The sequence below is a fragment of the Salmo salar genome, chromosome 02 (genome assembly GCF_965601325.2).
Source record: "Salmo salar chromosome 02, fSalSal1, whole genome shotgun sequence".
NCBI lineage: Eukaryota > Metazoa > Chordata > Actinopteri > Salmoniformes > Salmonidae > Salmo > Salmo salar.
In genome coordinates, this window is record NC_138292.1 from 92,513,431 (window position 1) to 92,585,519 (window position 72,089).

The 72,089-nt window shown below is 40.7% G+C and overlaps 2 protein-coding genes and 1 long non-coding RNA gene across 3 annotated transcripts in view; 2 read left to right on the forward strand and 1 right to left on the reverse strand.

The window, feature by feature from the left end:
* The first annotated feature begins 3,731 nt into the window (after positions 1-3,731).
* LOC123732809 (uncharacterized) lies at positions 3,732-4,716 on the forward strand. Its single transcript, XR_006763421.2, has 2 exons — positions 3,732-4,057; positions 4,192-4,716. It is a non-coding gene; the product is annotated as an uncharacterized LOC123732809 (long non-coding RNA).
* Positions 4,717-7,285: 2,569 nt separating this feature from the next.
* LOC145863049 (uncharacterized) lies at positions 7,286-23,887 on the reverse strand. Its single transcript, XM_082968243.1, has 2 exons — positions 23,248-23,887; positions 7,286-8,956 (listed from the first exon to the last, which is right to left on the reverse strand). Exons 1-2 carry the CDS (start codon positions 23,663-23,665, stop codon positions 7,899-7,901), a joined length of 1,476 nt encoding a protein of 491 aa, XP_082824369.1. The 5' UTR covers positions 23,666-23,887; the 3' UTR covers positions 7,286-7,898.
* A 38,575-nt stretch (positions 23,888-62,462) lies between these two features.
* LOC106567938 (uncharacterized) overlaps positions 62,463-72,089 on the forward strand; it is a 14,674-nt gene continuing 5,047 nt past the window's right edge. The window contains exons 1-2 of the mRNA XM_045711998.2: positions 62,463-63,029; positions 63,801-71,564. Of these exons, the coding sequence (XP_045567954.2) occupies positions 64,856-68,818 (3,963 nt within the window). The 5' untranslated portion in view covers positions 62,463-63,029; positions 63,801-64,855 and the 3' untranslated portion in view covers positions 68,819-71,564. The remainder of the gene's footprint in view (positions 63,030-63,800; positions 71,565-72,089) is intronic.

Below are 72,089 nucleotides of genomic sequence, written 5' to 3' on the forward strand. Positions count from 1 at the left end.
TAGCGGGTGAACAGGCAGTGGCTCGGGTAATAACAAAGAACATGTATGTATGCCTGGGGGGAAATTCACTTTCATACAGCCAAAAGTGGTGAGAAATTACAGCAATACCAGTGGACAATTTGCACTAATGTAGATAAACATAGATGGAACATATTCCCTTTTGCTGACGTGATGAACCGCTAAGGGCCCATAAATATTTACCATCTAAACCATGTGTGACCTCTCACCTCTCTGGCTGTAGAAGTGTTCTTCCTAACCAGTCCCTCAACAGCTCTCTGACTGAGCTCCACCCTCACTGGGTCTTCAGAGGAGAGGAAGGCTGAGGAGGGATGGAAGGATGAATGGATCAGTCAATAAATTGTAGAGCTGCTGTCTGACAAAATCACTATTTTAGTAGTTCATTAAAGTAAATAAGGCTTTATAACTGCTGAATACCAACTATCAATCACTTAGATCATGTATTTTCAGGTAGAGATACATCCTTGGGACGTCCCTAGCCCGTTGAAGTTGACTTTTAAAATGGTTAAGGTAGGGGTTAAGGTTAGGGTTTAGGGTAGGGATGTCCCAAGAATCCCAGATAGCATTGACCATTGTGCATTCTTCTGTCTCTTTTACATAACAGGTGATGGGTTCTGACTTCTGAACTTGAAAATATGAAATATCCTTATTAGGTGAAATTGAATGAAACAATAATGTATGTTGATGCTAATATGATGTACAATATTCCATTATGTTTCTATATGATAACAATACAGTAATATATTTAATATGATGTACAATATTCCATGATGTTTCTATCTGATAACAATAGAGTAATATATTTAATATGATGTAGAATATTCCATGATGTTTCTATCTGATAACAATAGAGTAATATATTTAATATGATGTACAATATTCCATGATGTTTCTATATGATAACAATAGAGTAATATATTTAATATGATGTACAATATTCCATGATGTTTCTATATGATAACAATAGAGTAATATATTTAATATGATGTACAATATTCCATGATGTTTCTATATGATAACAATACAGTAATATATTTAATATGCCATATACTATTTTTTAACAGTTTCACTAATTAATTTTAATTAACTTCATTATTATGATTGAACATCAGTTCACCGTCTCACCTCATACTGTATTGGAGCAGCAGCAGCTGACTGCCCAGTTCAACATCAGTTCACCGTCTCACCTCATACTGTATTGGAGCAGCAGCAGCTGCCTGCCCGGTTCAACATCAGTTCACCGTCTCACCTCATACTGTATTGGAGCAGCAGCAGCTGACTGCCCAGTTCAACATCAGTTCACCGTCTCACCTCATACTGTATTGGAGCAGCAGCAGCTGACTGCCCAGTTCAACATCAGTTCACCGTCTCACCTCATACTGTATTGGAGCAGCAGCAGCTGACTTGATCGTTGATGCTAATCATCATGTTTGAATCTGAGAGTAAATAGAGCCGACTACAACTCTAAAAATGAAGGGTTCAACTGGAGTTGTTGTCAGATCCCCTAAGAACCGTAGGGTTCTTGGTCAATGAAAAACAGCCCCAAAAGGTTCTTCAAAGAACTTGTTAGAAGGTGGGTTCATCGAGGAACCTCCGTTGTTGCTGGACTTCTTCCGGGAACTTCGCAATTACAACTGAAAACGATGGTGACAAGTTTGGATGCGACAACAGTTAAAAAGGTTAAGTTGGGTTGATGTTTGGCTCTGAATATGTCTCGAAATAATTTATTATAATAATATAACATACTAATAATGAATAACGAAGACAATGATGGTTTTCTGTGAATATCTTCCATAACGTTACTATAGTTAATGAACGTAAATATTAGAAAGCCGGGTTTGACCGTCGGCGTTGTATGAGCTACAGTACAGTACCGTTAGGTAGCTAGCTAACGTTATGTCCTAACTAGGCACAACTAGGTTTGGATTATTTCCTCAACTATATTCTTTCCCATATATTGTATATAGTTTCCGTAAAGCCAACATGGCTTTACACTCTCATTAATGTAAGTTTCCAATCTAGAGCAGTTCTCGCTTTTGTGATAGTTAACGAAGCCAACGTTAGCTAGTTCATTAAATAACTAACTAACTAACTAACTAACTAACTAACTAACTAACTAACTAACTAACTAACTAAGGACGATGACGTGTCCAGACGAGATGTTACAACGAACTGAATCGTCAATGGAGGTTTTCCTCTTTATATAGCCTGCTACAGCATGCAATACTATTAACTCACAAGGGGGCATAACGTTACATGTACAATACTATCCCATTTTGGAAACGTTACATGTACAATACTATCCCATTTTGGAAACGTTACATGTACAATACTATCCCATTTTGGAAACGTTACATGGACAATACTATCCCATTTTGGAAACGTTACATGTACAATACTATCCCATTTTGGAAATGTTACATGTACAATACTATCCCATTTTGGAGACGTTACATGTACAATACTATCCCATTTTGGAAACGTTACATGTACAATACTATCCCATTTTGGAAACGTTACATGTACAATACTATCCCATTTTGGAAACGTTACATGTACAATACTATCCCATTTTGGAAACATTACATGTACAATACTATCCCATTTTGGAAACGTTACATGTACAATACTATCCCATTTTGGAAATGTTACATGTACAATACTATCCCATTTTGGAAACATTACATGTACAATACTATCCCATTTTGGAGACGTTACATGTACAATACTATCCCATTTTGGAAACGTTACATGTACAATACTATCCCATTTTGGAAACATTACATGTACAATACTATCCCATTTTGGAAACGTTACATGTACAATACTATCCCATTTTGGAAATGTTACATGTACAATACTATCCCATTTTGGAAACATTACATGTACAATACTATCCCATTTTGGAGACGTTACATGTACAATACTATCCCATTTTGGAAACGTTACATGTACAATACTATCCCATTTTGGAAACATTACATGTACAATACTATCCCATTTTGGAAACGTTACATGTACAATACTATCCCATTTTGGAAATGTTACATGTACAATACTATCCCATTTTGGAAACATTACATGTACAATACTATCCCATTTTGGAGACGTTACATGTACAATACTATCCCATTTTGGAAACGTTACATGTACAATACTATCCCATTTTGGAAACATTACATGTCCGCACCCTTGTGGAGGGAATTTAATATCTTAGATGGTAGCTGTAGATGGGATTCAAATGCATAATGGTATTAATACAGTGACTAGACTACCTCTTTTGTATAAATGCCCTTCAGAATCCAAACACTGTATTGCCACGCAACAAAATGTTGCGTATAATCTTTCAAGTCAGCCTGATAAAATATTGAACAATAAGTGTACAAAGATATCTATAAATGTGATATTAGGCCTGTATGACAGTACTGTTACTGTATGGCAGTACTGTATTGGCTAGTGCTTTCTCCAATATGTTCTTCTATTTTACATTACATTGTATGTTGATGCCATTTATCTTTCAATATTTATTTAACATATATATTAATGATTGTAAGACTTTTCTTTGACACATTTTCTCTTTCTTTGAAATTCTTATAGGACAGAACATGGACACAATGCAATTGGGATCAAGAAGAAGGTACAGATATGTTGTAGGACAGCTGCATTTGAAGTGTACATTTAACCTACATAGCAGTCAATACAAACTGAAATCTATTTGCGTACAAATGTGTGCAAATTATCTTTTCAGATCTTCTCAGAAATGAATCAAGTCCATGGAATGGATATAGACAAAAAGAGAACTCAAGGACTATCAGAGGTAGAGAGGCGAGGCAGGGTTGAGGACATCATCCTGCTATTTTGACAGTCCCTGAAGGACAATACAGAAGAGGGATTTGCTCTTATTCCTTCCCTTTCTCTAATGTATTTTCTAGTAAAATTAGCAAGTGTAGTACGATGCTTTACTTTACTAGGACTGGAGACCACAGCAGCGATCCTGCTCTTGCCCTACCTCTTCCATGAGGACAAGGTCCGTGACAAGGTATGTCTATGCACCAATCATCTGTTTCTTCATAAACATAGGTGTGCATGCTTATATAAAACTACAGCTGAACATTTGTTATGTTCTTTGTTAATTGTGTGTGTATTAATCTTTTCTTACTTTTGTTGACACAGATTTCACCGCTCTTCACTCCTTTACTGCACATCGGTGGAAATCCATTTCACCATGAGAGTGAAATCCCGCTGGCCTTTGATGGGGAGAACATCCAGGCCCTTGAGGACGTCCCCATGGGACTTGGAGCTCTGCTACGGCTGGATTTTTTATTTTCCCTTAAATTTCCCAAAAATGTCAGAAAAACACTTATGTTGTTAAGTTACTGTGTTCTGGGGATCAGAGAAGTTGGGGTGAAGTTACCAGGGCCGGTCATAAAGATGGAAAACTTCCTAACATAACTAAGTGGATACGATATACACACTAAAGCTGAAAAATCTGTATCTTGCATCAAGTCTACAATATTGTTAGTTGACCTATGATTCATTTTTAATGTTGTTTTTATAGTACATCATTATACAAAGAAATGTATTATTAATTATGGTCTGACATGTCTGCAGAAATGTTGCAATATTGTAATATGTTTTGTTTGGTAAATATTAATTCATATTTGTGGTGGCACTAAAATAAACAATGCATTATTTAAATCCATATTGTCAATATTATTATTAAAATATGTTTTTTATAATAGAGGGAGGGTGGACAGGGAGTTTAAAAAAATGAACCCCAAAAGGTTCTTTGAGGAACCATGATAAGGGGTTCTTCAAATAACTTATAGGGGTTCCCCCACAGTTCCAATTTGAAGAACCCCTACAGGATACTCCAGGAACCTTTACTTTTTAGAGTGTATATTGATAAAAGTCACCTTGTCCGAGAGACATTTACATAGTTATACACAGACCAATTTGGGATGACAATTTTAGGGCGAAATAGCAGCCACAACAGACAGACCTGATATGGACCATAATTCGACGTCTTTGGACGTCATGTGCTGACTGGGTATGACCAAAGTTATAGGGATTCCTCGTGCACCATTTACCCAGGACGTCAGGAGCGGTCACCAAGTCAAGATTCATATCGCCAAATGTGGTGGTTAATTTCTTTAATATCAAATGAGAAGAGAAACTTATCACACAAGTCAGAGTTATACTTAAACTAAATCTTTATTCACTTATTAATAAGGGAGCAGGTCAATACAACACACATACAAAATTAATCGATTGGGTGCTCTGCGATAATGATGGCTGGTCGACGAATCACCCCCGGATGATTCATTGAGAGATGAATCACCCCCAGATGATTAATTGAGAGCCACAATACAAAAGTACAAAGGTCTTTTATAGCCAAGATGCACCCCTTTTAACCTACATGACCAACATGTATGAAAGATACTTATAATTCTCAGCAGACAGTATCTGCTGTAAAAACAGTACTCTTTGTGTAGAGACCAGGGTCTGGCCCTGGGCTCATCTCTCCCTGGTACCATATAGAACAGAAACATTAACTCATGCTCTGGAATGCGGTCTCTTTAGGTTTTATCACCCAAAAGTCATTGTAAATCTCCTGTCAGTGTTTTCTCCCAGAGGCCCATCCTCAGTAGAACACACAGACACTATAGTTCTAAGAACCCTCTATTCTGTTAATAAAACAACCATTTGATGCAATAAAAGTATTATAACATAATGTTGTATTTTTGCTCACAGTGTCCACTGAAAGTTGACTAGTAACAACAACTGGGACCTAAAAGACACCCACCATGAGACCCACTTAATCTGCCCAAGAAGAGACAAACAAAAGAAAAACCCACACCAAACTTAAAGACAGGAAGCAAACCAAAAAGGTGGAGCAACTAAAGGTGTTGACTCTCCACATGTATCAAGACAACTGGAGCACTGGGCCAGACACTCTTAAATAGAACCTGGACCAGCTCAGGTGAAACACCTTCCCACTAACGAGATGGACAAGCCAGCACAGGTGTAACACATACTGACTAACGAGGTGACACCAATCAGTGCGTCCTACGTGCTAACGAGCTAGACGTGCTAACGAGCTAGACGTGCTAAAGTCCAACCTCAAAACATAAATGGAAAAACCAAAGCCTGTAACACCTTCCCCCTTAAGAGAATGCTTACCACCAACAGAAAACAACTTCCATTTCACATTATAATCAACTACAATGCTTCACCTTCACCAATATAAATATGGTGTCTACTGGCTGTCAACAATTAAAAACACGAAAAAACACATTTCTTTTTAAATAATAATATACAATCGTATTATTTTTTTTCTCCTTTTTCTTACAATAGAATCCTAAAACTCACTAGCTTCTAGAACTCTCGTCCCCTTGGAAGGAACCCAAAAATAAACTCAAACCAAATTGTATTATATATGCGCAGAATACAACAGGTGTAGACCTGTAGACCTAACAGTGAAATGCTGACTTACGAGCCCCTATCCAACAGTGCAGTTTCAAAGACATACAGAAAAGAATAAGAGATAAAACTAATCTCCAACACGGAAAAACGTGTCAAAATAAATTGTGATCCATGGTAACACACTGGTTAAACGCAAAACACAAATCTTTTTGACTGCCCACCCTTGAGACAATCAGAAACCAAGTTGTCCTTACCACGGACATGTCTGATTTCAAGAGGAAACTCCTGCAATATCTGTAGTAACTTTCCACCTCACTGCGGAGCTTCTCTCTCTTTTCAGGGTTCACTAGATAGGCATGTTGTTGGATCGGGGCTCAGTCCCCAATGTCATGCTCTAGTACATTTGGGTTGGCACATCTGAGAATGAACCCTGATATTCTAAAAGCAGGATAACAATGTCAATATAATTGTACCCAAAAATTGTCAGTTGGTTGCATGAATAAGTATTACATGAATTGTAAATATGAAATATCAAAACCAAATGTACACCCCTTTGTTAATACATATTGACAATAATGAACCTAATGGTGAGGCATGAAATAATAAATAAAAAAAATCGGATTTTGTCAGGCTGAATGTTTGAAATTTTTTACATTTTAGTCATTTAGCAGACGCTCTTATCCAGAGCGACTTTCAGTAGTGAATACATACATTTCATAAAAATCAAAAAGTACTTTTAAATTTTTTTAAAAATATGAGGTGATTTGAGTCATGATTCTTCAGTAGTGGAATAAAGACAATTAGCAGTTGAATGTTGTAAAGAAATACTGGAGTGATGTGGGATTGTTAATAAAATTTATTATAGACCAATTTATTATACTGCGTCCATGTGTATAGGCTGCAAGTACATTGAAATGAAGCTGTTTTCAAGTCATTGAAAAAATGACCCGAAAATACATCTTATTCAACTTTCACTTTCAACTACAACCGAACATATATTGGACGTCGGGCATAGTCTTATTTTCAACGTCTTTTCAATAACATTTTGCTAAATGAGAATAGTGCAATGTCAAAACACAGTTTTAACGTGTCCAAATCAATAACCAATATGTAGAAACAGTTTGTGATAAATTGAAAACCTAAACATTTTGAAGTGTTGCATTTTGATTCAAGTGGGTCACCAACATGGTAAGTGTAACACATTTTTTTTAGTCATTTTTTGTTAAATCTCATAAATAGTAACTCTTCCAACTCAGAGCCTGGATTTTCCCCCTGAGGATAATATCCATATCATGTTGAAATCAATAGAACAGGGGCAAACGTTTAGGGTTCTACATTGTGACATCATTAAAATACTCCTACTACAATGTTAAAACATTCTACATTGTGACATCATTAAAATACTCCTACTACAATGTTAAAACATTCTACATTCTGATATTATTTCATCGATATCATGAAACAACTCCTTCATGTATTTTCTGATGTTTAATCAGAGATCTTTTATCAGAGTATCTCTTCCCACATTGATCACAGCCATGAGGTTTCTCTCCTGTGTGTGTTCTCTGGTGAATAGTTAGATAGCATGATGTAGAAAAACTCTTCCCACATTGATCACAGCTATAAGATTTCTCTCTTGTGTGTGTCCGCTGGTGTACTATCAGGCTGCTTGGGTGAGATAAACTCTTCCCACATTGATCACAGCTATAAGGTTTCTCTCCAGTGTGTGTTCTCTGGTGTTTAGTTAGACAGCTAGATGTAGTAAAACTCTTCCCACATTGATCACAGCTAAAAGGTTTCTCTCCAGTATGTATTCTCTGGTGTGATTTCAGGGTTTGTAGGCCAATAAAACTCTTCCCACATTGATCACAGCCATAAGGTTTCTCTCCTGTGTGTGTTCTCTGGTGTATAGTTAGACAGCTAGATGAAGTAAAACTCTTCCCACATTGATCACAGCTGTAAGGTTTCTCTCCTGTGTGTCCCCGCTGGTGTACTATCAGGTTGCTTAGCTGACTAAAACTCTTCCCACATTGATCACAGCCATAAGGTTTCTCTCCAGTGTGTGTTCTCTGGTGTGATTTCAGGGTTTGTAGCAGAATAAATCTCTTCCCACATTGATCACAGCCGTAAGGTTTCTCTCCTGTGTGTGTTCTCTGGTGTATTGTTAGATAGCTAGATGTAGTAAAACTCTTCCCACATTGATCACAGCTATATAATTTCTCTCCTGTGTGTGTTCTCTGGTGTATAGTTAGATTGCTAGATGTAGTAAAACTCTTCCCACATTGATCACAGCCGTAAGGTTTCTCTCCTGTGTGAATTCTTTGATGTATTTTAAGGTTTGATGAAGAGTTGAATCTTTTCCCACAGTCAGAGCAGCAGTGAGATTTCTTCCCTGTGGGTCTCTGCTGGTGTTTCTTGAGTAGTTCTGATCTGGAGAGACTCTTCTCTGCCTCTTCAGCATCATGATGTTGTTGAGGCTCCCCAGAGGATCCACGATAGTCCTGTCTCTCTCCTGTGTGAACAACAAAGTCAGACAGATGGTTAAAGGCCCACAACAGCAGAAATCCACTATTTATTTGAGGTAAAGGGTGATGCCCAGAGCGTACCCATGAAACTGTACAACAATTGACATCTGTTAAATTTAAAAATTAAGACAGTCAAGATAGCAACAATAGTCAGATTTACTCTTGTTTTCACAGAAGTAACATCGATGAATAGGCTAGAAATAAGTTAAAGTTGTTAAAATCCTAAGCAGTGTGCCAGATGACTTTTGGTCTCCAATAAAGGCCTTTTTCTGTGTTTGCTAAAATTGCAGCACGAGGGCAATGCACACACAATATGGTTGCAGAAACACCTCCCTGCTAATGAGGAAACCACTAGTTATGGATATAGTATATCTGGTAATGAGGAAACCGATAGTTATGGATGTAGTATATCTGGTAATGAGGAAACCACTAGTTATGGATGTAGTATATCTGGTAATGAGGAAACCACTAGTTATGGATGTACTATATCTGCTAATGAGGAAACCACTAGTTATGGATGTAGTATATCTGGTAATGAGGAAACCGATAGTTATGGATGTAGTATATCTGGTAATGAGGAAACCACTAGTTATGGATGTAGTATATCTGCTAATGAAGAAACCACTAGTTATGGATGTAGTATATCTGGTAATGAGGAAACCACTAGTTATGGATGTAGTATATCTGCTAATGAGGAAACCACTAGATATGGATGTAGTATATCTGGTAATGAGGAAACCACTAGTTATGGATGTAGTGTATCTGGTAATGAGGAAACCACTAGTTATGGATGTGGTATATCTGGTAATGAGGAAACCACTAGTTATGGATATAGTATATCTGGTAACGAGGAAACCACTAGTTATGGATGTAGTGTATCTGGTCATGAGGAAACCACTAGTTATGGATGTAGTATATCTGCCTGGAGCAAAAATGGTGAGCGAAGATTTAGATTTTCACAATGTATTCTGAATATTACAGCTCACTATCAGCACTAGATCAGGAGTGCTACTCAAGGGAACTCACTTTAAGCTCTGTGTCTATTCACTAATTCACCACTGTGGGGGAAAACTCAGGGGAGTTCTCATAGGCTGACAGCAAAAATAGCCTCCATTTACAGGTTGCTTATGAGTGTATTTCCCACTACTTTAAGATTATAATTGTAAGGCTCGCTTGAATCACCTGCTTAATATGTTTGTGTTATTGTCGCAAATCAACTGCTTTATACTTAAAAAATACTTCAACCAGTAAAATGCTCTTTGGCTAGCTTTGCCATCAGCCTGACAATAAGGGTTTGTACACTAAGTGTTTAACAAATTGGCCCATAACTTCACCTAACAACAACATAGACCTAGGACTATAAATCATTTCATATTTCATGTGAAACATGGTAACTAAAATGTCTTTGTCATGACATTTCATAACCAGATAATTTTATGAATAATCCCACTAGGCTACTCTGTAATGTGTTGTCATTCTAAATGTCCTGAATAATGGAAAATATCTCTGTGTGTTGTACAATAGCCTATCCATCAAGGAACAGTTCTCTACACATTATGAGGTAAGTATCTCTGTGGACTAACGGACTAACACGGGCTAACGGACTAACACTTGAAGCATCAGTACAGTTCAAGTTTTGCACATACAGTTGATTTTATTAAACACGTGGGGTGTGTCTATATGAACAAATACGCGTCATAACATTTCAACCAATCAATTAGTAGAAAGAAAATACTTTTTAAAAAAAAAATCTGCCCTAGAACATACAACATGCTCTCATTCAGACCCCTTTTAAGCATTTTGTTACATTACGTTACAACCTTATTCTAAAATGGAAACATTATTTTTAAATGATCAATCTTCAGACAATACCTCATAATGACATCACAATACCCCATAAAAGTGAGAGAAAGTTTAGAATTACCAGTAGGTTGTATCTCTCTAGGCCATGCCAGTAGACTACAGTAGGTTGTATCTCTCTAGGTGATGCCAGTAGGCTACAGTAGGTTGTATCTCTCTAGGTCATGCCAGTAGGCTACAGTAGGTTGTATCTCTCTAGGTGATGCCAGTAGGCTACAGTAGGTTGTATCTCTCTAGGTCATGCCAATAGGCTACAGTAGGTTGTATCTCTCTAGGTCATGCCAGTAGGTTACAGTAGGTTGTAACTCTCTAGGTCATGCCAGTAGGCTACAGTAGGTTGTAACTCTCTAGGTCATGCCAGTAGGTTGTAACTCTCTAGGTCATGCCAGTAGGTTACAGTAGGTTGTATCTCTCTAGGTCATGCCAGTAGGTTGTATCTCTCTAGGCCATGCCAGTAGGTTACAGTAGGTTGTATCTCTCTAGGTCATGCCAGTAAGTTACAGTAGGTTGTACCTCTCTAGGTCATGCCAGTAGGTTACAGTAGGTTGTACCTCTCTAGGTCATGCCAGTAGGCTACAGTAGGTTGTACCTCTCTAGGTCATGCCAGTAGGCTACAGTAGGTTGTACCTCTCTAGGTCATGCCAGTAGGCTACAGTAGGTTGTATCTCTCTAGGTCATGCCAGTAGGTTACAGTAGGTTGTACCTCTCTAGGTCATGCCAGTAGGCTACAGTAGGTTGTACCTCTCTAGGTCATGCCAGTAGGCTACAGTAGGTTGTACCTCTCTAGGTCATGCCAGTAGGTTACAGTAGGTTGTAACTCTCTAGGCTCCATGCCAGTAGGTTGTAACTCTCAGATCATGCCAGTAGGCTACAGTAGGTTGTATCTCTCTAGGTCATGCCAGTAGGCTACAGTAGGTTGTATCTCTCTAGGTCATGCCAGTAGGCTACAGTAGGTTGTATCTCTCTAGGTCATGCCAGTAGGCTACAGTAGGTTGTATCTCTCTAGGTCATGCCAGTAGGCTACAGTAGGTTGTATCTCTCTAGGTCATGCCAGTAGGCTACAGTAGGTTGTATCTCTCTAGATCATGCCAGTAGGCTACAGTAGGTTGTATCTCTCTAGGTCATGCCAGTAGGCTACAGTAGGTTGTATCTCTCTAGGTCATGCCAGTAGGCTACAGTAGGTTGTATCTCTCTAGGTCATGCCAGTAGGCTACAGTAGGTTGTAACTCTCTAGGTCATGCCAATAGGTTACAGTAGGTTGTAACTCTGTAGGTCATGCCAGTAGGTTAGAGTAGGTTGTAACTCTCTAGGTCATGCCAGTAGGCTACAGTAGGTTGTAACTCTCTAGGTCATGCCAGTAGGTTACAGTAGTCAGTAACTCTCTAGGTCATGCCAGTAGGTTACAGTAGGTTGTATCTCTCTAGGTCATGCCAGTAGGTTACAGTAGGTTGTATCTCTCTAGGTCATGCCAGTAGGTTACATCTCTCTAGGTCATGCCAGTAGGTTACATCTCTCTAGGTCATGCCAGTAGGTTACATCTCTCTAGGTTATGCCAGTAGGTTACAGTAGGTTGTATCCAAGTGGAAACAATTATCAACCCAATGTGGAAAGTGTTTAATTTGGTCAACAACAAAATGAATGGCTTATTTCCTACATGAGGTTTACTTGATCTAACAGAAGTTTCGTAATGATTAAGTTGTTATGTGGACACGTGACATACCGACAACTTTGATAAAACACTATAGGAGTTGTCTCCAGATCGCTATGCATATTCATCACTACATGCCGTGGCCCTCAGTCTGCGGTCAGCAGATAGACCCTTCTCAAATATATATGTTAAGTCACTTTTTGGAAACGGAACGGAGAAAACAAGAGGTAGCTTGCTCTCTACGTCCTGATTCTAGACATATCAGTCATCATCCCAGGGCCCTCCGTTGAAGAGGTATTGACGAGCCAACTCCGAATATCCAAAGTTAAAAACTAATTGAAGGCGGTACTTACTGGTGTTAATCAGATCTCCTTTCTCCTCCTCTTCATCTTCCAATGTGACAGTAATCTCTCCTTCCTTCTTCACTCCAAAAACAGCATCATCCTCTTCTTCCTCTTGTTTAACTGAAACGTCTTTCTCTTCATCTTTCACTGTAACAGCCTCACCCTTTACTTCTTGTTTTACTGTAACATCCTCCTCCTCTTTCACTCTGAACGCATCTTCTTCTTTCACTGAAACGTCTTTGTCTTCTTTCACTGTAACAGCCTCACCCTCTACTTCTTGTTTTACTGTAACATCCTCCTCTTTCTTCTCCTCTTTCACGACAATGTTCAGCCCCAGAGCTTCTTTCTCCGTCCAGCAGACCTCCTCTTCTTTAACAGGAGGGGAGTAGTTTAGGGGCCAGTCGGGGTGTTAGCTAGCTAGCTATCATTAGCGACCAGGCTAATGCGAACTTAACCAGCCAGCTACTATAGCTGACTAATAAACAATAACGTAATATTAAATTAAATAGGTTAACAAGTCGATACGACACAAGTGTGTCTAAAACACAGTAGGTAATATAGACCGAAAGCGTATAAATAGCTTGAATCTTTCGGCTATGTTGGCTAGCAAGCTACCGAGGTGGTTGACGAGCTGTTTATGAAGAACCGTCCACTAGATTATACGTCACGCTGCAGCATCGCCTGAAAGACGCACATCGCCGTCTGCTGACTGGAGGGAAACGCAGTTGAGGATCAGATTTTATATTCAGACTAAGATTATTTTACATGGATTTAATTAAATAATTCTATTATATTGAGACATACAAAGACAGGAATGTGGTGATTGATTAGTGAGAATAAAAAATGTTTACTACAGCACATTTAAGGCAGTTTCATTCAGTCAAACAACATATAAATAAGTAGCCAGCTACTGTAGGTCTATACTGCTCCTACATGGTGTAACAATACATCATGTAGATGTATATAATGAACAGACTAGGTCTATACTGATCCTACATGGTGTAACAATACATCATGTAGATGTATATAATGAACAGACTAGGTCTATACTGCTCCTACATGGTGTAACAATACATCATGTAGATGTATATAATGAACAGACTAGGTCTATACTGCTGCTACATGGTGTAACAATACAGTGCATTCGGAAAGTATTCAGACCCTTTCACTTTTTACACATTTTGTTACATTACAGCCTTATTCTAAAATGATTAACTCTACCGTTCAAAAGGTTGGAGTCACTTAGAAATGTTCATGTTTTTGAAAGAAAAACACTTTTTTTGTCCATTAAAATAACATCAAATTGATCTGAAATACAGTGTAGACATTGTTAATGTTGTAAATGACTATTGTAGCTGGAAACAGCTGATTGTTTATGGAATATCTACATAGGCGTACAGAGGCCCATTATCAGCAACCATCACTCCTGTGTTCCAATGCCACGTTGTGTTAGCTAATCCAAGTTTATCATTTTAAAAGGCTAATTGATCATTAGAAAACCCTTTTGCAATTATGTTAGCACAGCTGAAAACTGTTGTGCTGATTTAACAAAGCTTTTGTAAACAGTGTTGTTGCATAACAATCAGGTAGTAGAACAACAATAATCATCACCCTCTTGACCAATCTTCCCTCCCCTTAACATTGGGTTGATTCAGACCCTGCCAGTGTACCAGGTGGACATTGGGTTGATTCAGACCCTGTCAGTGTACCAGGTGGACATTGGGTTGATTCAGACCCTGTCAGTGTACCAGGTGGACATTGGGTTGATTCAGACCCTGTCAGTGTACCAGGTGGACATTGGGTTGATTCAGACCCTGTCAGTGTACCAGGTGGACATTGGGTTGATTCAGACCCTGCCAGTGTACCAGGTGGACATTGGGTTTAATTCAGACCCTGTCAGTGTACCAGGTGGACATTGGGTTTGATTCAGACCCTGCCAGTGTACCAGGTGGACATTGGGTTTGATTCAGACCCTGCCAGTGTACCAGGTGGACATTGGATTTGATTCAGACCCTGCCAGTGTACCAGGTGGACATTGGGTTTGATTCAGACCCTGCCAGCATGGCCAGAAATGTATTCCAAGGTCAGTAACTTATAACCACAGAACCACCCCAGACCTTTCATGCATGACTAAAAACACCTAAGTATTAGATTTACTGCCATGGTCTAGTATGTCACTGCATCAGACACCATTCACAATGCTGGCTGAGGTACGAGTAAAACATGACATATTATTTCCTAACCATTCACAATGCTGGCTGAGGTACGAGTAAAACATGACATATTATTTCCTAACCATTCACAATGCTGGCTGAGGTACGAGTAAAACATGAAATATTATTTCCTAACCATTCACAATGCTGGCTGAGGTACGAGTAAAACATGAAATATTATTTCCTAATTGTAAAAAATTCCCCAATCTTTTAAAAAAGATCTGAAATGTCAAGGCTTTAGTTCAGTGGGCTTTTCCATTGTTGAGGAAAGCAGGGGAAGTGTTGTGAGTAACAGAACTGCCTACGGTGTGGGGGAAGGGACGCTGCTCACTGATTGGCTGTAGTGACAAAGGTCCCTCCAAAAATCTATCACTATTCCAACTCAAAATCTCCCCCAAATCTACCACTAATAGGCCAAGCCTCCACAGACCCTGTCTTGTATTGACAAACAGAACAAATCATTTGACATTCAAATATGTCATTTTAAATAGCTAAATTCAATCCAGCTGGGCCTTTTTAACACAGACAGTTGTTCCTGCTGTAGATGTTATGCCTTTGTACAGAGCTAGGATCAGTTCTCCTCCACAATGCATATTCAGTACCGGTCAATTGTTTGGACACACCTACAAATTCAATGTTTTTTTCTTTATTTTAACTGTTGTCTAAGTTGGCCTTCCCTGTGGCTCAGTTGGTAGAGCATGGTGTGTGCAACACCAGGGTTGTGGGTTAGATTCCCACGGGGGGCCAGTACAAAAAAAAAAGAAAATGCATGAAATGTATGCATTCACTACTGTAAGTTGCTCTGGATAAGAGCTTCTGCTAAATAACTAAAATGTAAATGTAAAAAATGTACAATAATAGTGAAGACAACACAACTATGAAGTAACTCATATGGAATCATGTAGTAACCAAAAAAGTGTTAAACAAATCAAAATATATTTTATATTTGAAATTCTTCAAAGTAGCCACCCTTTGCCTTGATGACAGCTTTGCACACTCTTTGCATTCTCTCAACCAGCTTCACCTGGAATGCTTTTCCAACAGTCTTGAAGGAGTTCCCACATATGCTGAGCAATTGTTGGCTGCATTTCCTTCAATCTGCGGTCCGATTCATCCCAAACCATCTCATAGGCATAGTTGTTGTCTTCACAGTTAACTCTAATGAACTTATCTTCTGCAGCAGAAGTAACTCTGGGTCTTCCTTTCCTGTGGCAATCCTCATGAGAGCCAGCTTCATCATAGCGATGGATGGTTTTTGTGACTGCACTTGAAGAATCATTCAAAGTTTTTGAAAGTTTCCGTATTGACTGACCTTCATGTGTTAAAGTAATGACGGACTGTCATTTCTTTTTGCTTATTTGAGCTGTTCTTGCCATAATATAGACAAATAGGGATATCTTCTGTATACCACCCCTACATTGTCACAACACAACTGATTGGCTCAAATGCATTAAGAAAGAAAGAAATTCCACAAATTAACATTTAACAAGGCACACCTGTAAATTGAAATGCATTCCAGGTGACTACCTCATGGTAGATGATAGGAGATGGTCAAAAGACAAAAGTTTTTTTTATTTTTTTTAAGTCAAAATCAAACATAATAAAAGTACATTTGAATGACACTAAGTGGCAGTGTTTTTACAACTAATGCCGGTTTGCCTGAGGCTGATGCCGTGCAGGTGTTGGAACACATGCATATTCACACACTCTCATTCAAACAAACACATACAAGAACACACACATACATGTAATAGTGCCAGACATGCACAAAAACATATACAGTTGGCATTGCTGTTATGATTTTAGTTGTCCTTGATGTCATTTGTTTTAAATGTATTATTTTGTTTTATAATTGTTTTGCATTGTTGTTTGCTGTTTTCTTCTGTCTTTTCCTTTTTTCTCTTTAGTTCATTCTCTTGGTTGTTGGTGCATTGGGAGGGTTCTTGGAGGTGGGGAATGGAATTAATTGTCTTTTTTTATCAGGGGGGACTGTGGGAGGGGTCTCGAATGGTTGAGGGACAGCTATTGGGGAACTGTGGGGGGATCTTGGAGGGTTGAGGGACAGCTATTGGGGAACTGTGGGGGGATCTTGGAGGGTTGAGGGACAGCTATTGGGGAACTGTGGGGGGGATCTTGGAGGGTTGAGGGCAAGCTATTGGGGAACTGTGGGGGGGGATCTTGGAGGGTTGAGGGACAGCTATTGGGGAACTGTGGGGGGGATCTTGGAGGGTTGAGGGCCAGCTATTGGGGAACTGTGGGGGGGATCTTGGAGGGTTGAGGGAAAGCTATTGGGGAACTGTGGGGGGGGATCTTGGAGGGTTGAGGGACAGCTATTGGGGAACTGTGGGGGGGATCTTGGAGGGTTGAGGGCAAGCTATTGGGGAACTGTGGGGGGGATCTTGGAGGATTGAGGGAAAGCTATTGGGGAACTGTGGGGGGATCTTGGAGGGTTGAGGGACAGCTATTGGGGAACTGTGGGGGGGGGGTCTTGGAGGGTTCGGGTTTCACTAGATTGTGATCATGAAAAAGGAAACTATGACATATATTTTATATCACTATCATGCACACGCACCCTCACACATAAGGATGGCTCTGTTGTGGACAGACTGATACATGTTTGATAGTGTCTTGATGCTGTATTGTTTGTCCTTCATGTTCTAATACTTTAATGTTACCCCTTCCTTGTGTTGTTTGTAATAAATAAATAAATAAATAATAATAATAATAAATAAATATATATAAATATTAAAATCAGTCGGGGTCTAAACTTACTGTTGAGAGTTAGAATAGAAGAATAGACAAGGTGTAATTTCGAAATGTGCATCAGCAGTTTTTCTCTTGAAAAAAAAAATAAAGAGGTGGGGAAAAGTACATTCTACACAAATGACCTTCATTATATCAAAGAACAAATGTGTGTGCCTGAGGGGAAATTAACTTTCATACAGCCAAAAGGGGTCAGAAGTTATACCAATATCAGTGGACAATTTGCACTGCTGCTGAAACACATCCCCACAGCATGATGCTTCCACCACCATGCTTCACCGTAGGGATGGTGCAAATTTTCCTCCAGACGTGACACTTGGCATTCAGGTCAAAGAGTTCAATCTTAGTTTAATCAGACCAGAGAATCTTGTTTCTCATGGTCTGAGAGTCCTTTAGGTGCCTTTTGGCAAACTCCAAGTGGGCTGTCATATAACTTTTACTGAGGAGTGGCTTTCGTTTGGCCTCTCTACCATAAATGCCTGATTGGTGGAGTGCTGCAGAGATGATGGTCCTTCTGGAATGTTCTCCCATCTCCACAGGAGGAACTCTGGAGCTCTGTCAGAGTGACCATCGGATTCTTGGTCACCTCCCTGACCAAGGCACTTCTCCCCCGATTGCTCAGTTTGGCCAGGCAGCCAGCTCTGGGAAGAGTCTTGGTGGTTCCAAACTTCTTCCATTTCAGAATGATGGAGGCCACTGTGTTCTTGCAGACATTTTTTGGTACCTTTCCCCAGATCTGTGCCTTGACACAATAATGTCTCAGAGCTCTATGGACAATTCCTTTGACCTCATGGCTTGGTTTTTGCTCTGACATGCACTGTGAACCTTATATAGAGAGGTGTGTGCCTTTCTAAATCATGTCCAACCAATTTAGTTTACCAGAGGTGGACTCCAATCAAGTTGTAGAAACATCTCAAGGATGATAAATGGAATCAGGATGCATCTGAACTCAATTTCGAGTCTCATAGCAAAGGGTCTGAATACTTAAGTACATTTGTAAAAATGTCTAAAAACCTGCTTTGGGATTGTGTAGCGTTTTCAACAACAAAAAATGTTAACCTTTATTTAACTAGGCAAGTTAGTTAAGAACAAATTCTTATTTTCAATGACCGCCTATGAACAGTGGGTTAACTGCCTTGTTCAGGGGCAGAACAACAGATTTGTACCTCGTCAGCTCGGGGATTTGAACTTGCAACCTTTTGGTTACTAGTCCAACGCTCTAACCACGAGGCTACCCTCCCGCCGCATTAGCAGTTTTGTACACAGTCATGTGATACGTGGCATAGAAAAGTCCAATCTTAGGAGGTATATGGGAGGCACTATACTGTGTGTCTGCAGGTGTCTATCTGGTCAAAACCACTGATACAGGTACCCCTCCACCCTCTGGTGGGATTGATCATGTCTACAGAGAAACCTAGATTCAAATACTTAGATTTGTGTGTATTGGGTATATGTTGTGAAATTGTTAGATATTACTTGTTAGATATTACTGCACTGTCGGAGCTAGAAACACAAGCATTTCACTACACCCACCATAATATCTGCTAAACACGTGATGTAACCAATAAAATGTGATTTTGATTTGAAATAAACATCCTATTTATCAATGGTGCTTTTGTCTGGGGTCAAAATGACTCCAAAGGATTTGAATTTGTTAAAAGTCCATATTGATACAGAAACACTAAACCATGATTTAGATGTATTAACAACCAGTTGATTGACAAAGTCATGAAAAATTGGAAGAATTGAATAAAATACATTTTGGCTATGATAAAAGATATGCCTCTGGGGTCAAAATGAACCATGTCAGAAGTATGGTTCAATGCAAATATGTAGTGGGTGTAAAGTTTGTTTTAAATTCTAAATCATTAAACACGAATCAATTAACACATGCTTCTCTTTGAACGACTTAATATAATATTAAACTTTTATGAAATAAATGAAAAATAAACGTTTGGTTCCTCAACTGCGTTGCCCACTCCAGTCAGCAGATGGCGATGTGCGTCTTTTAGGTTCAGGCGATGCTGCCAGTGTGACGTATAATCTAGTGGACGGGACGCTCCTTCAACAACAACAGCTAGTCAGACACCTCGGTAGCTTTCTAGCAAACATAGCTACAACATTCACGCTCTTTACACTGTTTTGGTGTATATTAGTCGCTGTGTATTAAACACACTTCTGTCGTATGTACTTGTTGGCCCATTTAATTATATATTTACGTTGTTTGTCAGCTAGCTGGTTTGCTAAGTTAGCTTAGAACTAGGCTAGTCACTAATGCTAGCTAGCTAACATCCCCGACCATGAGTTCACTAAGCTTCTCTCCTCCTGCTAAAGAAGAGGAGGTCTGCTGGACGGAGAAAGAAGCTCTTGTGAAAGAGGAGGAGGAGGAGAAAGATGTTACAATACAAAAACAAGTAGAGGGTGAGACTGTTACCGTGAAAGAAGAAGAGAAAGACGTTTCAGTGAAAGAAGAGGAGGAAGAGAAAGAGGAGGATGCAGTTTATGGAGTGAAAGAGGAGGAGGGGGAGATGACTGTCACATTGGAGGAAGAAGAGGAGGTTGGAGATCTGTTTAACACCAGTAAGTACCGTCTCTGCAGTCCTTGAACCAATATGCAGTAAAGGGGTTCTACACTTTAATGTTGTTCTGTAGGAATGGCTGAAGCTACACTGTAACGTGTAGAACATCAAGAGTGGACCATCAACAAAACGTTAACAATTGATCAAATGCATCCAATGACAATGCCTGAAATACTGTAGTCCTCAATATCTCCTATTAGATTAGCCCAATATGTTCTCTTAAAGGGGCAATCAGCAGTTGTTACATCCATTTTGGGACTTACACATTCATGATATGTACCCATCTGTTTCTTGAATAAATCACTTATAAATGCCTCATGAGCTTAGTTCAACTGTCGTACCCCATCAGAACCCAAAATATACGTTTTTATTTACTCCAATGTTTGTCAGTAAATATAAACAAACACTGTATATCCTCAAAACATGGTTAAAACTAGAATGTTGATATCATGGATGGTTACATTTCTCCAGCCACATCCCTCAGCTTTTTACTGAAACGGGCAGGGGGTACGTTTTGTTATTGTTTCTACTGCTGATTGCTGCCCCCGTTACTCCTCAAGGTCCAAGGACTGTATGTTATTTTCAGAGGTAGACTGGCTCTGGCAGCTAAAATAGTCAATTATTCCATCTAAATGTGAATCGATTCTCAATTGCGACACATTCAAGGAAAATAGGAATGTTTCTCGACTCATACCCTGACTTTAAAAAGGGATTTCGTGAGAATTAGCTTAGGAACTGCGTGTCACAGCATGACAATGTGAACGCGATTGGTCGACAGTCTCTTGGATGGGAGTTATATACGCCCTGACATTTTCTGGAATAGTTTTTATTTGAAAACGTTTTTGTTTACTTGCCTGCCTATTGAATTTGGAATGCACTGTACTGTTCATCTCTGAAACTCACTGAGATAATTCCTTTGATACAGCAGTAGCAATACAGGGACATAACATCTACAGGGACCTACAGTAGGTCTATGTTGTTGTTAGGTGATGTTATGGGTCCTACAGTAGGTCTATGTTGTTATTAGGTGAAGTTATGGGTCCTACAGTAGGTCTATGTTGTTATTAGGTAAAGTTTTGGGTCCTACAGTAGGTCTATGTTGTTATTAGGTTAAGTTATGGGTCGTACAGTAGGTCTATGTTATTGTTAGGTGAAGTTATAGGCCAATTTGGCAAACACTTAGTTTACTTAGTTTTTTCCCCCCAAGATGGCGTAGGAGTGCATACGTGGTTTGTCATCCTCTCGTTTTCTTTTTCGTCTTTTTTTGTATATATTCCAATTTACTTTCAATCTCTTTTTCTATTTTTAAATTAAATATACCTTCCGATGTTAATCTCAATGTGACACAGATCCGCTATTTTTCTTTTAAATATAGCCAAAACATTCATTAGAGGCTAACCAGCTAATTAGCTACTAGCTATTTAGTCATTGTTAGCCACTGCTAGCGGCCTTTACCCTCTGCTCAGGCACCAGCCGCTTTTAGCCTGGATAATACCTGCCAGCCTCGGACTGTTTTTCTCCACTAAAACGCCGGAATCCTGCCGTAAACCCTGGACCTTTACCCCTGATCATCACAAATAGCTAGCTGCCACTGAGTGACCCAGCCCCAAAAGCTAGCCCAGAGCCAGGCGCATCTCCCGGCTTGCAAACAAATTTACCACAACTACAATACCTCTTTCACCATTTGGCCCGGTCCCTTCGTCGACACGTCATGCCAGTAGGTTACAGTAGGTTGTATCTCTCTAGGTCATGCCAGTAGGCTACAGTAGGTTGTATCTCTCTAGGTCATGCCAGTAGGCTACAGTAGGTTGTATCTCTCTAGGTCATGCCAGTAGGCTACAGTAGGTTGTAGCTCTCTAGGTCATGCCAGTAGGCTACAGTAGGTTGTAGCTCTCTAGGTCATGCCAGTAGGCTACAGTAGGTTGTATCTCTCTAGGTCATGCCAGTAGGTTACAGTAGGTTGTATCTCTCTAGGTCATGCCAGTAGGCTACAGTAGGTTGTATCTCTCTAGGTCATGCCAGTAGGCTACAGTAGGCTACAGTAGGTTGTATCTCTCTAGGTCATGCCAGTAGGTTACAGTAGGTTGTAACTCTCTAGGTCATGCCAGTAGGTTACAGTAGGTTGTACCTCTCTAGGTCATGCCAGTAGGTTACATCTCTCTAGGTCATGCCAGTAGGTTACAGTAGGTTGTAACTCTCTAGGTCATGCCAGTAGGTTACAGTAGGTTGTAACTCTCTAGGTCATGCCAGTAGGTTACAGTAGGTTGTATCTCTCTAGGTCATGCCAGTAGGTTACAGTAGGTTGTAACTCTCTAGGTCACTCTATAGAGGTTGTCTCCAGATCGCTATGCATATTCATGCTAGTAGCTTAGCATCTCTCTCCATTGAATACAGGCGGTTGACGACAACAACCCTCATAGAATATGAACAATAGATTACAATAATAAGATGTATCCACAAATCCAAAGACAGGATAGGCGGGAGATAGCTGCACTGTGGGTTGTCTTTGTGGACAACGACTCCCCTTGTTAGGGCAGAGAGACATCTTGTCAGTATATCCATAATCTTTGGTGTAGCCAACCCAACTCTCACATGGCTCTATTGGGGGGCACGGTGTGTAGTAAAACATCACTACATTAAAATCACTACATGCCGTGGCCCCCCAGTCTGCGGTCAGCAGATAGACCCTCCTCAAATATATATGTTAAGTCACTTTTTGGAAACGGAACGGAGAAAACAAGAGGTAGCTTGCTCTCTATGTCGTCTGATTCTAGACATATCAGTCATCATCCCAGGGCCCTCCGTTGAAGAGGTATTGACGAGCCAACTCCGAATATCCAAAGTTAAAAACTAATTGAAGGTGGTACTTACTGGTGTTAATCAGATCTCCTATCTCCTCCTCTTCATCTTCCAATCTGACAGTAATCTCTCCTTCCTTCTTCACTCCAAAAACAGCATCATCCTCTTCTTTCTCTTGTTTAACTGAAACGTCTTTCTCTTCATCTTTCACTGTAACAGCCTCACCCTCTACTTCTTGTTTAACTGTAACATCCTCCTCTTCTTTTACTGTAACATCCTCCTCCTCTTTCACTCTGAACACATCTTCTTCTTTCACTGAAACGTCTTTGTCTTCTTTCACTGTAACAGCCTCACCCTCTACTTCTTGTTTTACTGTAACATCCTCCTCTTCCTTCTCCTCTTTCACGACAATGTTCAGCCCCAGAGCTTCTTTCTCCGTCCAGCAGACCTCCTTTTCTTTAACAGGAGGGGAGTAGTTTAGGGAGCTCATGTTCGGGGATGTTAGCTAGCTAGCTATCATTAGCGACTAGGCTAATGCTAACTTAACCAGCCAGCTGCTATATCTGACTAATAAAAAATAACGTAATATTAAATGAAATGGGTTAACAAGTAGATACAACAGAAGTGTGTCTAAAACACAGTAGCTAATATAGACCGAAAGCGTATAAATAGCTTGAATCTTTCGGCTATGTTGGCTAGCAAGCTACCGAGGTGGTTGACGAGCTGTTTATGAAGAACCGTCCACTAGATTATACGTCACGCTGCAGCATCGCCTGAAAGACGCACATCGCCGTCTGCTGACTGGAGGGAAACGCAGTTGAGGATCACATTTTATTTTCAGATTATTTTACATGGATTTAATTCAATAATACTATTATATTGAGACATACAAAGACAGGAATGTGGTGATTGATTAGTGAGAATAAAAAATGTTTACTACAGCACATTTAAGGCAGTTTCATTCAGTCAAACAACATATAAATAAGTAGCCAGCTACTGTAGGTCTATACTGCTCCTACATGGTGTAACAATACATCATGTAGATGTATATAATGAACAGACTAGGTCTATACTGCTCCTACATGGTGTAACAATACAGTGCATTCGGAAAGTATTCAGACCCCTTCACTTTTTCCACATTTTGTTACATTACAGCCTTATTCTAAAATGATTAACACTACCGTTCAAAAGGTTGGAGTCACTTAGAAATGTTCTTGTTTTTCAAAGAAAAACACTTTTTTTGTGCATTAAAATAACATCAAATTGATCTGAAACACTGACTATTGTAGCTGTAAACAGCTGATTGTTTATGGAATATCTACATAGGCGTACAGAGGCCCATTATCAGCAACCATCACTCCTGTGTTCCAATGCCCCGTTGTGTTAGCTAATCCAAGTTTATCATTTTAAAAGGATCATTAATCATTAGAAAACCCTTTTGAAATTATGTTAGCACAGCAGAAAACGTTTGTGCTGATTTAACAAAGCTTTTGTAAACAGTGTTGTTGCATAACAATCAGGCAGTAGAACAACAATAATCATCACCCTCTTGACCAATCTTCCCTCCCCTTAACATTGGGTTGATTCAGACCCTGCCAGTGTACCAGGTGGACATTGGGGTTTGATTCAGACCCTGTCAGTGTACCAGGTGGACATTGGGTTTGATTCAGACCCTGCCAGTGTACCAGGTGGACATTGGGTTTGATTCAGACCCTGCCAGTGTACCAGGTGGACATTGGGTTTGATTCAGACCCTGCCAGTGTACCAGGTGGACATTGGGTTTGATTCAGACCCTGCCAGCATGGCCAGAAATGTATTCCAAGTTCAGTAACTTATAACCACAGAACCACCCCAGACCTTTCATGCATGACTAAAAACACCTAAGTATTAGATTTACTGCCATGGTCTAGTATGTCACTGCATCAGACACCATTCACAATGCTGGCTGAGGTACGAGTAAAACATGACATGTTATTTCCTAACCATTCACAATGCTGGCTGAAGTACGAGTAAAACATTACCTATTATTTCCTAACCATTCACAATGCTGGCTGAGGTACGAGTAAAACATGAAATATTATTTCCTAATTGTAAAAAATTCCCCAATCTTTTAAAAAAGATCTGAAATGGCAAGGCTTTAGTTCAGTGGGCTTTTCCGTTGTTGAGGAAAGCAGGGGAAGTGTTGTGAGTAACAGAACTGCCTACGGTGTGGGGGAAGGGACGCTGCTCACTGATTGGCTGTAGTGACAAGGGTCCCTCCAAAAATCTATCACTATTCCAACTCAAATTCTCCCCCAAATCTACCACTAATAGGCCAAGCCTCCACAGACCCTGTCTTGTATTGACAAACAGAACAAATCATTTGACATTCAAATATGTCATTTTAAATAGCTAAATTCAATCCAGCTGGGCCTTTTTAACACAGACAGTTGTTCCTGCTGTAGATGTTATGCCTTTGTACAGATCTAAGATCAGTTCTCCTCCACAATGCATATTCAGTACCGGTCAATTGTTTGGACACACCTACAAATTCAATGTTTTTTCTTTATTTTAACTGTTGTCTAAGTTGGCCTTCCCTGTGGCTCAGTTGGTAGAGCATGGTGTGTGCAACACCAGGGTTGTGGGTTAGATTCCCACGGGGGGCCAGTACAACAAAAAAAAAATGCATGAAATGTATGCATTCACTACTGTAAGTTGCTCTGGATAAGAGCTTCTGCTAAATAACTAAAATGTAAATGTAAAAAATTTACAATAATAGTGAAGACAACACAACTATGAAGTAACTCAAATGGAATCATGTAGTAACCAAAAAAGTGTTAAACAAATCAAAATATATTTTATATTTGAAATTCTTCAAAGTAGCCACCCTTTGCCTTGATGACAGCTTTGCACACTCTTTGCATTCTCTCAACCAGCTTCACCTGGAATGCTTTTCCAACAGTCTTGAAGGAGTTCCCACATATGCTGAGCAATTGTTGGCTGTATTTCCTTCACTCTGCGGTCCGATTCATCCCAAACTATCTCATAGGCATAGTTGTTGTCTTCACAGTTAACTCTAATGAACTTATCTTCTGCAGCAGAAGTAACTCTGGGTCTTCCTTTCCTGTGGCAATCCTCATGAGAGCCAGCTTCATCATAGCGATGGATGGTTTTTGTGACTGCACTTGAAGAATCATTCAAAGTTTTTGAAAGTTTCCGTATTGACTGACCTTCATGTGTTAAAGTAATGACGGACTGTCATTTCTTTTTGCTTATTTGAGCTGTTCTTGCCATAATATAGACAAATAGGGATATCTTCTGTATACCACCCCTACATTGTCACAACACAACTGATTGGCTCAAATGCATTAAGAAAGAAAGAAATTCCACAAATTAACATTTAACAAGGTACACCTGTAAATTGAAATGCATTTCAGGTGACTACCTCATGGTAGATGATAGGAGACGGTCAAAAGTTAAACGTTTTTTGTTGTTGTTTTTAAGTCAAAATCAAACATAATAAAAAGTACATTTGATTGACACTAAGTGGCAGTGTTTTTACAACTAATGCCGGTTTACCTGAAGCTGATGCCGTGCAGGTGTTGGAACACATGCATATTCACACACTCTCATTCAAACAAACACATACAAGAACACACACATACATGTAATAGTGCCAGACATGCACAAAAACATATACAGTTGGCATTGCTGTTATGATTTTAGTTGTCCTTGATGTCCTTTGTTTTAAATGTATTATTTAGTTTTATAATTGTTTTGCATTGTTGTTTGCTGTTTTCTTCTGTCTTTTCCTTTTTTCTCTTTAGTTCATTCTCTTGGTTGTTGGTGCATTGGGAGGGTTCTTGGAGGTGGGGAATGGAATTAATTGTATTTTTTTATCAGGGGGGACTGTGGGAGGGGTCTCGAATGGTTGAGGGGCAGCTATTGGGGAACTGTGGGGGGATCTTGGAGGGTTGAGGGGCAGCTATTGGGGAACTGTGGGGGGATCTTGGAGGATTGAGGGACAGCTATTGGGGAACTGTGGGGGGGATCTTGGAGGGTTGAGGGACAGCTATTGGGGAACTGTGGGCGGGATCTTGGAGGGTTGAGGGACAGCTATTGGGGAACTGTGGGGGGATCTTGGAGGGTTGAGGGACAGCTATTGGGGAACTGTGGGCGGGATCTTGGAGGGTTGAGGGACAGCTATTGGGGAACTGTGGGGGGGATCTTGGAGGGTTGAGGGAGAGCTATTGGGGAACTGTGGGCGGGATCTTGGAGGGTTGAGGGACAGCTATTGGGGAACTGTGGGGGGGATCTTGGAGGGTTGAGGGACAGCTATTGGGGAACTGTGGGGGGATCTTGGAGGGTTCGGGTTTCACTAGATTGTGATCATGAAAAAGGAAACTATGACATATATTTTATATCACTATCATGCACACGCACCCTCACACATAAGGATGGCTCTGTTGTGGACAGACTGATACATGTTTGATAGTGTCTTGATGCTGTATTGTTTGTCCTTCATGTTCTAATACTTTAATGTTACCCCTTCCTTGTGTTGTTTGTAATAAATAATAATATATATATATATATTTAAATCAGTCGGGGTCTAAACTTACTGTTGAGAGTTAGAATAGAAGAATAGACAAGGTGTAATTTCGAAATATGCATCAGCAGTTTTTCTCTTGAAAAAAAAATAAAGAGGTGGGGAAAAGTACATTCTACACAAATGACCTTCATTATATCAAAGAACAAATGTGTGTGTCTGAGGGGAAATTAACTTTCATACAGCCAAAAGTGGTGAGAAATTACACCAATATCAGTGGACAATTTGCACTGCTGCTGAAAAACATCCCCACAGCATGATGCTGCCACCACCATGCTTCACCGTAGGGATGGTGCAAATTTTCCTCCAGACGTGACACTTGGCATTCAGGCCAAAGAGTTCAATCTTAGTTTAATCAGACCAGAGAATCTTGTTTCTCATGGTCTGAGAGTCCTTTAGGTGCCTTTTGGCAAACTCCAAGTGGGCTGTCATATAACTTTTACTGAGGAGTGGCTTCCGTCTGGCCTCTCTACCACAAAGGCGTGATTGGTGGAGTGCTGCAGAGATGATGGTCCTTCTGGAAGGTTCTCCCATCTCCACAGAGGAACTCTGGAGCTCTGTCAGAGTGACCATCGGATTCTTGGTCAACTCCCTGACCAAGGCCCTTCTCCCTCGATTGCTCAGTTTGGCCGGGCAGCCAGCTCTGGGAAGAGTCTTGGTGGTTCCAAACTTCTTCCATTTCAGAATGATGGAGGCCACTGTTCGTGCAGACATTTTTGGAACCCCTCCCCAGATCTATGCCTCAAAACAATCCTGTCTCAGCGCTCTATGGACAATTCCTTTGACCTCATGGCTTGGTTTTTGCTCTGACATGCACTGTGAACTGTGGGACCTTATATAGAGAGGTGTGTGCCTTTCTAAATCATGTCCAACCAATTTAATTTACCACAGGTGGACTCCAATCAAGTTGTAGAAACATCTCAACGATGATTAATGGAATCAGGATGCATCTGAACTCGATTTCGAGTCTCATAGCAAAGGGTCTGAATACTTTAAGTGCATTTGTAAAAATGTCTAAAAACCTGCTTTGGGATTGTGTAGAGTTTTCAAAAAAATGTTAACCTTTATGTAACTAAGCAAGTCAGTTAAGAACAAATTCTTATTTTCAATGACTGCCTATGAACAGTGGGTTAACTGCCTTGTTCAGGGGCAGAACAACAGATTTGTACCTCGTCAGCTTGGGGATTTGAACTTGCAACCTTTTGGTTACTAGTCCAACGCTCTAACCACTAGTCTACCCTGCCGCCTCATTAGCAGTTTTGTACACAGTCATGTGATACGTGGCATAGAAAAGTCCAATCTTAGGAGAGTATATGGGAGGCACTATACTGTGTGTCTGCAGGTGTCTATCTGGTCAAAACCACTGATACAGGTGCCACTCCACCCTCTGGTGGGATGGATCATGTCTACAGAGAAACCTAGATTCAAATACTTAGATTTGTGTGTATTGGGTATATGTTGTGAAATTGTTAGATATTACTTGTTAGATATTACTGCACTGTCGGAGCTAGAAACACAAGCATTTCACTACACCCACAATAATATCTCCTCAACACGTGATATAACCAATAAAATGTGATTTTGATTTGAAATAAACATCCTATTTATCAAAGGTGCTTTTGTCTGGGGTCAAAATGACTCCAAAGGATTTGAATTTGTTAAAAGTCCATATTGATACAGAAACACTAAACCATGATTTAGATGTATTAACAACCAGTTGATTGACAAAGTCATGACAAATTGGAACAATTGAATAAACCACATTTTGGCTATGATAAAAGATATGCCTCTGGCGTCAAAATGATCCATGTCAGAAGTATGGTTCAATGCAAATATGTAGTGGGTGTAAAGTTTGTTTTAAATTCTCACTCATTAAACACAAATCAATTAACACATGCTTCTCTTTGAACGACTTAATATAATATTAAACTTTTATGACAAAAATGAAAAATAAACGTTTGGTTCCTCAACTGCGTTGCCCACTCCAGTCAGCAGATGGCGATGTGCGTCTTTTAGGTTCAGGCGATGCTGCCAGTGTGACGTATAATCTAGTGGACGGGACGCTCCTTCAACAACAACAGCTAGTCAGACACCTCGGTAGCTTTCTAGCAAACATAGCTACAACATTCACGCTCTTTACACTGGTTTGGTGTATATTAGTCGCTGTGTATTAAACACACTTCTGTTGTATGTACTTGTTGGCACATTTAATTATATATTTACGTTGTTTGTCAGCTAGCTGGTTTGCTAAATTAGCTTAGAACTAGGCTAGCCGTTAATGCTAGCTAGCTAACTTCTCCGACCATGAGTTACATTTACATTATTTAGCAGACGCTCTTATCCACAGCGACTTAAAATTGATGCATTCACCTTATGATATCCAGTGGAACAACCACTTTCCAATAGTGCATCTAAATCTTTTAGGGGGGGGGGGGGGTTAGAAGGATTACTTTATCCTATCCTAGTTATTCCTTAAAGAGGTGGGGTTTCAGGTGTGTCCGGAAGGTGGTGATTGACTCCGCTGTCCTGGCGTCGTGAGGGAGCTTGTTCCACCATAGGGGTGCCAGAGCAGCGAACAGTTTTGACTGGGCTGAGCGGGAACTGTGCTTCCACAGAGGTAGGGGGGCCAGCAGGCCAGAGGTGGATGAACGCAGAGAGTTCACTAAGCTACTCTCCTCCTGCTAAAGAAGAGGTCTGTTGGACGGAGAAAGAAACTCTTGTGAAAGAGGAGGAGGAAGAGAAATATGTTACAATACAAAAACAAGTAGAGGGTGAGGTTATTACCGTGAAAGAAGAAGAGAAAGACGTTTCAGTGAAAGAGGAAGAAGACGCGTTCAGAGTGAAAGAGGAGGAGGTTACAGTAAAAGAAGAGGAGGATGAGAAAGAGGAGGATGCTCTTTTTGGAGTGAAAGAGGAGGAGGAGGAGGAGGAGATCACTGTCACATCGATAAAGGAGGTGGAAGAAGAGGAGGAAACTGGATATCTGGGCCCTGTTTCCCAAACGCATCTTAAGGCATCTAATGGTTCTAACGGTGAACTTAGCCATAAGATGGTTTTGTGAAACCGTTCCCTGATTAACACTAGTATGTACTGTCTTAAAAACAGAGGCACAAACACTGCAGTTGTTGAACTGATGTGTGGTGTTAGTGGGAATCTGCAATTGTTACATCCATATTGTGACTTTATAATTATTTATTTATAGCCATCGATTCTTGAAGAATATAACACATGCCTCATGAGCTTAGTTCAACTGTTGTTCCCCATCATAACCCCAAATAAGCTTTTTTTACTCCAATGTTTAGAAACAATGTAAATCAACACTGTATAGCCTCAACATGGTTAAAACTATAATGTTGATATCATGGATGGTCAGTCCTTGCATCCATAGGTCTGTCTATGAATTTGAGAGTAGTTACATTTCTCCAGCCCCATCATCAACTTATAACCAAACAGTGGTGGAATTACAGCTTTGTTATTGTTTCAACTGCAGATTGACAGATTGTTGTGTGGCTTTTTTTAAATCAAGGATTTAAACAGAAACAAAATGGCAGCCCAGAGACTTAAGCTGTGTTAGAATACTCATACTAACCGTACTATTTGTGATGTTAACTGAGTATATAGTGTGCTTATTGGTCATAGTATGATGTAGTTAGTATGCCAAAAGTTCCTGGATGTCGTACTAAATTCGCCAAAACACGAATTATACGAGCAGTGGCCACTATTTCCGTGCTTTTAGGGCCCAAAATGCAATTCTTCATAAACCAGGTTGGCCAGTTGAGAACAAGTTCTCATTTCCAACTGCGACCTGTGCGTGGCTTTTCAGATTTGAAGAAAATGGAGGAAAATATTCAGCCGAAGTCCAACGAGAGCCGATACAAATTCATTGCTTTAACTAATTATGCCAAATGTTAAGAAAATGTTGAGCAATGTAATAAAGTAGTGACTTTTCAAATAAGTTACCTTACACGTTATTTTGGCTGACAATTTGTTAGCATGTTATTACAGCAGTATGTATCGGTATGTTAACTAGCTACCTAACGTTAGTTGGCTACTTATACATCAAACTTGCCAGTATATGAACTATATTCTATCTAACTAACTACCCAACGTTTATTGACTTGATTATTCCCGTCATTCTTAGCTTAGCTAAATGGTACAGTCGTTGTGCTTTCTCAATGGACATTCGGGTGCTTTCATAAATTCACTCTGGCTATCTACTCCAAATTCAGAGCACTCTCGTCTGAGTGTACCTGAGCGCAGTGTTTAACTATCCCTGTAAACACGCTGGAGGATTCAGTATCCATTGAAGAGCTTGAACGATTCATTGACGAGAGATACTTACGAACTCAAAGAAATGTCGCTGGTTTCAGAAGATTCCAGCATCATCGTTGTTAAGGACAACCAACCCAATCAACAAAACAAAACCAAGTTGGCCAATAGGTATCAGCGATGGAACCAAACCATCCCCTAGTAAGAGGGCGAGTGGGGAGAGGTTTACTGATATGGATGTTGACTTGGATATATTACGAGAGGACATCAATGCATTATGTGCCAGTCTAGAATTCAGCCAACGTCAGATTGATGATCTAAGGAGAGAGAACACGGAGCTGAAAGGTACTGTAGACTCTATTCATGGCAAGGTGGAGGTGGTACAAAGGGATGAAAGGTGCTGTAGACTCTATTCATGGCAAGGTGGAGGTGGTACAAAGGGATAAAAGGTGCTGTAGACTCTATTCATGGCAAGGTGGAGGTGGTACAAAGGGATGAAAGGTGCTGTAGACTCTATTCATGGAAAGGTGGAGGCGGTACAAAGGGATGAAAGGTGCTGTAGACTCTATTCATGGCAAGGTGGAGGTGGTACAAAGGGATGAAAGGTGCTGTAGACTATTCATGGCAAGGTGGAGGTGGTACAAAGGGATGAAAGGTGCTGTAGACTCTATTCATGGCAAGGTGGAGGTGGTACAAAGGGATGAAAGGTGCTGTAGACTCTATTCATAGCAAGGTGGAGGTGGTACAAAGGGAGAACAAACAACTTAACAACTTGGTAGACAGATATTCAGTAAATACTAGGAATAGATTGGTAGCGAGGTTGCATAGCAACAGCATCAACTTCTGGTAGACAGGCATAGCACTAGTACGCTCAACTGAAAGGATACAGTTCGTTTACAGTTTACTAACATGAACTAATAGTATAGATGGATTGGTAGACAGGCGTAGTGCTAGTACGCTCAACTGAAAGGATACAGTTTGTTTACAGTTTACTAACATGAACTAATAGTAGAGATGGATTGGTAGACAGGCGTAGTGCTAGTACGCTCAACTGAAAGGATACAGTTTGTTTATAGTTTACTAACATGAACTAATAGTAGAGATGGATTGGGTCTTTGGTCGGATCAAACGTCTTGTCTGCCTGTGTGATGTTTACGATGTCTGCCCACACTCAACCTAGCCTTGGGGATGGGCGGTAAACCATATTTTACTATATACCAGTATTGATGCACGGACCGGTTTGGGTTTTTACTTTACCTTCTATAAGGGTATTTCAATGTTTGGTTTGTTAAATGTGATGCGCAATTCCGTCACGTTCCTTTATTCAGGACATTTAGAATGACAACCCATTACAGAGTAGCCTAGTGGGATTATTCACAACATTATCTGGTGATCAGGTTATGAAATGTCATGACAAAGACATTTTAGTTTCCATGTTTCACCTAAAATATTAAATGATTTATAGTCCTAGGTCTATGTTATTGTTAGGTGAAGTTATGGGTCCTACAGTAGGTCTATGTTGTTGTTAGGTGAAGTTATGGGTCCTACAGTAGGTCTATGTTGTTGTTAGGTGAAGTTATGGGTCCTACAGTAGGTCTATGTTGTTGTTAGGTGATGTTATGTGTCCTACAGGTCTGTATTATTGTATGGGCCAATTTGTTTAACACTTGGTGTACAAACCCTCATTGTCAGGCTCATGGCAAAGCTAGCCAAAGAGCATTTTACTGGTTGAAGTGTTTTTTAAGTATAAAGCAATTGATTTGTGACAATAACACAAACATATTAACCAGGACATTCAAACGAGCCTTACAATTCTAATCCAAAAGTAATGTGAAATGCACTGATAAGCAACCTCGAAATGGAGGCTATTTTTGCTGTCAGCCTATGAGAACTCCCCTGAGTTTCCCCCACGGTGGTGAATTAGTGAATAGACACAGAGCTTAATGTGAGTTTCCTTGAGTAGCACTCCTGATCTTGCGCTGTAATATTCAGAATACATTGTAAAAAACTAAAATCTTTGCTCACCATTTTTGCTCCAGGCAGATATACTACATCCATAACTAATGGTTTCCTCATTACCAGATATACTAAATCCATAACTAGTGGTTTCGTCATTACCAGATATACTACATCCATAACTAGTGGTTACCTCATTATCAGATATACATGTAACGCTCGTCGTTGAAGGGGGACCAAAACGCAGCAGGTAAAGTGCTCATCCTCTTATTTATTAAAGAAAACACTTAAACAATAGAAAACAAACGACGAAAACAGTCCAGTAAGGTGCATAGACTATACTAGAAACAACCACCCACAAAACCCAGTGAAAACAAACACAACTAAATATGGCCTCCAATTAGAAACAACAACCAGCTGCCTCTAATTGGAGGTCATTGACAAAACTCACATAGAACTAGAAAAGCTAGATAAACATAGAAATAAGAAAACTAGAACCTTAACCCACAATACCCATCCACACAAAACAAACACCCCCTGCCACGCCCTGACCAACTACAATGACAAATAACCCCTTTTACTGGCCAGGACGTGACACTACATCCATAACTAGTGGTTTCCTCATTACCAGATATACTACATCCATAACTAGTGGTTTCCTCATTAGCTTGGAGATTGCAACCAAATTGTGTGTGCGTCGCCCTCGTGCCGCAATTTTAGCAAACACAGAAAGGGGCCTATATTGGAGACCAAAAGTCGTCTGGCACACTGCTTAGGGGTTCAGTAACTGTAATATGTGAAAACAAGACAATATATGACTATTGTTGCTCACTTGACTATCTTAAGACAAGTGTCAAATTCCCAGACATCATTTGTTGTATAACTTCATGGGTACGCTCTGGGCATCACCTTTTACCTCAAATAAACAATGGATTTCTTCTGTTGTGGGACTTTAACCATCTCTCTGACTTTGTCGTTCACACAGGAGAGAGACGTGACTATCGTGGATCCTCTGGGGAGCCTCAACATCATCATGATGCTGACGAGGCAGAGAAGAGTCTCTCCAGATCAGAACTCCTCAAGAAACACCAGCGAGAACACACAGGAAAGAAACCTCACCACTGTTTTGAGTGTGGGAAGAGTTACTTAAGATCAAATTCACTGAAAGTACACCTGAGAATACACACTGGAGAGAAACCGCACTGCTGCTCTGACTGTGGGAAGAGATTCACCTCTTCAGTAGACCTTACAATACATCAGAGAATTCACACTGGAGAGAAATCTTATGGCTGTGATCAATGTGGGAAAAGTTTTACTCAGCCAAGCAACCTGAAATCACACCAGAGAATACACACAGGAGAGAAACCATATAGCTGTAATCAATGTGGGAAGAGTTTTATTCAGTCAAGCAGCCTGATAGTGCACCGGAGAACACACACACAGGAGAGAAATTGTATAGCTGTAATCAGTGTGGGAAGAGTTTCACTCAGTCAAGCAGCCTGATAGTGCACCAGAGAACACACACAGGAGAGAAGCCATATAGCTGTACTCAATGTGGGAAGAGTTTTGTTACATCTGCCTGTCTGAAGACACACCAGAGAACACACACAGGAGAGAAACCTTATAGTTGTGATCAATGTGGGAAGAGTTTTACTCAGCCAAACAGCCTGATAGTACATCTGAGAACACACACTGGAGAGAAATCTTATAGCTGTGATCAATGTGACAAGAGGTTCTCCGATAAAAGATTTCTGATCAAACATCAGAAAATACATGAAGGAGTTGTTTCATGATATCAATGACATAATGTCACAATGTAGAATGTTTTAACATTGTAGAAGGAGTATTGTAATGATGTCACAATGTAGAACCCTAAACGTTTGTCCCCTGTTCTATTGATTTCAACATGATATGGATATTAGCCTCAGGGGGAAAATCCAGGCTCTGAATTGGAAGAGTACCGTTTATGAGATTTAACAAAAAGTGTTGTGTAAGACTTACCACGTTGGCCAAATCAAAATGTAACACTTCAAAATGTAGCTAGCTGTCTTCTTCAGGTTGTCCTCTAACCAGTGAGGTAAAAGATATCTCCCTTTTCCATATGTTTTTTGTTGTTGTTGTGTTAGTTTCAACAGCACGCACAACTGATTTCCCCCCTAATGGATATCAGTGATTTATTGCTACTTGTCAAAACAACAGTTTTGGTGCTTGTGCAGTTTATAAGGAGTTTGTTTAAAAAATACAAGTAATATGATTATTGTGGCAGATGTTTGTGTAAATAGTATGGCCCATTTTATGTTTGGGTTTTCAATATATCACAAACTGTTTCTGCATTTTGGTTATTGATTAGGACATGTTAAAACTGTATTTTGACATTGGGGCTATCCCACCTCGCAAAAGGTCATTGAAAAGACGTTGAAAAGAAGACAAGGCCTGACATTCAATATACGTTCGGTTTTAGTTGAAAATATGTATTTTCAGGTCGTTTGACTTGAAAACAACTTAATTTCAACTTTCTTGCAGCCTATACACATGGACGTATAATATATTGTATATAATAATTTGGTCAACTAACAAGAAGAGTTCGTTTTAGGAAGACGAGAGTTCTAGAAGCTAGTGAGTTTTTTCAAAAATTAAGATTGTAGAAAAATATATATATTTAGAAATGTGTTTTTTCCTGTTTTTAATTGTTGACAGCCAGTAGACACCATGTTTATATTGTAGGAGGTGAAGCATTGTAGTTGATTATAATGTGAAATGGAAGTTGTTTTCTGTTGGTGGTGAGCAAACTTGTCCAACAAAAATATAGGATATATTTGTTGTCTTAAGGGGGAAGGTGTTACATGCTTTGGTTTTTCTATTTATGTTTTGAGGTTGGACTTTAGCACGTATAGCTCGTTAGCACGTCTAGCTCGTTAGCACGTCTAGCCGTTAGCGCGTCTAGCTCGTTAGCACGTAGGACGCACTGATTGGTGTCACCTCGTTAGTCAGTATGTGTTACACCTGTGCTGGCTTGTCCATCTCGTTAGTGGGAAGGTGTTTCACCTGAGCTGGTCCAGGTTCTATTTAAGAGTGTCTGGCCCAGTGCTCCAGTTGTCTTGATAGATGTGGAGAGTCAACACCTTTAGTTGTTCTACCTTTTTGGTTTGCTTCCTGTCTTTAAGTTTGGTGTGGGTTATTCTTTTGTTTTCCTCTTCTTGGGCAGATTTAGTGGGTCTCATGGTGGGTGTCTTTTAGGTCCCAGTTGTTGTTACTAGGTAACTTTCAGTGGACACCCCCATGGTGTCTATCAGAGCCCCTCCTAAAACCCCCACCTGTTTAGTTGTGGTTGTTGTCAGTGACTCTTTGTTAGTTCCCTTTTCAATTTAAGGGACATTTCTGGTTTTCCTGCTGGGGAATGTAACAACAAACAATGTAGTAAAACAAGCTTATATTTTGGGTTGGATATTGCATCCAATTCTTAGTATTTTAATCAATGGCATTTCCATAGGATGATCATTAGTCTTTCAGTTGTTAACCTTCTGTTTTTTATCCACTTATGTTTGTTGTGGTAAATAATTGTTTATTTTCGTTTTTTCCTGTGAAGCCATTGTGTTGCATCCATGTCTGAAATGTGCTGTATAAATAAAGCTTGTTTTGATTTGAACATATTGCGAAACAAATTAACCCAATGACTGACCAATCAACAGACTCAAAATCAATGAACAAATACATGATAAAGAATAAATTCAGTGTATCTTCCTCTATGTCATAATAGTGCTCTATGTACGTTTAGTATCACTTTTCAACCAACCCAGTTCATTTGTTGAAAATGAAAAATGTTGAAATCAACAATACGTCAAAGGATTCACCTACTGGAAACTGAAACAAACAAATGGATCAACCAGATCAATCCCACTTTTCCAGCCTGCTGAAGGCGTGGTGGAGTGGTAAACACCAACCCCGGCTCTACCAGGGGCTTGAGGTGGTCTCCCACAGCTCTGCTTATGTCATGTTCTGTGGCCTTGCTGTTCCATTTCTTGACTGCCCCTGTAACACAGAAACACATTTAGTTATATTATATAAAACTCTCAAAGTAATGGATATGGAGCATCTATGGCCTCAGTTACACCTGGCATCTAAATGTGACTTCTGTCATCTGATCACTCCAAGCTGCATTAGGTTCAGATCTACCAGGATGGGCCTTTGATATAGTCTGGATGCAGTCAGGCCACTGATTATGCATAAGCAATGTAAAGAGATGGGGTGAATGAGTGGGGAAAAATACATTTTACACAAATTACCTTCATAACAAATCAAATGTTATTGGTCACATACAGGTGTTCAGCAGATGTTATTGTGGGTGTAGCGAAATGCTTGTCCTTCTAGTTCCCACAGTGCAGCAATATCTAACAATTTCACAACAAATACCTAATACACACAAATCTAAGGTAAGGAATGGAATTAGGAATATATAAATATATGGATAAACAATGTCAGAGCAGCATAGACTGAGATACAGTTTATACATATGAGATGAGAAATGCAAGATAAGTGAACATTATTAAAATGGCTAACGATTTCATGATGCCTGTTTAACAGTCTGATGGCCTTGAGATAGAAGCTGTTTTTCTGTCTTTCGGTCTCAGCTTTGATGCACCTGTACTGTCCTCACCTTCTGGATGATAGCAGGCTGAACAGGCAATGGCTCGGGTAAAGCAAAGAAGAAATGTGTGTGCCTGAGGGGAAATTAACTTTCATACAGCCAAAAGGGGTGAGAAATTACACCAATATCAGTGGACAATTTGCACTAATGTAAATAAACATAGATGATGGAACATATTCCCTTTTGCTGATGTGATGAACCGCTAAGGGAACATAAATATTTACCATCTAAACCATGTGTGACCTCTCACCTCTCTGGCTGTAGAAGTGTTCTTCCTAACCAGTCCCTCAACAGCTCTCTGACTGAGCTCCACCCTCACTGGGTCTTCAGAGGAGAGGAAGGCTGAGGAGGGATGGAAGGATGAATGGATCAGTCACTCAATAAAGTGTAGAGCTGCTGTCTATGCTGTCTGACAAAATCACTATTTTAGTAGTTCATTAAAGTAAATTAGGCTTTATGACTGCTGAATACCAACTATCAATCACTTAGATCATGTATTTCCAGGTAGAGATACATCCTTGGGACGTCCCTAGCCCATTGAAGTTGACATTTAAAATGGTTACGGTAGGGTTTAAGGTTAGGGGTTAGGGTAGGGATGTCCCAAGGGTCCCGGATAGCATTGACCATTGTGCATTCTTCTGTCTCTTTTACATAGCAGGTGATGGGTTCTGACTTCTGACTTCTGAACTTGAAAATATGAAATATCCTTATTCATGTCACTGTTTGAGAGAAGGGGATGTAGAACGTTTACATTCTGTCAGAATGTGTTATTGTTAGTAGACGTCAGGGATCCTATGGAAGGAGAAGGGCCAGAGTCTGGTACAAGTCAACAGGACAGCCGTGAGGTGGGGAGGAGTGAGGAATTTAGGCTGAGGTCAGATGAAGTGAGGAAGAACTGATATGACTAAAGTTCTGCCTAGCAACAGAGATGTAAGGAGGAGACTCAGCATAGGATAATGGGTTAAATACCAGCAAGGAGGAGACTCGGCATAAAGGGTTAAATACCAGTAAGGAGGAGACTCGGCATAAAGGGTTAAATACCAGTAAGGAGGAGACTCAGCATAAAGGGTTAAATACCAGCAAGGATGAGACTCAGCATAAAGGGTTAAATACCAGCAAGGATGAGACTCAGCATAAAGGGTTAAATACCAGTAAGGAGGAGACTCGGCATAAAGGGTTAAATACCAGCAGCTTGTGTGAATATGTCTTGGTCTTATGCAGCTGTGACTCAGTGGGTGAATAAACTTGGTTTGAGCTTTAGTTATCGTCTGAGTTTTTACTCTTTATTTACAACTTAACGCAGGTGTAAAAGAAACACAGATAAGACAAGTAGGCGCGCAGTGGATTATGGTCATTGTAGTTAATTACAATGTTTTATGCGCTAAACTATTAAGAATATTGGCCTGTTGGAAACTACATCACACAGTTCAGCCTGGGTCTGATTTATCTCTAGAGAAACTACAACTCCCTACTACATCACACAGTTCAGGCTGGATCTGATTTATCTCTAGAGAAACTACAACTCCCTACTACATCACACAGTTCAGTCTGGGTCTGATTTATCTCTAGAGAAACTACAACTCCCTACTACATCACACAGTTCAGGCTGGATCTGATTTATCTCTAGAGAAACTACAACTCCCTACTACATCACACAGTTCAGTCTGTGTCTGATTTATCTCTAGAGAAACTACAACTCCCTACTACATCACACAGTTCAGTCTGGGTCTGATTTATCTCTAGAGAAACTACAACTCCCTACTACATCACACAGTTCAGTCTGGGTCTGATTTACCTCTAGACACTCGCTTGCTTGCCCCAATTCGGGGAACCGTTGATCTACTTCAGAGGAACTGTGTCTAGAGTGATTGCTTGTTGTTTTGACACCTCACTAGAAAACTAGAACAACTAGCTATTGCTACATAACGAGACGACCAATTCACAGTTAGCCTGTGTCTCGTTCTCCACACACGTACACATACCAAGATCACGTGTTTACCGACTACACTCTAAAAATGAAGGGTTCAACTGGAGTTGTTCTCAGATCCCTTAAGAACTGTAGGGTCAAGATGATGGTCAATCACCCTCGGTCTGGGGCTCCATGCAAGATCTCACCTCGTGGGGCATCAATGATCATGAGGAAGGTGAGGGATCAGCCCAAAACTACACGGCAGGACCTGGTCAATGACCTGAAGAGAGCTGGGACCACAGTCTCAAAGAAAACCATTAGTAACACACTACGCTGTCATGGATTAAAATCCTGCTGCGCACGCAAGGTCCCCCTGCTCAAGCCAGCGCATGTCCAGGCCCATCTGAAGTTTGCCAATGACCATCTGGATGATCCAGAGGAGGAATGGGAGAAGGTCATGTGGTCTGATGAGACAAAAATAGAGCTTTTTGGTCTAAACTCCACTCGCGGTGTTTGGAGGAAGAAGAAGGATGAGTACAACCCCAAGAACACCATCCCAACCGTGAAGCATGGAGGTGGAAACATCATTCTTTGGGGATGCTTTTCTGCAAAGGGGACAGGACGACTGCACCGTAATGAGGGGAGGATGGATGGGGCCATGTATCGCGAGATCTTGGCCAACAACCTCCTTCCCTCAGTAAGAGCATTGAAGATGCGTGGCTGGGTCTTCCAGCATGACAACGATCCAAAACACACAGCCAGGGCAACTAAGGAGTGGCTCCGTAAGAAGCATCTCAAGGTCCTGGAATGGCCTAGCCAGTCTCCAGACCTGAAACCAATAGAACATCTTTGGAGGGAGCTGAAAGTCCGTATTGCCCAGCGACAGCCCCGAAACCTGAAGGATCTGGAGAAGGTCTGTATGGAGGAGTGGGCCAAAATCCCTGCTGCAGTGTGTGCAAACCTGGTCAAGAACAACAGGAAATGTATGATCTCTGTAATTGCAAACAAAGGTTTCTGTACCAAATATTAAGTTCTGCTTTTCTGATGTATCAAATACTTATGTCATGCAATAAAATGCAAATTAATTACTTAAAAATCATACAATGTGATTTTCTGGATTTTTGTTTTAGATTCCGTCTCTCAGAGTTGAAGTGTACCTATGATAAAAATTACAGACCTCTACATTACAGACCAAAACCTGCAAAATCGGCAGTGTATCAAATACTTGTTCTCCCCACTATATGTATATATATGTTTTAATGCTTGTAAGACCATTTTTTTTACACATGTTCTCTTCCTTTGAAATTCTTATTGGACAGAACATGGACAAAATGCAATTGGGATCAAGAAGAAGGTACAGATATGTTGTAGGACAGCTGCATTTGAAGTGTACATTTAACATACATAGCGGTCAATACAAACTGAAATCTATTAGCATACAAATGTGTGCAAATTATCTTTTCAGATCTTCTCAGAAATGAATCAAGTCCATGGAATGGATATAGACAAAAAGATAATTCAAGGACTATCAGAGGTAGAGAGGCGAGGCAGGGGTGAGGACATCATCCTGCTATTTTGACAGTCCCTGAAGGACAATAAAGAAGAGGGATCTGCTCTTATTCCTTCCCTTTCTCTAATGTATTTTGTAATAAAATTAGCAAGTGTAGTAAGATCATTGCTTTACTTTGTTAGGACTGGAGACCACAGCAGGACATCGGTGGAAATCTATTCCACCATGAGAGTGAAATCCCGCTGGCCTTTGATGGGGAGAACATCCACGCCCTCGAGGACGTCCCCATGGGACTAGGGGCTCTGCTACGGCTGGATTTTTATTTTCCCTTCAATTTCCCCAAAATGTCAGAAAAACACTTATGTTGTTAAGTGACTGTGTTCTGGGGATCAGAGAAGTTGGGGTGAAGTTACCAGGGCTGGTCATAAAGATGGCAAACTTCCTAACATAACTAAGTGGATACGATATACACACTAAAGCTGAAAAATCTGTATTTAGCATCAAGTCTACAATATTGTTAGTTGATCTATGATTCATTTTTAATGTTGTTTTTATTGTACATCATTATTTGTATTTTTTAAATGTCATGAAAAGCACTATACAAGGTAAATGTGTTATGGTCTGACATGTTTGAGAGTCGTTGGTTTTTAGGGGCAGTCACTTTTGAGCTTTTTGTCTGAAAGTATTTTCTCAACTGCGATACCAACTCCAGTCAGCAGATGGCGATGTGCGACTTTCAGGTGATTCTGCCACTGTGACGTATAATCTAGTGGACCGCACGCTTCTTCAACATCAACAGCTAGTCAGCCACCTTGGTTCACTCTAACTTTATGGAAAAAGGTTTATTCAATAAATCTAGCAACTCCTCTCATACTGGAAAGACCCCCCCAGGCCTTAAGGGCAGTTTTATTTCAAATGTAGTACCTGGATGGAGAAAATCCAATAAGCGTTTTATAGTTACATCGTTAGAGTAACTTACCCTAAAGTGGACACACTCCCATCAGTTTCTGAGACAACTGGCCAGACTTTGTAGACTGTTTAATAATGCTTAACCCTCATCTTTATCAAATGATCCATTAAAGATACCAACTCAAAACCTACGTTCGTCTACATATGGGTTGTTTAAATTGTGTCTAATTATATTCCCAGTATTACTTCATCAAATCTTTAGTAATCGATTATACACACATACAATTCATCATATTTTCACAGAATCCATAAAAATGTAAGAAATTCTCAGGTACTCACGACAACCATTCCATTAGCTTTTTCAAGGACTCTCCATAGCTACGAAGCAGCTCTCCAAACATACTCCCAGCAGAACAAAAAATAAACTTTTGTTTCCCAGACAATGACCAAATTTCAATCATCTGATTAAGCATATTTCTATATGTTACTATCCAGACAACAGATTAAGACTCATTTCCACATTCACACACCTCTCTTATCACAGTCACAACTCTCATATCACAGTCACACAACTCTCATATCACAGTCACAACTCTCATATCACAGTCACAACTCTCATATCACAGTCACACAGCTCTCATACTACAGTCACACAATGCTATTCTCAAACATACCTAATCAATTAGTTGTTTTCCAACAATATTTTAACCTGCAGGAATATTTTCACATTTCCATCTCATGGTTAGTTCCTAGGATAATAAAACTCATACATTTACATCTTTCAATTCTTCTAAAATAGGGTCCAGGTTTAAAACAATTACAGGTTTAAAACAACTACAGGTTTAAAACAATTACAGGTGCACCTTATTAGCTTAAACTATATCATAACTGGTCTTAACTAGTAAACACAGATTCTAGTTTTCATCCAGTTCATACAGATAGCTGACTGGGCCCTGTTTACTGGGCCCTGCATATTTTCAAAGCAAGCATATATGTCACAAAAACCAAAACCACAGCTAAATGCAGCGCTAACCTTTGATGATCTTCATCAGATGACACTCCTAGGACATTATGTTAGTGTGTATTTCTCTCTGCGTCACGGTTTAGTTATTTTGTTGTTTCAAGTATTTGGTGTATTGCAACATTTCATGGTAATAATAAATATGTGGAACTACAACCATTCTGCGCTTTGGTCCGATCCTTTAAACAGCCGTGACAGAACAACCCACCACAAAAGGACCAAGCAGCATGGTAGGGATCAGCTGGACGAATGGACTTGGGAGGAGATTTTGGAAGGGAAAGGACCCTGGAGGCAGGCTGGGGAGTATCGCCGCCGAGGGAGGAAATTGAGGCAGCAAAATTGGAGCGACGATACTACGAGGCACTATATCCACCAAGAGGCAAGAGTGAGAGGCAGCCCCAAACATTTTTTTTGGGGGGGGGGCATACGGGGAGTTTGGCATTGTCAGGGGGGAGACCTGAGCCAACTTCCCGTGCTTACCGTGGAGAGCTGAGGAGTGAACCGGAGCCAGCCAGGGAGTCGAGCACGGAGTTTGACGCAAGATTCCGGAGAGAGGTGCTGGCGTTAAGAGCGCTGTGGAGCGGGTGTGCTGAGGAGCGAGTGACTGAACGAGCACTGGGTTGCGGTGTGATGCGCACTATATCGCACATATGCACTCACAGCCTGGTGCAAGCTCCTCACCGGTGTCGGGCTAAGATTGGCATTCAGCCAGGAAGGAGTAGGCCTGCTCAGCATTCCTGGTCTCCAGTTCGCCTCCATAGCCCAGTACGTCCTGTGCCTCCTTCCTGCACTCGCCCTGAGGTGCGTGTTACCAGTCTGGCGCCACCTAGGCCAGTCCCACGCATCAGACCTCCTGTGCGTCTCCCCAGTCCGGTGAGACTTGTTCCAGCTCCACGGAGGAAGCCTCCAGTGATGATCAATGGCCCGAAGCATCCAGTGATAATCCATGGCACGAAGCCTCCAGTGATGATCCATGGTCAGGAGCCTGTAGTGATAATCCATGGCACGAAGCATCCAGTGATGATCCATGGCCCGGAGCCTGTAGGGACGATCCATGGCGCGAAGCCTCCAGTGATGATCCATGGCCCGGAGCCTCCAGTGATGATCCATGGCACAAAGCCTCCAGTGATGATCCATTGTGCGGAACCTGTAGTGATGATCCATGGCACGGAGCCTGCAGCGACGGTCCCCAGTCCGGGACCTATAGAGATGCTCTCCGGTCCGGAGCCTCCAGCGACACTCTCCAGTCCGGAGCCTCCAGCGACGCTCCCCAGTCCGATTCCTCCGATAACGATCCACGGTCCGGTGTTACAAAAGTGTAGAGATCTGCGGGCGGAACGGGGGTTACGCCCTGAACTGGAGCCACCTCCGCTGCTGGAGGATCGGCGGGATAGTAAGGTTCTGGGTTTAGCACTAGAGCCGCCATAGACATGTGTCACCCTCCATACCTCCCATTGGTTTTTGTGGTTGGTTTTGTTGTTGTTGGTTTTTGTTTGCATTCGGAGTCTGCACCTTTGGGGGGGGGGGGGTACTGTCACGTCCTGACCCTTGTAAGATGTCTGTAAGATTCCTGTGGGTCACCAACGTGATAAACAGCTAGCTACATTTTGAAGTGTTACATTGTGATTCCAGTGGGTCACCAACGTGATAAACAGCTAGCTACATTTTGAAGTGTTACATTGTGATTCCAGTGGGTCACCAACGTGGTAAACAGCTAGCTACATTTTGAAGTGTTACATTGTGATTCCAGTGGGTCACCAACGTGATAAACAGCTCGCTACATTGTGAAGTGTTACATTGTGATTCCAGTGGGTCACCAACGTGGGAAGTGTAACAACTCTAACTTTTTGTTAAATCTCATAAATAGTAACTCTTCCATTTCAGAGCCTGGATTTTCCCCCTGAGGCTAATATCCATATCATGTTGAAATCAATAGAACAGGGGACAAACGTTTAGGGTTCTACATTGTGACATCATTAAAATACTCCTACTACAATGTTAAAACATTCTACATTGTGACATCATTAAAATACTGCTTCTACAATGTTAAAACATTCTACATTGTGACATCATTTAATTGATATCATGAAACAACATGTATTTTTTGATGTTTAATCAGAGATCTTTTATCAGAGTATCTCTTCCCACATTGTGTACAGCTATATGATTTCTCTCCTGTGTGTGTTCTCTGGTGTACTGTCAGGCTGCTTGACCGATTAAACCTCCTCCCACATTGACCACAGCTATAAGGTTTATCAGCCCAGTCAAAACTGTTCGCTGCTCTGGCACCCCAATGGTGGAACAAGCTCCCTCACGACACCAGGACAGCGGAGTCAATCACCACCTTCCGGAGACACCTGAAACCCCACCTCTTTAAGGAATACCTAGGATAGGATAAAGTAATCCTTCTAACCCCCCCCCCCCCCCCCCCTTAAAATATTTAGATGCACTATTGTAAAGTGGTTGTTCCACTGGATATCATAAGGTGAATGCACCATTTTGTAAGTCGCTCTGGATAAGAGCGTCTGCTAAATGACTTAAATGTAAATGTAAATGTATCTCCTGTGTGTGTTCTCTCATGCACTATCAAGGAGCTTGACACAGTAAATCTCTTCCCACATTGATCACAGCTATAAGATTTCTCTCCTGTGTGTGTTCTCTGGTGTAAAGTCAGAGAGCCAGATTGAACAAAACTCTTCCCACATTGAGTACAGCAAAATGATTTCTCTCCTGTGTGTGTTCTCTGGTGTATTTTAAGTTCTGATGAATATTTGCAACGTTTCCCACAGTCAGAGCAGCAATGAGATTTCTTCCCTGTGGTTCTCTGCTGGTGTGTCTTGAGGGGTTCTGATCTGGAGAGACTCTTCTCTGCCTCGTCAGCATCATGAAGTTCTTGAGGCTCCTCAGAGGATCCACTATAGTCACGTCTCTCTCCTGTGTGAATGAAAGTCATACAGATGGTTAAAGTCCCACAACAGCAGAAATCCAATGTTTACTTGAGGTAAAAGATGATGCCCAGAGCGTACCCATGAAGTTCTACAACAATTGACATCTGTTTAATGATTTGACAATTAAGACAGTCAAGTGAGCAACAATCATATTTTGTCTTGTTTTCACATTAGTAGTAACATCAATGATTGTAGGCTACAAATAATTTATTAAAGTTGTTGAAACCCTAAGCAGTGTGCCAGATGACTTTTGGTCTCCAAAATAGGCCCCTTTCTGTGTTTGCTAAAATTACGTCACGAAGGCAAAGCACACACAATTCGGTTGAAGAAACACCTCCCTGCTAATGAGGAAGCCGCTAGTTATGAATGTAGTATATCTGGTAATGAGGAAACCAATCGTTATGGATGTAGTATATCTGGTAATGAGGAAACCAGTAGTTATGGATGTAGTATATCTGCCTGGAACAAATATGGTGAGCGAAGATTTTAGTTTTTCACAATGTATTATGAATATTACAACACAAGATCGGGAGTGCTACTCAAGGAAACTCACATTAAGCTCTGTGTCACTATATACAGTGGGGCAAAAAAGTATTTAGTCACCCACCAATTGTGCAAGTTCTCCCACTTAAAAAGATGAGAGAGGCCTGTACACGTCAACTATGACAGACAAAAAGTAGAATTTTTTTTCCAGAAAATCACATTGTAGGATTTTAATTAATTTATTTTCAAATTATGGTGGAAAATAAGTATTTGGTCACCTACAAACAAGCAAGATTTCTGGCTCTCACAGACCTGTAACTTCTTCTTTAAGAGGCTCCTCTGTCCTCTACTCGTTACCTGTATTAATGGCACCTGTTTGAACTTGTTATCAGTATAAAAGACACCTGTCCACAACCTCAAACAATCACACTCCAAAGTCCACTATGGCCAAGACCAAAGAGCTGTCAAAGGACACCAGAAACAAAATTGTAGACCTGCACCAGGCTGGGAAGACTGAATCTGCAATAGGTAAGCAGCTTGGTTTGAAGAAATCAACTGTGGGAGCAATTATTAGGAAATGGAAGACATATAAGACCACTGATAATCTCCCTCAATCTGGGGCTCCACGCAAGATCTCACCCCGTGGGGTCAAAATGATCACAAGAATGGTGAGCAAAAATCCCAGAACCACACGGGGGGACCTAGTGAATGACCTGCAGAGAGCTGGGACCAAAGTAACAAAGCCTACCATCAGTAACACACTACGCCGCCAGGGACTCAAATCCTGCAGTGCCAGATGTGTCCCCCTGCTTAAGCCAGTACATGTCCAGGCCCGTCTGAAGTTTGCTAGAGAGCATTTGGATGATCCAGAAGAGGATTGGGAGAATGTCATATGGTCAGATGAAACCAAAATAGAACTTTTTGGTAAAAACTCAACTCGTCATGTTTGGAGGACAAAGAATGCTGAGTTGCTTCCAAAAAACACCATACCTACTGTGAAGCATGGGGGTGGAAACATCATGCTTTGGGGCTGTTTTTCTGCAAAGGGACCAGGACGACTGATCCGTGTAAAGGAAAGAATGAATGGGGCCATGTATCGTGAGATTTTGAGTGAAAACATCCTTCCATCAGCTAGCGCATTGAAGATGAAACGTGGCTGGGCCTTTCAGCATGACAATGATCCCAAACACACCGCCCGGGAAACGAAGGAGTGGCTTTGTAAGAAGCATTTCAAGGTCCTGGAGTGGCCTAGCCAGTCTCCAGATCTCAACCCCATAGAAAATCTGTGGAGGGAGTTGAAAGTCCGTGTTGCCCAGTGACAGCCCCAAAACATCACTGCTCTAGAGATCTGCATGGAGGAATGGGCCAAAATACCAGAAACAGTGTGTGAAAACCTTGTGAATACTTACAGAAAACATTTGACCTGTGTCATTGCCAACAAAGGGTATATAACAAAGTATTGAGATAAACTTTTGTTATTGACCAAATACTTATTTTCCACCATAATTTGCAAATAAATTCATTAAAAATCCTACAATGTGATTTTTCTGGATTTATTTTCACGTTTTGTCTGTCATAGTTGAAGTGTACCTATGATGAAAATTACAGGCCTCTCTCATCTTTTTAAGTGGGAGAACTTGCACAATTGGTGGCTGACTAAATACTTTTTTGCCCCACTGTACTAATTCACCACTGTGGGGGAAAACTCAGGGGAGTTCTCATAGGCTGACAGCAAATATAGCCTCCATTTCCAGGTTGCTTATGAGTGCATTTCACACTACTTTTGGATTATAATTGTAATGCTTGTTAGAATGTCCTGTTTGTGTTGTTGTGGCAAATCAACTGCTTTATTCTTTAAAAAAAAAACACTTAAACCAGTAAAATGCTCTTTGGCTAGCTTTAACATCAGCCTGACAATGAGGGTTTGTATGTTAAGTGTTTAACAAATTGGCACATAACTTCACCTAACAATAACATAGACCTACTGTAGGACCCATGACTTCACCTAACAACAACATAGACCTTGGACTTTAAATCATTTAATATTTAGGGTGAAACATGGAAACTAACCCTTTCACGTGTGAGTTCCAAATATCTCTAACGGTCGCCCCAGCGTGAGTTTTTTTATGCACGTGATGTTCGAACGTTCTCTCCATTCCAGGATGTGATTGTTACTTAAACAACAACACTGAATGGCTCAGAGTGGGAGTGAGAGGTTACCGTGATTGACTGCCTGCACGCACCATTTGTATCAATAAATCACTAGCAGAAAATGTTTGTGTGGTATTATTGATATATTTAGTATTTTATTGATGTTTTTCAATTACCCGTGATAAATCATGCATTCCGATTTTTGCATAAATTGTAATGGGCGCATAGTATGTGTGTAAAATAATGTTTTGAAGGTTGTACTGATTATGATGAGCCAAGCTAATTCCAGCTATGTGTATGGAGCCATGTTTGTTGACATACAATGCATTCTGGGTTTCACGTAATCATCCGTTTGACCAAAGATGTTATAACAAAAGGAGGTGAGTAAGAGTTCACTCATTTTTTGAGGACTTCTGCAAATGAATGGTGGGATGTGAACAACAGTAGATGACACACCCCTTCAACATGCATACTTTAAACAGACCAAACTCATCTTGTCTTCTCTTATTATCTTTGGTTTCTGTGAGGTAAAAAAGCATGGCTGCGCGCTGAAACTAATCGACGGATTACTTTCAATTTCTAGAAAGTGTTTTACCTAATTATTTCGATCAATGGTGAGCTCACTCGTGATGTGATTAATTATACATAGTAATTGCTATTAGCTAATTCATGGTATAGTTTACGTCAGCCGATAGTTAGAAAATATGACCGCTTGTGTTGCGTCAATCTTTCCTCAGTTAGCGCTAGGACAAATGTAGCCTACATTTTTCCAGTTAGGATGATTGTGTTATGCTATAGATACTTCTGTGAATATCTGAACATTGCATTAAAAAATAAACTGCTCACATTCTGGACATAACTTTGTAAGGACTGTTTGTGTAAAAAGTTTCTGAAAAAAGTGTGGCCAGCTGCGGGCTGAAACTAATCGACGGATTACTTTCAATTTCTAGAAATTGTTTTGCCTAATTATTTCGATCAATGGTGAGCTCACTCGTGATGTGATTAATTATACATAGTAATTGCTATTTGCTAATTCATGGTATAGTTTACGTAAGGACTGTTTGTGTAAATAGTTTCTGAAAAAAGTGTGGCCAGCTCAAATGCTGATTGTTGCGTCATTCAAAACTGGCCGTTCTAAATGAGCGTTCTAAATGAGTGTTCTAATCACACGGGGTGTGATCGTACGCTTCAGGGACCACTGTAGAACGATCACACCCCGTGTGATGGTACGTGTGAAAGGGCTAAAATGTCTTTGTCTTCATTACATTTCATCACCAGATAATTTTGTGAATATTCCCACTAGGCTACTCTGTAATGTGTTGTCATTCTAAATGTCCTGAATAAAGGAAATTATCTCTGTGTGTTGTACAATAGCCTATCCATCAAGGAACAGTTCTGTACACATTATGAGCTAAGTATCTCTATGTCCAAACAGACTAACGAGACCCTACTGTAAATCAAGCAGACAATAACACATTATAAACATCAATTTGTTAGGGATGTTGGATCCAACGTGGAGCACAGCATAACTGTCTTTACCAGAGTAATGAATGAAGAAGCACTTTGGTTGTTGTTGCATGTCGTGATGTTTGTCATTTGACTGTCAAAACTGTCCGACAGTAAGATCCAGTATTTAAGTTGAAGTTCATCATATGACAAGCTTAACGTTATGTCTATAACTACTCTTCCCTGAAGGAGGGAAACTAGGTACAACATACTATTAAATCCTTACATTATGACTATAACTACTGTTCCCTGATGGAGGGAAACTATGTACAACATACTATTAAATCCACATGTTATGACTATAACCACTGTTCCCTGAAGGAGGGAAACTAGGTACAACATACTATTAAATCCACATGTTATGACTATAACTACTGTTCCCTGAAGGAGGGAAACTAGGTACAACATACTATTAAATCCACACGTTATGACTATAACTACTGTTCCCTGAAGGAGGGAAACTAGGTACAACATACTATTAAATCCACACATTATGACTATAGCTACTGTTCCCTGAAGGAGGGAAACTAGGTACAACATACTATTAAATCCTTACGTTATGACTATAACTACTGTTCCCTGAAGGAGGGAAACTAGGTACAACATACTATTAAATCCACATGTTATGACTATAACTACTGTTCCCTGAAGGAGGGAAACTAGGTACAACATACTATTAAATCCACACATTATGACTATAACTACTGTTCCCTGAAGGAGGGAAACTATGTACAACATACTATTAAATCCACACGTTATGACTATAACTACTGTTCCCTGAAGGAGGGAAACAAGATATTCATAATGCCGACCCAAACGGATACTAAATGAAACGGCCCATGGCAGATCACCCAGACCTGACCCCGCAAGATGCATCAGTTTTATCAATTTATTAATTGTCTTCCGTCTGAAACACTCCTGTCAATGTTGAGTAAGGACACACACCTTATTACGCATATAGAAGTAGGACTAGTCTACCTGGCCTGCGCACAAATGTAGGCCTATAAATGTGCCCATTTGTGGATGTCTGATAGTATTTCTGATTGTCTTAACGCACCACAAATAATGAGCTGAGGAGCTTTCTCAAAGCATACTTTTCTTCACCTCAAGCAGCAAGTAAATCAAGTCTTATTGAAATCCATTGCAAATGACAATAGTTCCTCAAAATATTTTTAAAATATTTCCAGCTCTTGCCCTTTCGATAACCACTCGGCACAAAAGGGAAAAATGTAATGCGCTGATCCAGTGGAAATGTCATATAATACCTGAATACTTCTTATCCCTTTCACAAATAGCCTACAGCTGTGTCTGTCCAGAACTCACTGGAGCAGGAAACTGAGGGCCCAGAATATTTTATACAAATGTTGCAAGCTTGCTATCGTGAGTTTCTGGCCGACCCAGTTGATCGTTGATACAATGTTTCATGTTCGTTGTAGACAGGCCATGTGCAGCCAATGTGATTTCTAGGATATTATGTTTATCAGGATATTTTCTACCTGCAGGCTGCAATGTTTTTATTTGTTGGCTTTATGTAGGCTATTTTTACATAGTTGGCAATGGCAATAAAAGTTACTTTTAGATTTGTATAATTTTCATTTAGATTTAGATAGAATGTAGATTAATCACAGACAGTGATTTTGAGATACTATAATTAATTAAATTAAACTGTTCCAGTAAAATGTGCATGTGAAAATCATAACTGGCACCAGATCAGTAGAAATGGTAAGATAAATTGTCACTCCAAATGTAGGTTGCCGACTGCTTGTCATTACCAGCAACGTCAGAATTTATGAAGGCCAGCAGGAGGTGGTGGTTCAGGAAGAGTTTCTTCTCTTCTGGTTGGGCTATATTGATGTAATGGCATGAAAATAAATTGGCTGAATATTATACAATGACTTATCAACAGCTCTAACAATTTGACCCCCACAGGAAATCTACACTGGCAATTATAGAACATACTATATAGCCTTGAAATCTTGTTAATTAAACTATACATTTCACCACATGGATGGCCAGTCCTTGTATTTATAATGTAGTGAATTCAGGGGGTAGCCCTGAGCTGTACTCAAACCTGGGTCCAGCGACTGTCAAGCCAACACCTTATAACTGTTATGCCAAGATGTCTGAACTTCTTGACAAGGACACTAGGTGTTGGGTTACGGTTGCTACAATAGCTTTCTCTATGAATTTGAGAGTGGTTACATTTCTCCAGCCCTCACCCCTCAGCTGTTAATCAAACCAAGTCTCTGGGCAGCCATTTTGTTTCAGTTTAACCTCTCTGGGCCAGTCCCACCTACTCAGCAGCCAGTGGAATCCCGTGGCGCGTTATTCAAATACCTTAGAAATGCTATTACTTCAATTTCTCAAACATATTACTATTTTACAGCATTTTAAAGACAAGACTCTCGTTAATCTAACCACACTGTCCGATTTCAAAAAGGCTTTACAACAAAAGCAAAACATTAGATTATGTCAGCAGAGTACCCAGCCAGAAATAATCAGACACCCATTTTTCAAGCTAGCATATAATGTCACATAAACCCAAACCACAGCTAAATGCAGCACTAACCTTTGATGATCTTCATCAGATGACAATCCTAGGACATTATGTTATACAATACATGCATGTTTTGTTCAATCAAGTTCATATTTATATAAAAAAACAGCTTTTTACATTAGCATGTGACTAGCATGTGACTAGCATTCCCACCGAATACTAAATTACTCACGATAAACGTTCACAAAAAACAACAATTATTTTAAGAATTATAGATACAGAACTCCTTTATGCATTCGCTATGTCCGATTTTAAAATAGCTTTTCGGTGAAAGCACATTTTGCAATATTCTGAGTAGATAGTCCAGCCATCACAGGCTAGCTATTTTGACACCCACAAAGTGTGGTACTCACCAAACTCCGATTTACTATTAGAAAAGTTTGATTACCTTTGGTGTTCTTCGTCAGAATGCACTCCCAGGACTTCTACTTCAATAACAAATGTTGGTTTGGTCCCAAATAATCCATTGTTATATCCAAATAGCGGCGTTTTGTTTGTGCGTTCAAGACACTATCCGAAGGGTAAATAAGGGTGACGCGCCCGACGCGTTTCGTGACCAAAAAATTCTAAATATTCCATTACCGTACTTCGAAGCATGTCAACCGCTGTTTAAAATCAATTTTTATGCCATTTTTTCTCGTAAAAAAAGAGATAATATTCCGACCGGGAGTGGTTGTTTTCGTTCAAAGAGAGAGAAAGTAAACATGGTGTCAGCTCGGGCACGCGCCTCCAGTCTCATTGTCCTCAGATCGACCACTTACAAAATGCGCTAATGTTTTTCAGCCAGAGCCTGCAAAGCCACCATTCAGCTTTCTGGCGCCTTCTGAGAGCCTATGGGAGCGTTAGAAAATGTAATGTCATGCCAGAGATCCCCTGTTTTGGTTAGAGATGATCAAGAAGGCCATGAAATGGTCAGAGAGAGCGCTTCCTGTTTGGAATCTTCTCAGGTTTTGGCCTGCCAAATGAGTTCTGTTATACTCACAGACACCATTCAAACAGTTTTAGAAACTTTAGGGTGTTTTCTATCCAAAGCTAATAATTATATGCATATTCTAGTTTCTGGGCAGGAGTAGTAACCAGATTAAATCGGGTACGTTTTTTATCCGGCCGTGCAAATACTGCCCCCTATCCCCAAACCTAGGTTGCCCCTTTAAAAAAGCCACACAACAATCAATCAACCAACTTGCAGTTCAAACAATATCAAAGCACTCATTCCACCACTGTTTTGGTAATAATATGATGGGGCTGGAGAAATGTAACTACTCTCAAATTCATAGACAGACCTATGGATGCAAGGACCGACCATCCATGATATCAACAGTGTTGATTTACATTGTTTCTAAACATTGGAGTAAAAAAAAGCTTATTTGGGGTTCTGATGTGGTACAACAGTTGAACTAAGCTCATGAGGCATGTGTTATATTCTTCAAGAATCAATGGCTATAAATAAATTATTTAAAAGTCCAAATATGGATGTAGCAATTGCATATTTCCCATTTAACACCACACATCAGATCAACAACTGTTGAGCCTCTGTATTTATGACAGTACTTACTAGTGTTAATTAGGGCCCGTTGTCCCAATAGCATCTTATGGCTAAGTTCATTGTTAGAAGCATTTGACGCCTTAAGATGCGTTTGGGAAGCCGGGCCCAGATATCCAGTTTCCTCCTCTTCTTCCTCCTCCTTTTTTGATGTGACAGTCATCACCCCCTCTTCCTCTTTCACTCCAAAAACTGCATCTTCCTCTTCTTTCACTGTAACAGTCTCACCCACTACTTCTTTTTGTATTGTAACAGCCTCCTCTTCCTCCTCCTCTTTCACGATAAGTTCTTTCTCCATCCAGTAGACCTCCTCTTCTTTAGCGGGAGGAGAGTAGCTTAGTGAACTCATGGTCGGAGATGTTAGCTAGCTAGGCTAATGCTAACTTAACCAGCCCACTAGTTGACCAATAACAACAACAACATAAATATGAAATGAAATCGGATAACTAACTGGATGACAGAAGTGGTTTTAAACACAGTGGCTAATATACACTAAAGCGTCTAAAGAGCTTTATTGGTTCGGCTATTTTGTCTAGCAAGCTACCGATGTGGCTGACTAACTGTTGCTGCTGTTGAAAGAAGCGTTCCGTCCACTACATTATACGTCACACTAACAGCCTTGCCTTAAATTCCCAGACCGCCATCTGCTGGCTGGAGTGGGAAACGCAGTTGAGTCAATTTTTTTTTTACATTTTCAGACAAAAGGTTAAAGGGTAGGAAGCATAAGATTTTACTCACCAGTGTAACAACACAGTGTGGTTAAATACTTAGTAACCTAGTTGTATTGAAGATCTATAAGAACATACAGTTATGTTTTTGAATTATCACATATGTATTAATTTATTTCGGGATTCTGGGTAATCCACAGCAGATTTATGGGGAGTTGCTGTGGTTGAGTTGAAAATGGAATGGTCCCGGGATAGAAATGTATAAAGTTGACATTACATCATAAAATCCACCTTTTACATTGTACATTAGCAGTTTATGTTTCTGTTGTTGGTTTGGTGGCAAATAAACCAGTCTTTATATGTTATTTGCTGAATCTCAGTTTTCCATGTGGGTGTTATGCTAAAGTTCCCTCTTTCAAGTTGGAAACTAACTGGAAAATTCATTAGGTAGCTAACTGAACTGGCATCTTCTTTAGGAGTGCTATTTATATCCTGTCACTACTGATCATTCATCCACACTGCATCTTCTTTAGGAGTACTATTTATATCCTGTTGACTACTGATCATTCATCCACACTGCATCTTCTTTATGAGTGCTATTTATATCCTGTCACTACTGATCATTCATCCACACTGCATCTTCTTTAGGAGTGATATTTATATCCTGATCATTCATCCACACTGCATCTTCTTTAGGAGTGCTATTTATATCCTGACACTACTGATCATTCATCCACACTGCATCTTCTTTAGGAGTGCTATTTATATCCTGATCATTCATCCACACTGCATCTTCTTTAGGAGTGCTATTTATATCCTGTCACTACTGATCATTCATCCACACTGCATCTTCTTTAGGAGTGCTATTTATATCCTGTCACTACTGATCATTCATCCACACTGCATCTTCTTTAGGAGTGCTATTTATATCCTGCCGACTATTGATCATTCATCCACACTGCATCTTCTTTAGGAGTGCTATTTATATCCTGATCATTCATCCACACTGCATCTTCTTTAGGAGCGCTATTTATATCCTGTCACTACTGATCATTCATCCACACTGCATCTTCTTTAGGAGTGCTATTTATATCCTGTCACTACTGATCATTCATCCACACTGCATCTTCTTTAGGAGTGCTATTTATACCCTGTCAACTACTGATCGTTCATCCACACTGTGTGTCTCATCAATGCAGGTAATTTATGACATGTATAAAGTATGTGTTTTATAAACTCATGAACACCAGCCAGTTTATCAGCCTGGTTCTGTTAGTTTAGGTGGATTATACTTCGTCACCAGCAGAGGGGGACATTGAGTAATTTTACAGGTTAATTTGATATATACTGCTCAAAAAAATAAAGGGAACACTAAAATAACACATCCTAGATCTGAATGAATGAAATAATCTTATTAAATACTTTTATCTTTACATAGTTGAATGTGCTGACAACAAAATCACACAAAAATAATCAATGGAAATCCAATTTATCAACCCATGGAGGTCTGGATTTGGAGTCACACTGAAAATTAAAGTGGAAAACCACACTACAGGCTGATCCAACTTTGATGTAATGTCCTTAAAACAAGTCAAAATGAGGCTCAGTAGTGTGTGTGGCCTCCACGTGCCTGTATGACCTCCCTACAATGCCTGGGCATGCTCCTGATGCGGTGGCGGATGGTCTCCTGAGGGATCTCCTCCCAGACCTGGACTAAAGCATCCGCCAACTCATGGACAGTCTGTGGTGCAACGTGGTGTTGGTGGATGGAGCGAGACATGATGTCCCAGATGTGCTCAATTGGATTCAGGTCTGGGGAATGGGCGGGTCAGTCCACAGCATCAATGCCTTCCTCTTGCAGGAACTGCTGACACACTCCAGCCACATGAGGTCTAGCATTGTCTTGCATTAGGAGGAACCCAGGGCCAACCGCACCAGCATATGGTCTCACAAGGGGTCTGAGGATCTCATCTCGGTACCTAATTGCAGTCAGGCTACCTCTGGCGAGCACATGGAGGGCTGTGCGGCCCCCCAAAGAAATGCCACCCCACACCATGACTGACCCACCGCCAAACCGGTCATGCTGGAGGATGTTGCAGGCAGCAGAACGTTCTCCACGGCGTCTCCAGACTGTCACGTCTGTCACATGTGCTCAGTGTGAACCTGCTTTCGTCTGTGAAGAGCACAGGGCGCCAGTGGCGAATTTGCCAATCTTGGTGTTCTCTGGCAAATGCCAAACGTCCTGCACAGTGTTGGGCTGTAAGCACAACCCCCACCTGTGGACGTCGGGCCCTCATACCACCCTCATGGAGTCTGTTTCTGACCGTTTGAGCAGACACATGCACATTTGTGGCCTGCTGGAGGTCATTTTGCAGGGCTCTGGCAGTGCTCCTCCTTGCACAAAGGCAGAGGTAGCGGTCCTGCTGCTGGGTTGTTGCCCTCCTACGGCCTCCTCCACGTCTCCTGATGTACTGGCCTGTCTCCTGGTAGCGCCTCCATGCTCTGGACACTACGCTGACAGACACAGCAAACCTTCTTGCCACAGCTCGCATTGGTGTGCCATCCTGGATGAGCTGCACTACCTGAGCCACTTGTGTGGGTTGTAGACTCCGTCTCATGCTACCACTAGAGTGAAAGCACCGCCAGCATTCAAAAGTGACCAAAACATCAGCCAGGAAGCATAGGAACTGAGAAGTGGTCTGTGGTTACCACCTGCAGAACCACTCCTTTATTGGGGGTGTCTTGCTAATTGCCTATAATTTCCACCTGTTGTCTATTCCATTTGCACAACAGCATGTGAAATTTATTGTCAATCAGTGTTGCTTCCTAAGTGGACAGTTTAATTTCACAGAAGTGTGATTGACTTGGAGTTACATTGTGTTGTTTAAGTGTTCCCTTTATTTTTTTGAGCAGTATATTTTGATACTAAAATGGATGACAGTTTATTCTGATGTTGTATTTATTTTATTATAGTACATTAGGAATTAGTAGGAATTGTTAAATCCACCATGCGATCACAAAAACTTTGATAGACATTTCAACAACAAAAAAGTTAGTATATTATACGGCAGATTTATGGAGAATTGCTGTGGGAGTGCTATTTATATCCCGTCACTACTGATCATTCATCCATACTGTGTGTGTCCCATCATTTCAGCTTTGGAAATAAATGAACTATCCATCCATTGCTCCTTCCTGTGTTGACTCGCTGACTTGAGAGACGGGAACAGGAAGGTCACACTAGGTTGATATCTAGCTCAAGCTTGCAAACGTTAACCACACCTTTCCATGTACTGTGTGATTGGGTTATCTAGAGGGAACACGTTAGCACGGTAGGCTCTGGTGCCTTCTTGCTGTGGGCTCAAATCGACAGAGGAAATCAACCTGCTTGCTCCTTTTTGTTTTGACAACTTTTCATTAGGGATGTTATGTTTGATACCGGAGCTACGCGGGCTGCGTTCAAATCGCTAAGCAGTAAACTTCAAAGCAGTGTACCGATGCCTGTATCACTTTATCAGCAGCACGTCATCAATGACGTCTGAAGCTTCATTTCATCAAACAACCACCTGATTGGTTTGGTATTGGGCTTGTTCGACACTGCAGGCGACTGCCGAGTGATTGATCTACAAATCACTATACATCATAAATAACTACTCATTATTATTTATAAATCAGTCAGCCAGTGACCATTTACCCACAATGCAGCATGGATTTGATGCCCTAGAACACGGCCAGTGGTTTAGTAGATGACAAAAAGGCCACACTGCGCATGCGATTCAATGCTCAAACCTGTTGAACCTACATTGCCGTTCAAAAGTTTGGGGTCAATTAGAAATGTCCTTGTTTTCCATGAAAACATTCATGAAATGAGTTGCATAATGAATAGGAAATATAGTCAAGACTTTGACAAGGTTTTAAATAATGTTTTTTAATTGGAATAATAATTGTGTCCTTCAAACTTTGAATCCTCCATTTGCAGCAATTACAGCCTTGCAGATCTTTGGCATTCTAGTTGTCAATTTGTTGAGGTAATCTAAAGAGATTTCACCCCATGTTTCCTGAAGCACCTCCCACAAATTGGATTGGATTCATGGGCACTTCTTTCGTATCATACGGTCAAGCTGCTCCCACAACAGCTCAATAGGGTTGAGATCCGATGACTGTGCTGACCACTCCATTATAGACAGAATACCAGCTGACTGCTTCTTCCCTAAATAGTTATTGCATAATTTGGAGCTGTGCTTTGGGTCATTGTCCTTTTGTAGGAGGAAATTGGCTCCAATTAAGTGCCGTCCACAGGGTATGGCATTGTGTTGCAAAATGGAGTGATAGCCTTCCTTCTTCAAGATCCCTTTTACCCTGTATAAATCTCCCACTTTACCAGCACCAAAGCACCCCCAGACCATCACATTGCCTCCACCATGCTTGACAGAAGGCGTCAAGCGTTCCTCCAGCATCTTTTCATTTTTTCTGCATCTCACAAATGTTATTGTTTGTGATCCGAACACATCAAACTTAGATTAGTCTGTCCATAACACTTCTTTCCAATCTTCCTCTGCCCAATGTCTGTGTTATTTTGCCCATCTTAATCTTTTCTTTTTTAAACGGTCTGAGATATGGATTTTTCTTTGCAACTCTGCCTAGAAGGCTAACATCCCGGAGTCGCCTCTTTACAGTTGACATTGAGACTGGTGTTTTGCGGGTACTATTTGATAAAGCTTCCAGTTGAAAACTTGTCAGGCGTCTGTTTCTCAAATTAGACACTAATGTACTTGTCCTCTTGCTCAGTTGTGCACTGGGGCCTCCTTCTTTTCTGGTTAGAGCCAGTTTGCACTGTTCTGTGAAGGGAGTAGTACACAACATTGTACGAGATCTTCAGTTTCTTGGCAATTTCTCACATGGAATAGCCTTCATTTCTCAGAAAAATAATAGACTAATGATTTTCAGAAGAAAGTTGTTTGTTTCTGGCCATTTTGAGCCTGTAATCGAACCCACAAATGCTGATGCTCCAGATACTCAACTAGCTTAAAGAAAGACAGTTTTATTGCTTCTTTAATCAGGACAACAGTTTTCAGCTGCGCTAACATAACTGCAAAAGGGTTTCTAATGATCAATTAGCCTTTTAAATGATAAACTTGGATTAACTAACACAACGTGCCATTGGAACACAGGAGTGATGGTTGCTGATAATGGGCCTCTGTACGCCTATGTAGATGCTCCATAAAAAATCTGCCGTTTCCAGCTACAATAGTCATTTACAACAATGTCGACACTGTATCAATTTGATGTTATTTTAATGGACAATTTTTTTTGATTTTCTTTCAAAAACAAGGACATTTCTAAGTTACCCCAAACTTTTGTTACACCATGTAGGAGCAGTATAGACCTAGTCTGTTCATTATATACATCTACACAATGTATCGTTACACCATGTAGGAGCAGTATAGACCTAGTCTGTTCATTATATACATCTACATTATGTATTGTTACACTATGTAGGAGCAGTATAGACCTAGTCTGTTCATTATATACATCTACATGATATATTGTTACACCATGTAGGAGCAGTATATACCTAGTCTGTTCATTATATACATCTACATGATGTATTGTTACACCATGTAGGAGCAGTATAGACCTAGTCTGTTCATTATATACATCTACATGATGTATTGTTACACCATGTAGGAGCAGTATGGAGGTACAGTGGGGGACAAAATTGTTGACACCCTTGATAAAGATGAGATAAACGACTCTAAAAAATAAAGAATTCAAATACTGATCTATATTGTATGTAAAAAATAAAGGGAAATTATATTAAATTATACTAATACAATTGCTCAGAGAAAGAGATATAGTTTAACGTGTAATTCTCAAAAGGTAGGGGTCTGAATTATTGCTACCCTTGTTTTCAATACTCCAGCACCCTCCCCTTGGGAGGATAACGACACTGAAATGTTTAATGAGATTAGAGAACACATTGGGTGGGATCTTAGACCATTCCTCCAAACAGAATCTCTCCAGGTCCTTGATTTATTTTGTCTGTTCTTATGGACTGCCCTGTTCAATTCAAACCACAGGTTTTCAATGGAGTTCAAGTCTGAAGACTGAGTTGGCCATAGAACATTTTTGATTTATAGTTTCTTTGTTTTGCTGGAAGATCCACATATGGCCAAGTTTCAGCCTCCTAGCAGAGAGGTAACCAGGTTTTGGGCTAAAATATCCTGGTAATGGGTAAAGTTTATTTATTTATTTCATACAGTAATTTTAGCTCATCTTTATCAAGGGTATCAATAACTAGGTGCTTATTTTGATATCTAGTTATTTGACTGAATCAGAAATACAGATGTGGAGTAGATGTAGTTTGTTTTAAATTCTCATAAAAAAATCTGAACTAATCAAACAACACTTGTCGCTCTTTGTACGTGTTGATATAATATTCATATTTAATGGAGAGAAAAAAACGTTTCACTAAACTGCTTTATAATATTATAATTCAATGAAGAATAAAAACAGATTTCCCTCCTCAACTGCGTTTCCTCCCTCCAGACAGCAGATGGCGATATGTGTCTTTCAGGAGATGTTTCTAGTGTGACGTATAATCTAGTGGACGGAACGCTTCTTCAACAACTGCAGCCACCTCGGTAGCTCGCTAGCTGACAAAGTCGGAACATTCAAGTTCTTTAGACAATTTCGTGGTTTATTTGCTACTATGATTTAAACATACTTATGTGTAAACAACTAGCTACCCCATTTAATTTCATATTTACGCTGTAAGTCAACTAGCTGGCTGGTTAAGTTAGCACTAGTCTAGTCGCTAATGCTAACTCGCTGTTATCCCTAGCTAACATCATGAGTTCACTAAGCTACTCTCCTCCTGCTAAAGAAGAGGAGGTCTGCTGGACGGAGAAAGAAGGACTGTGGCTGAACGTTGTCGTGAAAGAGGAAGAGGAGGATGTCACACTACAAAGGCAAGTACAGGGTGAAGCTGTTACCGTGAAAGAAGAAGAGAAAGACATTTCAGTTAGAGAAGAGGAAGACGCGTTCAGAGTGAAAGAGGAGGAGGATGTTACATTGAAAGAAGAGGAGGAAGATGCAGTCTTTGGAGTGGAGGATGAAGAGGGGAGTTTACTTTCACATTAGAGGAGGACGAAGAAGAGAAGACTGGAGAACTGATTAACACCAGTAAATACAGTGAGTACTATCTTATAAAACAGGGACATTGATCTGATTAACACCAGTAAATACAGTGAGTACTATCTTATAAAACAGGGACATTGATCTGATTAACACCAGTAAATACAGTGAGTACTATCTTATAAAACAGGGACATTGATCTGATTAACACCAGTAAATACAGTGAGTACTATCTTATAAAACAGGGACACAAACTCTGCAGTTGTTGAACTAATGTGTGATTTTTAAAAGAGCATTCTACACTTGAATATGTTTTTGTACTGTATGAATTGTCCATGACGTCCTCCAGGGATTTTGTAAATAACTTTTCCTGTTGAAAAGTGATATAATAATAAATGAAAATGTGACAGGTTAAAGGAAATGCTCATAGCCTGTTTATACTTTTTAATGTATTAGTAAGTTCATAGTATGTGAGGATCTTAAAACATCTAAGGTTAAAAAGATCATGCATTCTGTATTAGTTGATAGAGATTGATAACATTCATAATTGTGTTAAAGTTAAAATCCATCAAGAGTACAAAAGGTAAGAATTGTAAAAGGAATGTGTAAACGTTATATTGATTACTTTATTTTGTGGTGCCTAATTGAAGGGGAAAAGTGTTAATCTGTGATCTACTAAATGCTCTTTAATCTATGAGCCTGAGATCGATTGCTCTGGTCTCCACCCAAGTTCGCGGGGAAATCGCGGTCTTTTCCTCATTACAGTAAAAGTTCTCATTGAGGAAACAATACCGTATCACTCTCGTGATTATTTCTCCCCTTTTTCAGGGTCGTAACATTTTTGGAGGCTCCGCTGAGATTGCTGCTCAGATGTCCAGTTTCCACATCCTGGTCGCTGAATTCCGAGCCAGCTAAATCCCCACATAACAACTCAGGCAGGCTGCAGTGAGGAAAGTGTTGCTGTTCGAGGAGAGCTGGAAGTTGGTGGTTAAGTACGTGTCAGCTGAGGCCATTGATCGACCATCAGAGACAGTAAGGACCATCTAATTCAGAGTCAACTCCTGCACAGTAAAAGTTCCTCCTGTTCTGTCAACATGACGACCGCCTTGGAAGAACTACAGGAAGAGGTAGTAGGAGAATTGCACACCCTGACTAAAGACAAGTTACTAGAGATATGTGATTTCCTTGACATCTCAGGTGAACAGAGAAGAGATGTTCAAGACAAATCCCGCATATCATTGATGACTCACATTATGATGTTCCTTGAAAGAGAGGAAGTTGCAGAGTTAGAAGATGGCGGCATGTCGGAATGGTTGCTACTTAAAGACAAAATGACAGAGATGATCAGTGGCATAGATAACAAAACAGGGCAAACTGACCATGATATTGAAACAGCCGGAACACATCACAGAATAGAGGAACTGAGAACTGCAACCCCACAACAAGGGGTGGGAACTGAGCAGATTACTGCAGCCAAAGCCAGTGATTCTCTGCGTCAGCCCTAACCCCATGCTAATCTTCAGGTGAGCGTGCCGCTCTCACCCAGTGCACAGCCCAGCTCATACTGGCGCAAAGAGTTTAAAATTTCTGGTCAGATAGGTGAACCGGGCCAGAAAGATAAACTGATTTTTTCCAGCCTTGCCCATCAGATTGAGAATGGACTTAACAGAGGCTATCCTGAGGTAGAAATAGTAGACGCAGTAGTCAGGGCTATTTCTCCAGGCTCACAGCTACGCAGCTACTTGGAGGGTAAACCCCAGCTAACTCTTCCCACACTTAGATGTATCCTGTGTTCCCACTTCCAAGAGAAGAGTGCAACAGAGCTTTACAAACAGCTAGCTTCAGAAGCACAGCATAGCAAGGAGACCCCTCAAAGCTTCCTGATGCGCATCTTAGATTTGAGGCAGAAAGTACTGTTTGCATCCCAGGAGTCAGAATCAGGGCTTAAGTATGACCCTGCTCTAGTCCAGCGCATGTGTTTACACACAGTCCTTACAGGTCTCCAGAGTGACAGTATCAGGATAGACATGCAGCCTCTCCTGCTAGATAGCGAAACATCAGATGAGGTTTTGCTAGAGAAGCTTAACATTGCTTGTGCTAATGAGATAGAAAGACGAAACAAAAGGCGGTTTAATTCCCCACAGCCTGCTACAACGGTAAGTGTAGTCCAGTTAGAAGATACGCCATCTGCAAAGTGCCCTGTGAAGGAAGCCAAAGCTAAGATACCCGCAGAACTGTTAACAGAGTTAGCTGAACTTAAGACAGGTGTAGCTTCTCTAAAAGGTCTCAGTGCAGAGATTGCTCAGATTAAGGAGACATTACAGCAGCCTATATTTCAGTCACCGCCTTGTGTCTATGCCCCACCTCCAGTTAGGAGGCCAGATAGGGACCCCCAGCCACCTGTTTCCCATCAGCAGTATTACAGCAACTACAGTCAGCCCCAAGCACCTGACCCTGCACAGCATCAATATGCACCTAACCTGTATACCAACCGCTCTGCTCAAGCTCCAAGGAGGTGTTTTGTCTGCCAGCAGGCCAGAACAGATGCACGCTGCACACACTGCTTCCGATGTGGGAGTGGAGAACATTTTCAAGCTGGATGTAAAATCCGGGGGAGTCAGACCATCAAGAGAGGCCCCTTTCAACGGGGAAGGGTTACCGCTGAGGGACGAGTGTTAACCGTAGCTACCAAAAAGTCCGAGAAATGTGCAAATTGTGCCCGAGAAGATTCATTTGAGAACCTGAAACAATGTTCATCATGTAAAGAGACACTGTACTGTTCCAAAGTATGTCAAAACCAACATTGGACTAAACATAGGGAAAAATGCACTCACCTGAAAATTGACTCTACCAGGGAAAGGTTTTCCTGCACAGAGGAAAATGCCCACTCTTTACCATCCCTAGCTCAAGGTTGCCACCCCCGTAAGGTCACCTCGCTAGTCGGCAGACAGTGCCTTATTGAGTGTCACCTGAATCGCCACCACCTCCAAGCTCTATGGGACACAGGCTCTCAGGTATCGGTCATTGATGAACAATGGAAAGAGAAATCTCTCCCAAACACAAGGCTGAGAGATGTTTCAGAAATCCTGGACTCACCTGATGATCTAAGGTTGACTGCAGCAAATGGGACTGAAATGCCGTACCTGGGATGGATTGAAACAACTTTTCTGCTAGCCTCTGAAACTGACCAAACAAAGGAACTGATCATCCCAGTGCTAGTAATGAAAGGCTGTCACCTATCGCATCCCATCATAGGTTTCAATGTTATCGAGCACATCCTGACAATGACCGACAAGACTAAACAATACAGTACAGTAAAAACAGCTTTCCCAAACCTCAAAAGAAACAAGGTGAGAGCTTTTATACAGGCTGTTAGCGCAGAACAGACAGATGAATATGCAGTGAAAACCAAGAAAGAGAAGGTTGCTGTACCAAAACACAGTAGCATTCAGATTGAGTGCCGTGTAGCTTCCCAGCCTTTCAAAGAGGACATGACAATGCTTTTCCAGCCAGACCTGAACCCGCAGTGGCCAGACGACCTTGAGTTCTTTGACACACTAGTCAGAGTCAGGAAAGCTGTTTTTCCAGTTGTCATGCTTGATGTCTCTAACCCCACTGACCACGACATTGCCCTGCTAGGACGCACAATAATTGGTACAGTACAAACCATTATGACTGTGTTACCTGCCCAGGTGTTTGAAAAAACAGTCACCCCAGCCACAGTGAATCACACAAGCGTTCGAACCCCATGTACTGCTACTGAACAGTGGGATCCACCAGTAGGTTTAAATCACCTCACCGAAGAGCAGAGAGAAGTTGTTAGGCAAATGCTTAGAGAAGAGTGTCACTCCTTCTCCAGATCAGACAATGACATTGGCTGTATTGAACGATTGAAAATGACTATTTCTCTAAAGGACTCTGAACCAGTCAAGCGCACATACATGTCAGTGCCCAGGCCACTGAATCAGGAGATGAAGGGTTACCTTTATGACCTCATAGCCCAGGGCTGGGTTAGGAAGTCAAACTCTTCATATTCTTCACCTGTCGTGTGCGTTCGGAAGAAGGACGGGACCCTCCGGTTGTGTATAGATTACAGAGACCTTAACAGAAAGACACATCCCGACCGCCAGCCTATCCCTCGGGTCCAAGACATCATGGACAGTTTAGGTGGTAATTCCTGGTTCTCCCTCTTAGACCAGGGAAAAGCGTATCACCAGGGGTTAATCTCTGAAGAAAGCAGACCACTGACAGCATTTGTGACCCCATGGGGACTCTATGAGTGGATACGTATGCCATTCGGCCTCATGAACGCTCCTGCAGCTTTTCAGCGGTGTATGGAGGAGTGTTTGGAAGGGCTCCGGGATAACATCTGCATTCCTTATCTGGACGACACGCTAGTTTTCAGTAAAACATTCGACAGCCATGTGAATGATGTGCGAAAAGTTTTGCAGCGTCTCAGAGAGTATGGCATTAAACTCAAACCAAGTAAGTGTGATCTCTTTAAACCCCAGGTCCGTTATTTGGGCAGAATAGTGTCTGCAGAGGGCAGCCGAGTTGACCCAGCCGATTTTGAAGCAGTAAGAGCATTGAAAGAAATCAGACCAGAGACTGTGGGCCAGCTCAGAAAAATGCTTGGTTTACTCACTTACTACAGACAGTACATCAAAGACTTTTCTAGGAGGGCCAGCTGCCTGTATGACCTCCTGAAAGCAGATTCAGAGAAATTACCTCACCACCCACGGAAAACAAAAACAAAGAAAGTAAGTAATGTGGTGCCCTCAAACAAGCCAATCCTGTGGACTGACCAGCATCAACAGGCACTTGAACAGCTGATTGAGTGTTTGCTTCACCCACCAGTCTTAGGTTTCCCTGATTTCACTCAGCCATTTGTTGTACACACTGATGCGTCACACCAAGGCTTGGGAGCAGTTCTTTATCAAAAGCAAGATGGGAAGCTTAGGGTCATTGCTTATGGCTCTCGAACCTTAACAGCAGCTGAGAAGAACTATCACTACCACTCGGGCAAGCTAGAATTTCTAGCTCTAAAATGGGCAATCACTGATAAGTTCCGTGATTATTTGTACTATGCTCCGACCTTCACTGTATACAGCGATAACAACCCGCTCAGCTATATTCTGTCTACTGCAAAACTGAACGCAACCACTTCCAGGTGGGTTGCAGAATTGGCTGATTTCCACTTTACAATAAAGTACAGGCCAGGCAGAGAGAATGGTGATGCAGATGCTTTGTCAAGGATGCCACTGGATGTAGAGTCACTGATGGAAGAATGTTCTGAGGAGCTTCCACCAGACACCATTGCCGCCACGATACAAGCAGTTGAGGTACAGAAAGAGGCTGTTGTACCTTGGTCACTGTCAGCTGCATCTATGTCAGTATCAGCTGAAGATGAGACAACCACTGCAACAATCAGCTCGATCCCAAAAGATGGGATAAGAGAAGCACAAGAATCTGATCCGGTCATCCGTCCTGTGCTCAATTTCAAACTGTCTGGTTCCAAACCGCCAGTTAACCTCTTACATCTAGACGTTCCGCTAGCGGAACACCTGCTCCAATATCCAATGATGGGCGTGGCGCGAAATACAAATTCCTCTAAAATCCGAAAACTTCCATTTTTCAAACATATGACTATTTTACAGCATTTTAAAGACAAGACTCTCGTTAATCTAACCACACTGTCCGATTTCAAAAAGGCTTTACAACGAAAGCAAAACATTAGATTATGTCAGCAGAGTACCAAGCCAGAAATAATCAGACACCCATTTTTCAAGCTAGCATATAATGTCACAAAAAACAAAACCACAGCTAAATGCAGCACTAACCTTTGATCTTCATCAGATGACAACCCTAGGACATTATGTTATACAATGCATGCATGTTTTGGTCAATCAAGTTCATATTTATATCAAAAACCAGCTTTTTTACATTAGCATGTGACGTTCAGAACTAGCATACCCCCCGCAAACATCCGGTGAATTTACTAAATTACTCACGATGAACGTTCACAAAAAACATAACAATTATTTTAAGAATTATAGATACAGAACTCCTCTATGCACTCGATATGTCCGATTTTAAAATAGCTTTTCGGTGAAAGCACATTTTGCAATATTTTCAGTAGATAGCCCAGCCATCACGGCTAGCCATTTAGATACCGACCAAGTTTAGCCCTGATCAAACTCCGATTTACTATTACAAAAGTTTCATTACCTTTGTTGTCTTCGTCAGAATGCACTCCCAGGACTGCTACTTCAATAACAAATGTTGGTTTGGTCCAAAATAATCCATCGTTATATCCGAATAGCGGCGTTTTGTTCGTGCATTCTAGACACTATCTGAAATGGTAAATCAGGGTCGTGCGCATGGCGCAATTCGTGACAAAGAAAATCTAAATATTCCATTACCGTACTTCGAAGCATGTCAACCGCTGTTTAAAATCCATTTTTATGCCATTTTTCTCGTAGAAAAGCGATAATATTCCGACCGGGAATGTCCATTTAGCTAAACTGAGAAAAGTAAACAAAGCTTTCGGTCGACGCGGGCACGAGCCTGAGTCTCACAGTACTGTAACCAGCCACTACCCAAACGCGCTACTTTTTTTCAGCCAGAGCCTGCAAAGCCACGATTCAGCTTTTTGCCGCCTTTTGAGACCCTATGGCAGCCGTAGGAAGTGTCACGGGACAGCTAAGATCCTCACTCTTCAATAAACAGAGACAAGAAGAACGACACCTTGTCAGACAGGCCACTTCCTGCCTGAAACCTTGTCAGGTTTTTGCCTGCCAAATGACTTCTGTTATACTCACAGACACCATTCAAACAGTTTTAGAAACTTTAGGGTGTTTTCTATCCATGTGTAATAAGTATATGCATATTCTAGTTACTGGGTAGGAGTGGTAACCAGATTAAATCGGGTACGTTTTTTATCCAGCCGTGTCAATACTGCCCCCTATCCTAAACAGGTTAAAATATTGTTGAAAAACAACTAATTGATTAGGTATGTTTGGGAATAGCATTGTGTGACTGTGATATGAGAGTTGTGTGAGTGTGATATGAGAGTTGTGTGACTGATATGAGAGTTGTGACTGTGATATGAGAGTTGTGTGACTGTGTCTTAATCTGAAGTTTGGATAGTAACAGAGATCTGTCGTTCATCACAGAGATCTGTAGTTCCTCCTAGAGATCTATAGTTCCTCGTTCCTCCTAGAGATCTATAGTTCCTCCTAGAGATCTATAGTTCCTCCTAGAGATCTATAGTTCCTCCTAGAGATCTATAGTTCCTCCTAGAGATCTATAGTTCCTCTTAGAGATCTATAGTTCCTCCTAGAGATCTATAGTTCCTCCTAGAGATCTATAGTTCCTCCTAGAGATCTATAGTTCCTCCTAGAGATCTATAGTTCCTCACAGAGATCTATAGTTCCTCACAGAGATCTATCTATAGTTCCTCCTAGAGATAGATCTATAGTTCCTCCTAGAGATAGATCTATAGTTCCTCCTAGAGATATATCTATAGTTCCTCACAGAGATAGATCTATAGTTCCTCACAGAGATAGATCTATAGTTCCTCACAGAGATATATCTATAGTTCCTCACAGAGATAGATCTATAGTTCCTCATAGAAATATGCTTAATCAGATGATTGACATGTGGATAATAAGCTTTGATATAACGTTATCTTGGGGTTCCTTCACTGCCCATGATAGAAAATCACGGGGTTGTATTGAGAGCGTGATGATCATTTAGAAAGCAGCAGAAGGTCTATAGTTCCTGGGAGGCTTGATTTTGCCGTGGTCTCTGGGAGGTTAGAGAACCGTTGACGATCCGGTCATTGTCCGGGAAACAAAAGTTAATTTTTTTGTTCCGCTGGGAGTATGTTTGGAGAGCTGCTTCGTAGCTGTGGAGAGTCCTTGAAAAAGCAAATGGAATGGTTGTCTTGAGTACCTAAGAATTACTTACGTTTTATATGGATTCTGTGAATATATGAAAATATGATGAATTGTATGTGTGTATAAAGATTACTAGAGATTTGATGAAGTAATACTGGGAATATAATTACAGTGGGGCAAAAAAGTATTTAGTCAGCCACCAATTGTGCAAGTTCTCCCACTTAAAAAGATGAGAGAGGCCTGTAATTTTCATCATAGGTACACTTCAATTATGATAGACAAAATGAGAAAAGAAAATCCTGAAAATCACATTGTAGGATTTTTTATGAATTTATGTGCAAATTATGGTGGAAAATAAGTATTTGGTCAATAACAAAAGTTTATCTCAATCCACTTAGTTATGTTAGGAAGTTTTCCATCTTTATGACCGGCCCTGGTAACTTCACCCCAACTTCTCTGATCCCCAGAACACAGTAACTTAACAACATAAGTGTTTTTCTGATACTTTGGGGAAATTTAGGGAAAATAAGAAAATCCAGCCGTAGCAGAGCCCCAAGTCCCATGGGGATGTCCTCGAGGGCCTGGATGTTCTCCCCATCAAAGGCCAGCGGGATTTCACTCTCATGGTGAAATGGATTTCCACCGATGTGCAGTAAAGGAGTGAAGAGCGGTGAAATCTGTGTCAACAAAAGTAAGAAAAGATTAACACACATACAATTAACAAAGAACATAAAAAATGTTCAGCTGTAGTTTTATATAAGCATGCACACCTATGTTTATGAAGAAACAGATGATTGGTGCATAGACATACCTTGTCATGGCCATAAAGGCCACTCGGGTCCTCATTGAAGAGGTAGGGCAAGAGCAGAATCGCTGCTGTGGTCTCCAGTCCTAGTAAAGTAAAGCAATGATCTTACTACACTTGCTAATTTTATTACAAAATACATTAGAGAAAGGGAAGGAATAAGAGCAAATCCCTCTTCTGTATTGTCCTTCAGGGACTGTCAAAATAGCAGGATGATGTCCTCACCCCTGCCTCGCCTCTCTACCTCTGATAGTCCTTGAATTATCTTTTTGTCTATATCCATTCCATGGACTTGATTCATTTCTGAGAAGATCTGAAAAGATAATTTGCACATATTTGTACGCTAATAGACTTCAGTTTGTATTGACTGCTATGTAGGTTAAATGTACACTTCAAATGCAGCTGTCCTAC

Coding starts and splice junctions, on each gene's coding strand:
- LOC145863049 (XM_082968243.1), bottom strand. CDS start 23,665: ATGAGCTCCCTAAACTACTCCCCTCCTGTTAAAGAAAAGGAGGTCTGC. Junction 8,957..23,247: donor AGGAGATCTGATTAACACCA/GTAAGTACCACC, acceptor TTGTTCACACAG/GAGAGAGACAGGACTATCGT.